Here is a 68086-nt window from a genome sequence, read left to right as displayed (position 1 = left end):
TTTCCCGCTCTTTTAGGTACTTGAAAACTGTTACACATCCCCTCTCAGTCTTTTGTTTTCCAGACTAAAAAATCCAACTTGTTCAGTCTTTTGTCTTTCATGTTTTATGGACCTTTAATCATCTCTTTTTTTTGCTCTTTTCTGGACCTTCTCTAACTTGTCTACATCCTTCCTGAAATATTGTGTCCAGAACTAGACACAATATACATGTTGATGTCTAATTAGTGCAGAGTAGAGCAAAGGAACTACTTTTCATGTCTTGCTTACAACATCCCAAAGTCAGGTTGGCTTTTTTCCCCCCCCACCGGTGTCACACTGTAGACTCATATTTAGCTCATGTTATATAATCACTTCCTATCTTGCATATGTGAAATTGATCGATCTTTTCTAAATGGAGTACATTGCTGTTGTCCTTATTGAATTTCATTTTATTTACCTCAGACCACTTCCTCCAGTTCATCCAGATCATTTTAAATTATAACCCTATCTTCCAAAGTACTAGCAATCTCTCCCAGGTTGGTATAATTCATTAACTGTATAAGTGCATTCTCTCTGCCATTATTTAAATCATTGATGAACATATTGAGCAGAACGGGTTCGAAAACTGACCCCTGTGGAATCCCATTATGCCCAGTTAACATTAGCTAACTTTTAAGTGCTGAGTAACAGAGAGGTAGCCATGTTAGTCTGTACTCCAACAAAACAAAGCAGTAGAAACACAGCACTTTAAAGACTAACGAAATGATTTATTCGGTGATGAGCTTTCGTGGGACAGACCAAATTCACCAGATCAATTTCATTTCCAATACAGACTGACATTAATAAGAGCAGAGGACCAAAAAAATAAAACAATTGGAATAAAAACTGACAAATCGCATACGATTGAAGGAAGGGAGTGGGGGTGGGGGATGTTAATTGTCCTGTCTGAGATAATTACAAGCATCAAAGGAAAGGCAGCAGCCCTTGTAATGCGGGAGGTAGCTGATGTCTCTGTTCATACAACATGTTACTGTGTCAAATTTGAATATGTACATTAACTCACAAATCTCGCCCTCTAATCTGTTGTTAAGAACAACAAAAAGCAGCAGAAACGTAGCACTTTAAAGACTAACAAAGTGATTTATTCGGTGATGAGCCTTTGTGGGACAGACCCACTTCATCCGATCAATTTCATTTCCAATACAGACTGACATTTATAAGAGCAGAGGACCAAAAAAAAAAAAAATTGCAATAGAAACTGACAAATCAAATAGGATTGAATGAAGGGGGTGAGAGGTTGGGGGATGTTAATTGTCCTGTCTGAGATAATACGAGCATCAAAGGAAAGGCAGCAGCCCTTGTAAAGTGTGACGTAGCTGATGTCTCTGTTCATACCACATGTTAATGTGTCGAATTTGAATATGTACTCTGACTCACAAATCTCTTGCTCTAATTTAACACAATAAATCATTTTGTTAGTCCTTAAAGTGCTACGTTTCTGCAGCTTTTTGCTGTTGTTGTTGTTGTTGTTGTTAACAACAGATTAGAGGGAGAGATTTGTGAGTCAGAGTACATATTCAATTTTGACACATTAATACATGGTATGACAGAGACATCAACTGCCTCATGCATTAAAAGGACTGCTTCTTTCCTTTGATGCTCGACCTTATCTCAGACAGGACAATTAACATCCCCCCACCTCTCAACCCTCCCTTCAATCCCATTTGATTTGTCATTTTTTATTGCAACGTTTTTTTCTTTTTTTTTGGGTCCTCTGTATTTATAAATGTCAGTCTGGATGGGAAATGGAATTATCTGGTGTAGTGGGTCTATCGCACGAAAGCTCATCACCGAATAAATCATTTTGTTAGTTTTTAAAGTGCTACATTTCTGCTGCTTTTTTTTTTAAGTGCTTGTTTTTCTAACCTCAAAATACTTAGAATCATAGAATCATAGAATTCTAGGGCTGGAAGGGACCTCAGGAGGTCATCTAGTCCAGCCCCAGCCCCCTGCCTAAAGCAGGATCAACCCCAACTAAATCATCCCAGCCATGACTATGTCAAGCCAGGATTTAAAAACCTCTGGGGATGGAGATTCCAGCACCTCTCTCAGTAAAGCCATTCCAGGGCTTCACCAGCCTCCTGGGGAAATATTTTTTTCTTAATATCCAACCTACACCTATCCTTCTGTAACTTCAAACCATTGCTCCTTGTTCTGCCATCTGTCACCACTGGGAACAGTATCTCTCCATCCTCTTCAGAGCCCCCTTTCAGGAAGTTGAAGGCTGCTATCAAATTGTCCCTCAGTTTTCTCTTCTGCAAACTAAATAAGCCCAATTTCCCATCCTCTCCTGTCATGTTCTCCAGCCCCTTAATCATTTTCATTCCCCTCCACTCCAATGCATCCACATCCTTTCTGTACTGGGGGCCCCAGAACTGGACGCAATACTCCAGATGTGGCCTCACCAGTGCCGAGCAGAGGGGAATAATAACTTCTCTAGATCTGCTATAAATGCTTCTCCTAATGTACCCTAATATGCCATTAGCCTTTTTGTTTACAAGGGCACACTGTTGACTCATATCCAGCCTCTCATTCATTATAATGTTGTGGTTTTAGAGAGAATATTCTTTACAGACTGATGGACTGCAGATGGGGCTACTGCATGTTAGACAGGCTGACATTGAAATGGAAAAAAATGATATGTACATACGCTGATTCTCTCAATATTACAGCCACCCAAGGTTTAAAGCTGACGTTGTTAATGATTCAAAACATTGGTTAATATTTCTGAATGCTTTTTCTGAGCAGTTGAATAATGACAATTACCTGAAACACCAACATTGTCACAGTGCTGATAGCTGCAGTGATATGTGTCTCTGTGACACCATAGCTGTGTCTACACGTGCACGCTACTTCGAAGTAGCGGCACTAACTTCAAAATAGCGCCCGTCGCGGCTACATGCGTCGGGCGCTATTTCGAAGTTAACTTCGACGTTAGGCGGTGAGACGTCGAAGTCGCTAACCTCATGAGGGGATCGGCATAGCGCCCTACTTCGACGTTCAACGTCGAAGTAGGGACCGTGTAGATGATCCGCGTCCCGCAACGTCGAAATTGCCGGGTCCTCCACGGCGGCCGTCAGCTGGGAGGTTGAGAGATGCTCTCTCTCCAGCCCCTGCGGGGCTCTGTGGTCACCGTGGGCAGCAGCCCTTAGCCCAGGGCTTCTGGCTGCTGCTGCGGCAGCTGGGGATCCATGCTGCAGGCACAGGGTCTGCAACCAGTTGTCGGCTCTGTGTATCTTGTGTTGTTTAGTGCAACTGTGTCTGGGAGGGGCCCTTTAAGGGAGCGGCTTGCTGTTGAGTCCGCCCTGTGATCCTGTCTGCAGCTGTGCCTGGCACCCTTATTTTGATGTGTGCTACTTTGGCGTGTAGACGTTCCCTCGCAGCGCCTATTTTGATGTGGTGCCGCGCAACGTCGAAGTTGAACATCGACGTTGCCAGCCCTGGAGGACGTGTAGACGTTATTCATCGAAATAGCCTATTTCGATGTTGCTACATCGAAATAAGCTATTTCGATGTTGGCTTCACGTGTAGACGTAGCCCATGAGACCAATTTCCATGCGAGCCCTAAATTCTGCAATGGGAACCTCCAAGTTCCAGTATGACATTACTTAATCATAGAATCATAGAACTGAAGGGCTGGAAGAGACCCCACGTACCAAGTCCAGCCCCTGGCCCAAAGCAGGATCAATCCTAACTAGGCAAAGTTGTTTTCAAAGCTGTTCCCCTCCCCTACTTTCCTCCCAAGTTGGCTTAGTCCCACCCCCTTGGCTTCCCACTCCAGTGAGGCTGCCCAACTCAGACCCTCCTTGTGCCAGAGAAGGTGGACACTTGAACCTCTTTTATTTCACTGGCTCCCCTTCCCGACTTTCAGGGCCTGACCTGCTGCAATATACTTCAGGCCATTCTGCTTGTCATCTGACACTTGTCATTCCCTGTGGCTCCCAGCCGCTTGTAGGTCCTGGGTCCAGGCTCCCTCCTACTGGGAACCATGCAGGAAGCGTGGTTGAATCATCTCCTCCTCGTGGGGGAAGCTGGAGAACAAGAGGCAGCTGCAGGGAAATCCTAGATGGGCAAGGTGGAAGGACACAAAATGGGAGGTGTCTGGCAGCTCTATGGCATCCTGGGGAGGGTGGATCCCCTGCTAATTTGGAGTCGCCATGGCTCTGATGAAGATGAACAGGGCTGTTAATACTTCTCACTGCTATGGCTGCAGTGGTTAAGCACCGAAGGTGAATTCCACAAAGGCCTTGTAAGGGAGTGAGAGGAAGGCCTGGCAGTGCAGGGGCTAAACAGAACCATTAGCCCCACCCCGTTTCACCTGCTGCCAGTGTCAGGCCTGGAGGACTGATAAAAGGAGGGACGGTAGCCCAGTTCAGGGCTGACCTGAAAAAAGGAGGCAGAAGCTGGCTCGGACACCCACAGGGCCTGAGCCAGAGCTGCTCCTCGGTCAGCTGCAGGAGGGGTCAGCTTCCAAACCCTGCCCCAGGCTCGCAGAGGGAGAAACCCCGGAAACCAGACTCATGGGGCCACACTCCAAACTCAAGCTACAGCCTCTAGTGAGTGGGCTGGAGGCCTACACCTTGGGCCCCTTGGTGCTGCGGGAGTCTAGCCACTAGGTCACCCTGCCACTGGTGGGACCCGCCTGCAGGCCTAGACACAAGGCCATCGACAAGAGCGGGGGCAAAGGGCAGTTTTCGTGGGACCCAGAGACTTAAAAGGGCCCCAGGCGTACAGCTGCCACTGCCAGTATGACAACAGCAACTGTGGCTGCCAGAACCCCAGGAAGTGCTGAGGGATGGGTGGGGCAGGTTAAACCCCAGACCTACCCCTTCTGGGGATCCCAGAGCCAAGCCTTCTGCTCATCTTACCCAGGGGCCAGCCAAGTATTTTGGCCCAATTCTCCTCCCTCCTGAGTTCTAATGAATACTACATTGTGTTGATCAAAGTGTCTCCATTCAAATGAGTTATGAGACACAAGTTTTCCACAGCAAAGGTGCTTCACCATTAGAATGAAATGATGGATTCTGCAGCTAGAGATGCTGTGAAAACAGAACCCGATGACCCTCTGGAAGTTCTGCTTGTAAAACACAAGTTAATGGGCTCAATACAGAGGGTAACTGAGTTACACAGGCAGAGTAAATGATCTCATTGTCCCGTATTTTTTCACACAAGGCACAGTTAACCTGTGAAACTCCTTCCCGGAGAATGTTGTGAAGGCCCAGACTATAGTAAAATTTAAAAAAGAACTAGATAAATTCATGTGGGATAGGTTCATCAATGGCTATTAGCCAGGATGGGCATGGATGGTGTCCCTAGCTTCTGTTTGCAAGAGGCTGGAAATGGGCATCAGGGAATTGATCACTTGATGATTCCCTGTTCTGTTCATTCCCTCTGGGGCACCTGGCATTGGTCACTGTCGGAGGACAGGACACTGGGCTTGATGGGCCTATGGTCTGACCCAGTATGGCTGTTCTTATGTTCTTATGTCTAGCCCTTAAAAAGTGTGATCAGTTTCTCACATTGCAGTACGTAAACCTATCGAATCTCCATGTGGCATCGGTAGGAGTAACATTACATGAACATTATTACTGATATCACTTAATCAATTCATTGGGGCCCATTGTTTTAAGATGCTGTGCAAACATATGACAACGAGACAATCTCTGGGCAAAGAGGCTCGTAATGTAAGCTTAAAATAAGAGACAATGGGTATAAATGACAAATCAATAGGGAGTAGCTAAAGGTGACAAAGAAAGGATGGAGAATAAAACTGTATAAGTACAAACAGCCTTGAAAGAATTTGATTTTTATCTTTATATAGTTTTAATTGATAATATCAATGTTTATTTTGAAACCGTTTTATTCTACAAGTTTATTGATTTAAAAGCTTACAGTTGTGGGAAATTATGGGGGATCAGTGATTCAGAGGTGAGACATAATTTTCTAATGGCAGACAACACTGAGATTCAAAAAAATTAAAGCTTTATAATGGTTACGACACAAATTGTCAATATGGCATGTCAAAATATACAAAGTGAATAGCCTTATATCAAACTTAGCAGCAATTTTTCTTGCTTTGCCTGGATGTAGATGTGTGTTATTATTGGTGGGAATATTTTTGTCATTGGTTTGTGTGCATATGGTGAAGTCAGCACTTATTGAGACAAATCCATTCCTTCCAAGCCTAAGTGTCTATGACAACACTGTTAACAATGGATGTATAGAGCACTGGTGTGAATATAGCTGTAATCAGTACAAAGGCAAGTGCAAAGTACTTTGCTCTGGAAGGAAGAATGAAATGTACAAATACAAAACAGAAGATCTGGCTGGGGAGAAGTGTTGTTGAGGTGGATCTGAGCGTTAGTGGCTCACAAGTTGAATATGAGTCAACAATGAAATGTAGCCATGTAAAAGGTTAATATAATTCTGAGATGTATTACCAGGAGTTTTGTATGTAAGACCTGAGCAGTACTTGTTTGGCTGAACTTAGCTCAGGTGAGATCTCAGCTGATTTAGTTAGGGATGATCCTGCTTTGGAGAGGGGGCTGGACTCAATGACCTCCTGAGGTCCCTTCCAGACATAGCACTCTTTGATTCTATGATTCTGTGACCTGATATCTGCCTTCAACTACATGAAAGGCTCTTATAAGAGGACCAGACACGAAGAGAGCGTACTCATACTGCAAGTTACATATCGAGCATTAATTATAGCAGCAATTAAGCTTAGGGGCACATTTGTTTTATTTAATTTTTAATTTCAGATAATGTTGCAAAGCACCATTTCATATAGGCTAATGATCAAGAAAGAAGGAAGAGAGTCGGTGATCAAAGGACCACTATCACCCTACTAAGAGCATAGTTAACCTCCTTCCTCCCTATAGATCAGGGGGTTCAGCATGCAGACCACAAGGATATAGAACCCAGCAGAGATTTTATCCTGCTCCAGGCAGTAGCTGGCGCTGGTCTGGGTGCACAGAGCTGTGGCTGGAGCAGGACTGGGGAAGCAGGACAAAATAACCTGAAACTGGGCAGAAACAGCCAGGAACCAAAGCCCTGAGTCCAACAAGGGGGCTGCTCCAGCACAGAGCTGAGGATGTACCACACTCATTTCCATGCTGCCTCTGGAGCTGGGTCTGATCTCCCCACTCAGGAGCAGTCCTGTCTCCATCCCCACTGCTAGAAGCTAGAAGACCCCTGAGGGGGGACTCCTGGTCAGGGTGGTCCAAGCTGCACAGGGAGATCAGACTTGGTATGACAGGGCTAGTTTACAGTCTGGGGAATGTGGTTCAGTACTGGACATCAGTAGGGCCCGAGCTATCAAAGAGTGAGAGGTGACTTGATCATAATACAGAAGCACCTTCATGGAGAGAAAATAGTGAGTTAAAGTGTTCTTCTATCCAGCCATGAAAGGCACAACTGTCAGCTGAAGCCAGAGAGACACAAATTCAAAATAAAGTACAAATTTTTGTCAGCCAGGGAAACTGAATGCTGAACAAAGTACGCAGGGAAGAGGTGAATTCTCAAATTACAGATGGTCTCACATCACCCCTGGTTGTCTTTCTGGGAGGTGCACGTTTGCGAATCATAAGCTATTGGATTGATGTGAGGTTCAGTGGGTGAAATATCATGGCCTGTGGAAGAGAGAAGATCTAAAGGCTTAATAATCTACATCTCTATGAAAAAGTCAGTGTGGGGTGAGAAACAGGCTCTGCTGTTTTTCTGGGTAGCCCATTTGCTCCCCATAATGAATAATAGACAAGTGGGATGATCCCGGCAGCAGCTCAAACATCCACCTGAGCTGGCCAGGGGCAGACATCAGCCCTGCAAGGGCAAGTGGGCAGTTGCAGGGACTTCACATGGGCCTTTGGCAGGAGCTCAGCCTATTGGTCAGAGGTGGTGAGTAGATTGTGACCTCACACTGTTCCCATAACAACAGCCAGGTACAACTTGGGGGGCTGGGCGGAAGGAACCTCGGAGACCCCTGTAGCCTGGCTGCAGTAAGTCTCCAGCTCGTGGTCTCTTGTCGAGGACCTAGCGAGTGTTGGTGTGGAGGAGTTTGTCTGGGAGTGTCTTTGTTCTCTGTGGATTTCATAGAAAGCAGACGACATCTGTGTAGAAGGTGAGACAAAATCTCAGACATAGTGCAAGGCGGGTGGCTCTAGCCTGAGAATTCATGACTCTGGAAAAGACGTGGGGTCATGGAGTGTAATCAGATGACCATGAACTCCTGGGCGGGCAGGGGAGCTGGCAGCCTCCACAGGCCCATGGGTAAGGTGTGGAGGGCTGGCTCCGTGCTTCTGAGAGGGTAGGGCCTCAGGAGGAAAGGGTGAGGCCAGGGACAACCAGCCCTCTGCACTGCCTATGCCCCCGCCACCCAATCTTCAGACATACACAGAGAACATGGTGCCAAGTGCCCAGGACTCCAGACGTGGCTGGAGTAGCAGCAGCAGTGGCCTTTGAATTTCCAGGCCCCTGGACAACTGCAGCCTTTATTGGCCTCCCTCATCGATGGGCCTGCCAGCAGGAACCTGTGACCAAAAGGGCAAATGTCACCCTTGGTCTTGTCTAGTTAAAGTTAATTACATTCTCCTGGATTCCCCTTGGCAATAATGTTAGAGTCTGAGGGGGTCTGTCATTTTTTGATCAGCAGGAGAGGGACGGTTCCTGCTGCAGTTCCTCAGAAGGACTTCAGTTTTCCCATTCTGGGTATCCCTTTCGTAATGTGATTCTGTCTACACCTACTTTCTGCGTCTGTGCAGAAAAGCGTCCGCCCTCTTTTCTCTTATTGGTTTGTACCCCCCCTGGAAATTTTAAGAATCCCAATTTCCTGTAGCCTGCTAATCACTGAAAAGGATTCCTGCTATGAACTGAAGCTTGAAAAGGTTGATGACCCATGCTAACGAAGGATGTATTCCGGAGACTTATAAAACAGTAGATTATTCCATCTCTCCTACAAGCTTGCATCAAGAACTTTATAATTTGTGTACGTACTTTAATTCCTTTAACAATTTTAACTCTCATCTGTTATTTTATAAACAATCCTTTAGAGTTTAGATTGTAAAAGATTGGGACAGTGTGTTCTTTTGGGAAACAATGGAGGTATAAATTGATGTGGGAATGTGACTGGTCCTTTGGGGTTGGAAGAACATGTCTGGATTTTGTGAAAATTGTCTTCATAACCTATCATCTGTTTAAGGAGTGGTACTGATGGCGGTGCAAGAAATTTGGCATATCTATGGGGATTGCTTGTATGACTTCTTGCTAGCCAGTATGGTGAACAGAAGTACTCTTTGTGACCGACTTGAGTGCCTTAAAGAGGAGGACCCACAGTTTTGGGCTGTACATAGTCCTGTCTCTAAGCAGTTTGCCCTGATTTGACCTTCTCAGCTGTGCACCCAGAACCTTCTATATTGCACCTGAGTCCAGAGTTTGTTGAATACTAAGAATGACTTTAACAGAAACAGCCTCTTCTGTAGGTGAAGAAGAATATTTTCTTCTTTTCGGTTCATGCAGCTAGGTCAGTATGATTTAAGAAACTGATTGCTAGTCGAAAAAGCACAAAAGCTTCTTTTCGCCTTGTAATACAAGAAAAGACACTGGATAGAAGAAGATCATGTTACGCTTGTGAGAAGCACACAGTCTCTTTTTTAGGGGAAAAGGCAATACACCGTGTTTATTGAAAATACAGTAGAAAAGTAGTTAGCATATGCTCACACACACATACACATTTTATCTTGCCAGTTGATGTTATAGTTACCAATCTGTTGCTCGCTTTCAATTAGTTGATCAAGCTAATAAAATACGAGGATGGATGGGGACCAAGGTAGTTTCAGAGGGAGCTGAGATTACAGTGGGGTCACCTTTTAATGAAGATACGCATCAGTAAGGGTCTGTCCCGGTCCCTTCCTCAAACATCTGGTGCAGGTCTTGCATACATACATTCTCACTCACACAACAAGGGGCTTTTATTAGCAGAGACAATACCAGCATTTAGACAGAATATCAAGTTAATTTTAACTAACGCTCATCACTCTTTTTTACAATCTAAGTTAACATCATATACAGGTAACATTACAGCGTTGTCCCAAATTAGATATAATTCAAGTAGAATTTTATATTACAATCTGAGCTACTAAATCTAAGACCTTCAGACATTAAAACCAGAAACAATCAGTTCAATTCACTAACTGCAAATATTTCTCACCTCAGTTTGTTTTAAATGAGAAAGAAAAGTTTTAATTGACTTTTCTCTGCATTTATCCAGCAAAAGTAGTAAGTCAAATTTTTAATGGTCAGCTAGTCATAGAGTGATTGTAGGTTAGGGTTGGAAGAGACCTTACGGGGTCATCAAGTCCAACCCATTGCTTAAAGTTGGACCAGCCCCAACTTAATCATCCCAGCCCGGGCTTTGTCAGGCTGGGCCTTAAAAACCTCTAAAGGATGGAGAATCCACCACTCCCTAGATAACCTGTTCCAGTGCAGAAATTTGGATCTTGCCTATGATGGCCCAGTGCTACTTAGCAGTCACAGACAGGCTGTTTTCTGGGTAAACATCATGATGCTTTATAAAAGTGGGTAAATATTAGATACCCAATTCACTGCTGGGGATGGAAGCATAAAGAAGCGGGAGGGATAGCTCAGTGGTTTGCGCGTTGGCCTGCTAAACCTAGTGTGAACCCAGTCCTTCAGGAGGCCATTTAGGGATTGGGGCAAATAGATGTCAGGGATGATGCGTGGCCCTGGAAAGAGGGCAGGGGACTGGACTAGATGACCTCCTGAGGTCCCTTCCAGTTCTAGGAGATGTGTATATGTGTATCTCCAATTATTTTTTACTTTTATTTTTTTTAGAGGGGGTTTGGCTTACCCCAACATCCCTTAAGTCAGTAAGTCAACTACCATTAAACACTGGGAGTCCTGAATCCAAATCTCCTGCTTCAGTCACTATCACAGGTCACACTCAGAGCCAGAGAGACTGGGCTTAGAGTCCTGGTTACAACTACCAGCTTGGGAAGAGAGTGTTCCTCTTCTGGACAGTGCAGGAGCAAGGACACAGACCTCCTGAAAGCATCCCTGGCTCTGTCTCATGACTCCCAGGGCCACCCTCAGGTTGTGGCTTCTCCTGCCCAGATACTGCTTCCATCACTGGGTTTGGGGTCACTCCCTTACAGCCCGTGGGTTGGCAGGGCATGAGAATGCATGTGAGGTGTTAGGAGACCTGAGATGGGAGGTGTGCTGCCAGCAGTAGGGCAGTGTTCTGGACCCCTGGCTGCTAGCTTGAGTTTACCCAGCCCTTGGCAATAAAACCTCACCTTGTCTTCCCAGCCACTGCTGATCTCCCGGCTTTTACACTGTACCCTGCTGGCAGGACAGGGTCTGGGCAGCACCTTCCAGCCCTGGTGCTGTAGGAGATCAACAGAAAGGGCCAGAACAGAATAACATCCAGCGTCTGCCAGCTGAGCTCTACCCATCTAGAGCAAGTGAGTGGCACATGAGCATTTCCTCAGCGGCTTCCCTGTGCTGCTGGGAATGGCACAGAAACGGGGGGAGGGAGTTTTATCCCAATGAGGCTACAGTAACATAGGCTACGTCTACACGTGAAGCCTACATCGAAGTAGCCTATTTCGATGTGGCGACATCGAAATAGGCTATTTCGATGAATAACGTCTACACGTCCTCCAGGGCTGGCAACGTCGATGTTCAACATCGACGTTGCGCAGCACCACATTGAAATAGGCGCTGCGAGGGAACGTCTACACGCCAAAGTAGCACACATTGAAATAAGGGTGCCAGGCACAGCTGCAGACAGGGTCACAGGGCGGACTCAACAGCAAGCCGCTCCCTTAAAGGGCCCCTCCCAGACACACTTGCACTAAACAGCACAAGATCCACAGAGCCGACAACGAGTTGCAGACCCTGTGCATGCAGCATGAATCCCCCGCTCCAGCAGCAGCAGCCAGAAGCCCTGGGCTAAGGTCTGCTGCACACGGTGACCATAGAGCCCCGCACGGGCTGGAGAGACAGCGTCTCTCAACCCCCCAGCTGATGGCTGCCATGGAGGACCCCACAATTTCGACGTTGCGGGACGCGGATCGTCTACATGGTCCCTACTTCGACGTTGAACGTCGAAGTAGGGCGCTATTCCGATCCCCTCATGAGGTTCACGACTTCGACGTCTCGCTGCCTAACGTCGAAGTTAACTTCGAAATAGCGCCCGACGCGTGTAGCCGCGACGGGCGCTATTTCGAAGTTAGTGCCGCTACTTCGAAGTAGCGTGCACATGTAGACACAGCTATAGTGACACAGCCTCCTGCAGCCCTTCACTCGGCCTGGACAGCTTGTTTCTTGCAGGCAGGTCTCCAGAGCCATCTTCACTGTGGTGGGAATGTCCCAGGAATCGGGCTTCCACCACTTCCCTTCTAGCAACCATAGCAACTACCCTGGCAAACAAGTCTCCCAGCCACCACCCCAATAACCAGGAGTGAGGGACCAGCACAATCTGCCAGCTTCTGAACTCCCACAAGCCCCATTTGTGGGATCTGAGGGGGGCACTGGCCTTCTCTGATTGGCACCTTGTGAGCTGTACCTGGGGACTAGCTCTCAGGCCAAGCTCAGACTCTGTCCCAGTTTCTGCTCCTTCTCAGCACCCAGCTTCCCAGGGAGGAGAGTGGCCCCTCTGTCCGCGCAGGCGGGGAAGAGGCGAGTGCCGAAAAGAGCTGCAGCTTTCTGGCCCTGTGGAGGAGGAGGAAGCCACCAGCTTCCTAAGGAGGCCCTGAGGCACCATCTGGGACAACATGGAGGAGGCCTCTCATGAACATCTGCAGGAGGGACCCAGGAGAGGGCAGGAGCTGGGCAAGGGAGCTCCTGTGCTTCCTTCCCAGGGAGCAGAGGAGCCAGGAGCCCATCCCCATGGCCCAGCAGGAGCCATCCATCTGCCTGTCTGCTGAAGAGCCCCCAGCCTGTCCCAAGCAGGAGACGGGTCAGCCTGTCTCCTATTGCACCAGCAGCTCTGCCTACTGCAGAGGGGACAACAGCAGCACCTCAGGTGGGTGTGAGAGCCCTGAGGATGGAGGCTGTCACACCCACCAAGGCATCAGGCTGAGCCATGTGAGCCCCGCGGACACCAGTGGGACTGGCACAGCTACGTCCTGCAGCAGGGATTCTGGATGGAGTCAGGGAGTCTGGGCCCCTTGTGGTGCTGGGGAGTGGCCTGACAGCCATGGGGCCCGATGCTGATGGGGCTGAGGGCATCTCTGTGAGAAGCGCTCTCTGCCTTGCGTCCTTTACAAAGGAGGGGACATTAAACCTACTCACTCCACATCAACAGCCGTCCTTCCCTCTTCTCTCCCTGGTGCAGGGACACCCAGTGGCCTCCTGGAGGAGGAGGACCAGGAGGTGGAGAACACGTCCTCATAGGATGCTGCTGTTCAGGCCATCCAGCAGCACCTCCAGGGCAGAGCTAAGGTACAGAATTTCCCAGCTGTGCTGGTGCTGGGTCTGTCCTGCCCTTGGTCCATCCCCACCCTCACGTGGGAGGTCTTGTCCCAAAGAAGGCACCACCCCCTGTGGGGTCACTTCTCCTGCATTCCCCCAAGGGGTGGTGATTTCCCCACACAGGCCAGTTCCCCTCTCCCCACAAGAACTGATCCAGGTACAAACCCTGCTGGTGCAGGAAAAGACTGTGGTTTCAGGAGGGGGCAGTTTCCTGCCCGACCCCAGGAGGGCCTGAACTCTGGCTGTCCCACAGGAGGGGTGGAAAGGTCCCCATCTAACAGGCTGGCTCTCTCCCCCACCCCCACGCTCAGTGGGAGCAGGACAGGGCCAAACAGCTCCGCTTCCTGCAGGCAATCCCCACCCTGTGCCTCACGGCTCTGGAGCAGGGGCAGGGCAGCCTGGAGCCGCACTGCTCCAAAGCAGCCCTTGTGGAGAGCATTGCAGTGAGTGGGACCCTGTGCCCAGCCCATGTGGGGAGAGAGCCAGACCTGGGTGGGATAGAGCCCTCCACTGGGCCGAGGGGGGAAGCAGAGGAAGGAGATTCCTTGGGCTGGAGACCAGGGAAGGGAGAAGCTCTGACACGGATCAGGAGTCGGCCGTGGGCCAGTGGGGCAGCTGGGGATAGGGGAGGGAGGTTTGGGTGCAGCGAGGGGATTAGGCTGAAAGGTGGGAGGAGTGGGGGACCGTGGGTTGGAGGGTGATCCCGGATGTGCCTGCAGTGCAGTTTGGCCCCTTCCGTGGGAAGTGCCTGTGGGTCAACAGAGCCTGAATCTCATACATGCTTTTGTCTCCTTGCACTCGCCCAGGAGCTGATCGAACATCTGCCCCTAGAGTCCGAGCCCAGCTCCATCGTTCCCAGCTCCGTGTCTGCAGTTTGTCACCTCAGGAACTAAGAGCCTCTCATCCAGCTGGCTGAACCATGGGGGCTGCTGGGCCCCGGAGCCAGCAGTTTCAGGTCCTCCCCCTCTTTAGCCCCACCCTCATTTGTGGCTGTTCACATCCCTCTGCAAAGCAGATGGGAAGAGTCACTTTTTCCTGGCTGCGGGGGTGGATTTTACTCTGTCAGCATTGTAATAGCCTTAGGGAGAGGCTCACAGGAGGGAGCAGGTCATCTAAGAGGCGCAGCAGAGTCCAGTGTTGAGATGAGGGGAAGGGGCCTTATTCCAGCTCTGACATTGGCTCTGTCACTTTAGCCAGGTCATGGCACTCACTCCTTGGCAACCCCTTGTCTGTGTTAGCTGGCCTGGGCCTAGTTTCCTGGACATTTCATGTCCCTGGCAGCACCAGAGCCACTGTGATGCTGCCACAGCGAAGACAGGTTCCTCTCTCCTGCCAGCAAACTGCAGCCACCGCTGGAGCTGGAGCTGGAATCCCACCTCCCCCGCACTGTCCTGCACAGTGTCTTCTCCATGGGCACTGGGCAGGGCACCAGGCATTTCCAGGTAGGTCACCTTCTGACTTCTCTGTGCCAGGCCCCTCGTCCCTCTGCTTGATGGTGCGTCCGAGAATAGGGGAGGTGTGCTGAGAGCTGGGAACACACCCAGGGGATTGGGAAGATACCAGAGAGGGCCCCTTCCTTCCTGAGGGGATTGTGTGACCCCTCTGGGGTTCACCCTGCCCTTCCCTCTTCATTCTGTGCTCCACCGCCGGGCTCTTCCTGGGTGCCTCGCTCCCATCCTGCGCAGTTTGGCTGTTCTGTACCTGCCTGGGAACCAGGCCCTGGGCAGAGAACTGCTGAGGACAATGTTTGAGGAGCCAGCTGGCATCTGGCCATGAATTCTTGCTAAGTGTCCTTGGAAGGATCTCACTGAGAGAGACCAGGATGGGTCTCTGGGGTCTTGCCAGGGCCACCAGTGAACCCCCCTAATCAATCCCGATTGGTGTAGCCCCAGACCCGGTGATTGAAAGGGGCTCCTTATTACAGGCTCTTCACAAGACCTACATGAAGAGCCTGGACAACATGCTCCAGAGCCTCCTGGCACTGACGCCCACCCCAACAAGCTGCAGCACCTCTTGGAGGTGAGCAGAATGGGAGAGTCTCAGGTGGAGTGTTTCAGCTTCACCGGGGGGGGTGTGTGCAAAGGAGAGACTGGGAGGAGCCATATGTCCATTTTGTCCTCCCAGCTTGAACCCAGCTGGCCACACTTTCCCAGAGCCGCCAGTGCTGTGCAGTGTTGGGGCCCTTCTGCCTTTGGGGAAGGGGTGGGCAGAGGGAGGAGCTGGGGCTGTGTGTCCGAGCTCTGCAGGGATCTGTTCGGCACTAGGAGTGGGCACCAGGCTGCCCTTCCCAGAGGGATTGTCCCCATAGCCACTCCAGCCATCCCACCAAGGACTTTGCAGCTGGGGAGGGGCCAGGTCACATGCTTGTCCCTGATGTGCTGTTCATGGATCTGAGTTTCACAGCCAATGCACCAGCCTCAAGACCAAGCATTGTCCCAGCCTGGGAAAACATAGCAGCTGGTGCCCAGCAGGTTGCAGGCAGTGTTTTGGGTGGTGTGAGAACTGCACTTTCAAGCGCTGCAGTTGGGTTGAGCTATTCCACCCTGGGCGCAATGTCTCAGCCCCACTGGGAGGGGAAGAGGTTCGTGTCTAGCACAAGCGCACCTGCCCGTTCACCCTCCTCTGCTTCCCACAGCACATCCATTGTCGGGTGACCTCCAAGGAGATGCAGCAGAGAGACACGGCCCTAGGGAGCTGCACAGCCCTGCTGCAATTTGCCAACCACCTCCCAGACTTTAAGGTAAGTGACTTCTGACCCCAGCAGGCCTGGCTCTGTCGGGCTGTGGGATGAGCTGCCGCAGGGGCTGTCAATGGTGAGGGCCCCTGTGGGAAGGCGGAGTCAGAGCCGAGACTCAGCTATGCTTGAGTCCACTTCCTCTTCTCCTAGCTGCATGGTTCCCCTGGGGTCTGTAAGGGCCTGTGTTCCATGGCCCACTGACCTGCAGGGTCATGCGTGGTGCCGGGGTCTGTGTTATTCTGGAGCTGCTCACGAAAAAGTCCTCGTCAAAGGTTCTTGGCCACTTTGCTCCAGGCTCCCTTGCGGACAGAGAGAAGGAGGGCTTGAGCTCTCAGTCCTGCCCCTCAGCATCTCCTGCTGCTGGAGTGGGAGCAGAGAGACCTCGGCCCAGGGGAGCTGGAAAGCTGAAGGCAGAATGTTGATGGATTCCCGTCTGCTCCTCCTTCCTTCAGATCTCATCCGGCTTCCCCAGCGCGGGCTCCCTTGTGGCGCAGCTGGGTCTCCATCTATCTGACCCAGCTGATGACATCAGCCACCACGCCAGGGCAGGGATTTACTGGCTCTACCACTGGCTGCTGCAGAAGAGGGGTAAGAAGCCCAACTGGGCAATGGGACCCTGCAGCCCCTCGGAGACTAACTCCAGCTGGCCGTTGGGACCCCTATAGCCCTAAGGCCCAACTGCAGTGGGGCAGAGGGACCCCAGTAGAAGCAAGGCCCCTACTTTGGGGCTCACTCTACCAGGCAACGGGACTCTACAGAAAGAAGCCCCATCCTCTGAGACCAAACCCACCTATGATCATTCTTTCTCTTCCCCACTCCCTGAATTAGGGGAATGTGGGGAGTCCTCAGTGTTCGATGCCATTATTAATAGACACCCACTCCCAGAGCACAAGGACCACAAAAGCCATACAGTTTCTGTGATGAGGAGGACGAATCCCCCTCCAGGTAGTAAACTGCCCAGCAGAGAACCTGCTTTTCTAGAAGGCCGCGGCCATCACAAGGGCCCCAGACATTGTGTCCCAGCCATGGGCACAGAAGGAAACAGGCCTGGAAATTGGAACACCAGCCCTCACAAATGTGTCTATCTCTGTGCCAGGGCTCAACATCTGGGACTCCAAGGAGCTTTGGTGGAGGGACGAGCTCTGGGATACCACACTCCTGGGCTACCGCAACATGGCCAGGGTGGGGGAGGTAAGGACTGTCCACCAGTGCACTGCAGCAGCTCAGGTGTAGATCTGTCTCCCCCTGCACTGAATGGTCATGAGTAGAGGGCAAAAGCCTGCTGGTTATTTCCAGCTGACTGTGTACAGCTGGGATCCCAGGTTGGAGTCTTGCCAAAGCCATGGTTTGTGTGTGATACGTGGGTCTATATCTACCTACAGGACTGCTGACAGCCATTCTGGGCCCCAGGGCAGAGTAGGCCATGGGTCCTTTACAATGCAGTCTGCATGGCATTTGGGTGGTGTTGTGCCTGCACTGATATAATCCCTCTTACTTCTTTATCTGGGTGAGCGATGTGCGCTGTCACGTGCACTGCGGCATGGACAGATGGGAACCACCAGTAGAACCCAAAAACCTCATTATTACTGTATATGTTAGAGAGTTTCTCTGTCGGGTTGATCAAGAACTTCTCTGAAACAGGAAGAGCTAGGACCACCAAATTCTGCACACCACTTACTCTTATTAGCCGTGTCTACACATGCACGCTACTTCGAAGTAGCGGCACTAACTTCAAAAAAGCGCCCGTCACGGCTACACTTGTTGGGCGCTATTTCGATGTTAACATCGACGTTAGGCGGCGAGACGTCGAAGCCGCTAACCCCATGAGGGGATGGGAATAGCGCCCTACTTCGAAGTTGAACATCGAAGTAGGGCACGTGTAGCCGATCCGCGTCCCGCAACATCGAAATAGCGGGGTCCGCCATGGCAGCCATCAGCTGAGGGGTTGAGAGACGCTCTCTCTCCAGCCCCTGCGGGGCTCTATGGTCACCGTGGGCAGCAGCCCTTAGCCCAGGGCTTCTGGCTGCTGCTGCTGCAGCTGGGGATCCATGCTGCATGCACAGGGTCTGCAACCAGTTGTTGGCTCTGTGGATCTTGTGTTGTTTCGTGCAAGTGTGTCTGGGAGGGGCCCTTTAAGGGAGCGGCTTGCTGTTAAGTCCGCCCTGTGACCCTGTCTGCAGCTGTGCCTGGCACCCTTATTTCAATGTGTGCTACTTTGGCGTGTAGACGTTCCCTCGCAGCGTCTATTTCGATATGGTGCTGTGCAACGTCGAAGTTGAACGTCGACATTGCCAGCCCTGGAGGACGTGTAGACGTTATTCATCGAAATAGCCTATTTCGATGTCGCTACATCGAAATAAGCTACTTCGATGTATGTTTCATGTGTAGACGTAGCCATTATCATGTAAAGCAACAAAAGGGATTGGCTGTGCCAGAAAAAGGGGCTGCGCCTGTAATGCGATTGAGTCTCACAGAAGCAAAGAGACAGAATCACCACAGCAAGTACAGTCCTCAACATTGACATAAGTGAAGAGAATGTTGAGAGAGGCTGAAACAAGATGAACCAGAAACATAGGATGGACCTGGAGTTGGATTTTGCTTCTCAAACTTCCAAGGAAGGAGATAAAACAGAGAAAATTGGAGTAGTGCTCTGTTTTGGCCCAGCTAAATCAATGGTTAAAGTTGGAAAACTGAAGACAGTGCTATTGGAAACCAAAGTAACTCTAGCAATGTTCCTGTCCCCTGTTTTATAAAGCACTTCTTTTTCAAAAATAGTATAAGTACCCCCAGACTTAGAAATATAAGTACCCGAGTAGTACATACACCACCAGATGGGAAACCTGGTCCTATGGTAAGCTGAGGTCTTGAAACAAGCACATTCAACCTTCCCAGATTACTGTACCATTTTCAGGAGACCGATTTGTTTTGCATACCACCAAGTTACACCACACTTAAAACCAACTTACAAAAATGTGCAAAAATATCACAGAAGACTACTACGGAAACCTTGCTGACTTTCTACCATGTTATCAAATAAAAATGAATTGGAATAGAAAAACTGAAGTTACATTTCAGCATCAGGCTTATGAAGCAGTAGGGATGAATCATTGCTGCACTGTGCTCCCCCCGTCCCCGGAATTTCTTCACGCCCCCTCAGTTTGGGAAACCATGCCTTAAACCATCTTCTGTACCAAACAACTGGACAATAGCTAATGTGATGCCACTATTTTAAAAGTGGTCTAGAGGTGATCATAAAAATTACAGACCAGTAAGACTAATGACAGTACCGGGCAAATAAGCTGAAACTATATTAAAGAACAGAATTCGGAGAAACATAGATGAGCATATTTTGTTGGGAAAAAGTCATCTTGGCAGAGGGAAATCATGCCTTATAAATCTACTAGAGTTCTTTGTGGGGTCAACAAGCCAGTGGACGGGTGGCTCCTGTGGATATAACGGACCTAGATTTTCAGTAAGCACTTGAGAAGTTCCCTCAACAAAGGCTCTTAAGTAAGGTAAGTTGTCATGGGATAAGAGGGAAGCCCATCTCATGCACTGACAACTGACTAAAAGAAGGCAACAAAGGGTAGGGATGGTCAGTTTTCAGACTGGAGAGAGGTATCTAGTGATGTCCCCCAAAGGTCTATACTGGGACCTTTCCTATACAATGTAATTATAAGTGATCTGAAGAAAGGGGTAAAGAGTGAGATGGCGAAATTTGCAACTGATACTAAAGTGCTCCGGAGGAATAGTTAAGATCAAAACAGACTGTGAAGAGCTTCAAAAGGATCTCATGAAACTAGGTGATTGGGCAACAAAATGGTAAAATTATGTTAATATTGATAAATGCAAACTAACGTATATTGGAAAACAGTAATCCCAACTATACAGACAACTTGATGTGGACAAATTTAGCCATAAACACTCAGAAAAGAGAGACCTTGGAGTGATTGTGGATAGTTCTCTAAAAACATCCACTCAATGTGCAGCAGCAGTCACAAAAGCAAACAGCATGTTAGGAATTATTAAAAAAAGGAATAAAGAATAAGACAGATAATATCATATTGCTTCTGTATAAATCCACGGCCTGCCCACATCTTGAATAGTGCATACAGGTGGTGTTGCCTCATATCCAAAAAGGTATCTTGGCATTGGGAAAGGTTCAGAAAAGGGCAACAAAATGATTATGGGTTTGGAATGGTGCCATACAAATACATTAAAAATGGAGACTTTTCAGTTTAAAAAAGAGGGGACTAAGGTGGGGTATGACAGAGGTCTACAAATCATAACAAGTCTGGAGAAAGGGGATAAAGAAAAGATTTTTTTTACTTGTCCCATGACATAAGAACTAGGGGCACGAAATGAAATTAATAGGATAGCAGGTTTAAAACAAAAGGGAGTATTTCTTCACGCAGAGCAGTCAACTATGGAACTCCTTCCCAGAGGATGTCGTGAAGGCCAGAACTTTAACAGGGTTCAAAAAACAAATAGCTAAATTCATGGAGAATAGATCCATCAATACATATTAGCCAGGATGGGTAGGACTGGTGTCCCTATCCTCTATTTGTCAGAGGCTTGAACTGAATGACAGGAGAGGGATCTCTTGATGAGTAGCTGTTCTGTTCACTCCTCTGGGGCACCGGTCATTGGCCACTGTCAGAAGACTGAGATACAAGGGCCTTGGGCTGACCCAGTATGGCCGTTGTTATGTGTTTAAGAAAGGTACTCAGGCCAAGTCTGCACTACGGCAGAAAATCGACCAAAGATACACAACTCCAGCTATGAAAATGCTGGAGCTGGAGCTGATGTACCTTAGGTCCAATTTGTGCCGTGTCCTCCCTCTGGGAGGTCGACAGGAGAGTTTCTCCCATCAACTTCTCTTACTCGTGACCCAGTGGAGTACCAGGTTCAACAGGGGTGATATCAGTGACCAAGTTTGTCCTTACCATTGGGTGTTCTGGACAGCAGGGCCCACACAGGTCTTTAAAATCACCCATGGGGAATCCTGCTTGAGAAAGAGCTACCAGAGGCTTCAGTGCCTGTCACCTGTTAATGACATGGCTTACCTGGGCCATGAGACCTCTCAGGTCTTCAAGGGAAATTAGCAGCAGCAGGAATCTTATCCTCCATGGAAGGCACTGGAGGGATGGAAGGCACTAGAGGGCATTGGAACCCGGTTCTGGACGATTGCCAAGGGCTCTGGTGCTGTTGGTTTCAGGTCTTTGGAGAGATCTTCTCCGCAGGTCAGAGAAGATCATTCCTCCCGGTGGCGCTGCTGGCCATCCATCACCCCAAGATACGAGTCAGCCAGGCAGGGCTGGTACTCTGCTATTCCATCCTGGGGGAAGCCGGCCAGCTGATCTGGGATGAGGTAACTAAGGAAGGATTAACTGGGGAGGAACCTCCATGACCTTTCACCTCCAAGACATTTAAAGTCACTTCCAGCCCATCCCCACAGGCTTTTATGCCTCTGGGGGCCTCATGCTGGATCCTAGGGCTCTAGTGTCCATGTCACTTGAGCCACTATCCAGACCTGCCCCATCACTGGCAACTGTGGAAGCCCACGAGTGAAAGGGCCTCATGGATTTAACAGGCTGGGCTGAGGCATGTGGGCCAAGGAGCTAGTCTTGCTGCTGCCTAGGCTGGACCTGCTCTAGAGGAATTGGAGGGTTCACTCAGCAGAATCTACCTGTGTGCCCCATTCACCAGAGCTATGTCCATGGTGTCACCATAAGGACAGTGGGTCCCATGGGCAAAGGTGTCCACTTCCTCTCACTCCATAGCACTACTGCCCAAAGCCCCCCCCACCCCTCAGGTGCAGGGAAAGTGGGTGGCTGAAGGGGTGCTGGGGTGCTGCTCCAGTTGGGTTTAGAGGTAGAACAGCTCTGAGTGGGGGACAGAGAAGAAAAGAGCTCATTCTGCAGTAGAGGGAATGGGTTTGGCGGACCCCAGAGAGGAGACAAGGTTTCATGTCCAGGGCTGGATGGGGAAACCCATCCCTCAGAAATGTGAAGGAGTTGGGTGGAATTTTTGCTGCATCCAGGTCCATGCATTCCTTTGTTGCCATAGGTGTCCACATCTCTTACTGATCCTGGTTCCTTTGCAACAGGATGTGACACCCAAGGTGATGGTGCACCTGTTTTACATTTGCTGCCTGCGGCAGGTGCCCAAGGCACTGCAGAGAATATGCGCCGTGGGACACATATGAAGGGCCCCGCCTGTCACGTGTCTGGCAGCGCCCACTCCCTGCTGCAGGTACTGCTCTGTCTCACTCTGCATGCAGGTGGGGGGAGAAATCATGAGGGGAATGGAGACAGAGCCCACAGCAATGAGAAAAGCCCTCTCCCTCCTGAGTGGGGTGGGGCCTTCCCTTTGCTCCTAATCCCCTTGGTCTTGACCATAAGGTTCTCCCCATAGTCATTTCTCTGGGTCTTGTCTGCTGTGCCATTGTCCTCGCTCGCAGGTTGGGCTCCCCTTGCCTGGCCTGGTGCAGGAGGGCCTGTATGTCAGGCCAAGGCCCAAGACCCCATCTGCTGCTCAGAAAGCTCTTAATGGAGTCAGAGGGAAAGACCAAGTGTGGCATCTGCAGTACTCCCTAATGTGGGGCTGCTGTAGTAGGGACCCTCTGTCACTTCCCCATGCCAAGGGAGGACAGGAAGAATCTACTCTCAGGGAGACACAGGTAGAAAGGCACTTTCCTCTCACCGCCATGCCCCGCGCCCACCCTCAGGAGGTAGGGCCAGGCCAGACGCTGTCTCTGCCCCCATGCCTAGAGATCAGATTTGGAAGCATCTGACTGTCAGGGCCATGGAGCTAGCTCAGCCTAGGGCAACAATACATAAGAACATCAGGAGAACCAGGGCTTACCATCAATAACAATTGCAGTCTGGCTGGGGTGGCCTGACATGAAGCCTCTCCCTCGCTGTCACTGCTCAGACATTCCCATGGCCTGTGTTACCCATGACATAGTGAATGTCTGACTCACCCACCCTGTGGGGCCCAATCCACTCACATGGCATTTGAACCCATCCCTGGCTGGTGCCTCCCTTTATTCTCCCCAGCTCAGGGACAGAGACCTCTTTGTTATCCCACTGTCCTTCTTTTATTTCTAGGAAGAGAGGTCCGCCATCGACCCATTCCAGCCACGCCTCCTCCTCCTCCTCCTGCCTCCCCAATCCCTTGGACTGTGACTTCTGGTTTTGGACTTGGCATCAGCATTTGGACTATGGCTTCTCATTCGACTGGGTTATTGTTTGTTTGCTGACTACCTGGCTTCGACATCTGGCTTGCTCTTGGATGCCGGCTCTGGCTCAGATTCTGGTTTGGCTATGGACTGTGATCTTGGTTTTGACCCTGGCACGTACCTGGATTCTAGCACCACACTTGCCCTCGGCACAATCCTACACCTCACTGTGACCTACTCTCTAACCATTAGACCGAATTATCAAACGCAGTGTTTGACATCAGCCGGTGACACATTTTCAGAAAAGCAAGCTCTCCACAAGTAATGGCCCATATGCAAAAGGGGACACTTCACACCATGGTCTCACTACCCGAACTTGGCCCTTCACTACTGGTACAGTGAAATGGAGATGACTGAAAACGTCTGGGTTTCCTGAACCAGCCTCCACCCCTGGACCGCTCCACTGTGCTTGAGATGGACACCTGGCATCCCTGATCAATAGCGGGGTCCTGTGAACACCTTTCCAGGAAATGCAGACTCTTTGCCTCTGCGCGGATATTATGATGCCCCACTTACCTGCAGCCTTGGTGGGGTTGTATGTACATGTTCTCTGAATGAGAAATAGGGACTCTACCTGCATGTAATTATGGACACTGATTCGGTATTAACATTTCCTAGAGGTGCCCAGGTTCTTTGTGGGAAGAAGAAATGGGCGACTCTACTATTTCTCTGTGTAGAGGGCCAGCCCCTGAATAAAGTGATAGTTGGGAGCTGTTACCTCCTGCTCTTCATCCCACCATGGCTACGTCTACACTAGCACACTACGTCAAAGTAGCCTATTTCGAAGTAAGAACATCAAAATAGGCTACTTCGACACATATCGTCTGCATGTCCTCCAGGGCTGGTGCCATCCACATTCATCGTCAAAGTAGCGACAGGGAACGTCGAAAGCAGCTGCCACGGAAGGAAATGCAGGGCGTCCACACACGCAAGCACTCTCCGTCGAAATAAAGGGCCAGCAAAGCCTGCAGACGGGGTCACAGGCTGGACTAGCCATTCTGGGGCAAGAGCAAGCCACTCCCTTAAAGGGCCCCTCCCAGACACACTCAGCCTGTACAGCAAGAGGTCCACAGAGCTGACAACCGGTTGCAGACCCTGTGCACACAGCATGGACCCCCAGCTGCAGCAGCAGCAGCAGCCAGAAGCCCTGGGCTAAGGGCTGCTGCATGCAGCGATCATAGAGCCCTGCAGGGGCTGGACAGAGCGTCTCTCAACCCCTCAGTTGATGGCCACCATGGAGGACCCCGCTATTTTGATGTAGCGGGACGCAGATCGTCTACACATGTCCTACTTCGATGTTGAACATTGTAGTAGGGTGCTATTCCCATTTTCGGATCAGAATAGCAATTTCTACATCTCGCCGACTAACGTCGATTTCAACGTCGAAATAGTGCATGGCGTGTGTAGACATGACGTGTGCTATTTTGATGTTGTGCCAGCTACTTCGAAGTAGCTGGCTAGTGTAGACGCACCCCAGTTGTAGCTGACGTGAAATCTGCGCAGACATCCATCAAACTACACCTGCTAGGATTTGCAATCTAACACTCATTTAGGTGGTTGACAAATGGAAGACAGATTTCAAAACACATGGACATTTTAACTGTCTGTTATGCCATCTGGGCTTAGTAACAGTCCCCTGACCTCACCCAGATTTCATCAGTGATGTATCTGGGGACACTCTACCTCCATACATTGTTATCTATTTAGATGACATACTTCTATTCTGGAGAACGCAGAGCAGCCCATGAACCACAGGAGAACCTGGAGAGGCTACAGCAACATGGGCTCTATTGAAGAGTGGATAAGCGTGCCTTCAGCCAACTCTCCACAGAGCTTTCAGGCTATCTCCTCTCTCCAGTAGGTGTTAAAATTGATCCAAACAAGCTGGAGCCATTCACAACTGGAAGAAAGTTTGAAGTGATCAAGAAGAGCAACGCTTCCTAGGCTTCACCAGTTTTATTGAGGTTTCATCTCAGGGTTCTCAGAGCAAAGAACTCCCATGATCGCTCTTCTCCACAAGAGATCCACATTTATTTGGCTGCCCAGGGACCAACAGGCTCTTATATAGCTCAGAACTGCCTTCACTACTGCATCTTTTCTGAAGTGCCACATTTCACTTGGAGCAGTACCCATGGAAGTAGACTCATCTGACCCTCAGGCCTATGCCCTCTCAGGCCTGGGCCACAACATGCAATTAACTCCTCTGCAATCCACTCCTGGAAGCACACCCAAAGCACACACCAAAGATAGGGGATGCTTGACAATTTGTGGGTTCTCATTGTATCATCATCTGAAGGCTGTATGTTCTGCTAAGATGTCCCTTGTAGAAGCTACTACATCAGAACCAGGACAGCTTCCTATAGGGCACTTTGTCTGCTTTGAAACCTCCTACCTAGCCTCCTGCTTCATTTGGTGGTGCCAGATGTGAGCACCCAACCAAGACAGCATGGTTCATCGCCCTGTGGGCCTTCAGCTGAGAGGACATATCAGCTCTAAATTAGCAAACTGAAATGCCAAAGACACCTTTGTTTTGCTAACTAGAGCTCTACACCTGGTTCTTCTTCTACTATCAATGGCCTCCCCGAACTTCACAGCTCACTGACACAGCTCAATTAATCCATTGCATTCAAGAAGAACTGGTGGAGGCACCTCAAGAACACTAGAAAGGACTTTGGCGAATATGTGGACTACTGATGACTGGAGGGACCAGTCTTTTCAGTAGGAAACCATTTCTGAAGGAAGGTACTGAGCCCCTGGCCCTTAAGCCTCCTCTGTAGCAGCAGTTCTTGATCTATCCCCCTTCATCGACCTTCTGATCCCATCCTCCTTCCCTGGCTCCAGGGAGAAAACTCTGGGTCCCTTCCCTCTCTCTGGCACAATTTGTGCCTGGAATGGCCAAGCCCTTCAGAGACAATGGGACTGTCCGCTCCGGGGGGTGAGAAGAAAACTTCTATACCCAATTGCAGACGGGGAATGAAGCAGATGATGTGACCTCTCCAAGATAACACCTAGACATGTGGGGGTAGATCTGGGAACTGGCCTGGGTTCTACTCTCCTGCTCTCCCCACAGAGGCAGCTTCACTTCCTGCCCTTCACTTTCCCCTCCCCTCCTGGCTATTCTCCACTGAGGTCTCTGGATGAGAAATGAGCAGGGGCTTCCTCCCCTGTCTGGCTCCAAGCCTCTGGGATGCCTTCATGTCACTTACAGCAATGCAGCTGACCTGGCCTGGGGAGCAAAGACATCCTCCTGTGACATCAAGAAGTGCCGGCTCTCAGTAAGAGGTGGATGAACAACCACACCCCATGTGAAGGTAGGAACAGCCCTCTCCCACCTTGCCCTGAAGAGCCGTGATTCTGGCAGGAGCTGAGAAAGGCACAATGATCAGCTCGTGAAAGACTGGTGAGGCCCGTATAAGGAGAGGGTCTGAGAGGAGAGTAGTGAGCAAGGCTCTGCATTTGGGGTTGGCAGGGATCGAGAGAAGGGACAGGGAGCTGTTGATGGGCAATGGGGAGGTACAAGAGGTATCAGAGATGGGAGCAAGGCCTGAGAAAATTCATCTCCTTTAGATCAGCTGTCCCAGAGAACCACTAGTTGAGGTGTCTGACAACTTTGAGCTGTGGCTGGGCCAAAATCATCTTCCATCTCCTGGGAACATTCCAAAAACCTGCAGCAGCTCTGCCTGTGAGGGACACATTGTGGCCTAGACCTCTCTGTGCTCTGAATCTCCCAGGATCCCAGCTAACTATTTCAGTATAGGATGTAAACAGTGCCACTGATGTCTCACAATAGCTGGGCCAGTGCAGTTCCCCTCACGCTCCCTGTGATGCACAGACCTTGCCCTGAATGTCTGCACAGGGCTGAATTTCACCCATTCAGAGTGCAAGGAACTCATTGGCTGAAGGGCTTTTGCTTTGGGGATTTCTCTCCAGTGGGAAAGCATTATGGGGACTTTTAACCCTTATTGCGCCTTGAGTGGTGCTTCAGAGATGAAAAGAAGTGCTGATATATTTGTTAATCTTTACCCCTTTTAATCTATTGTGTTCTTCTCTTTTAATATGTGGACTACAGGCCTCCTGTCCTTCATATGGGCATCCTTGGGTATGGGAATTCCATCACACCAGCCCCTGAATTAATAATAGAATTTGAAATACACAGTCAGTGAGGTTCTGCAGCCAGGCCTGAGAAACTGGCCTCCTCAGTACAGGATCAGGATTTTGTTTTTAACTTTTTTTTTTTTTTAAGTGCCAAGTGGATGCTGCGCTGTAATGAGAGGAAACAAACAAAAAAACAAAAAACGTTACTTAAGGAAATGAAGTGATGCAGAGACTGACAACACAGCAAAGCAAAGAAGTGAATATTTTGAGTAAAAATTGTGTCTCTTTGGAAAAAGATCAGGTCTCTGCTACAGAGGCTATGTGGATGAATGACCTACACCACAGAGACAGCCAACAGCAGAGGTACCGCTTGTGGCCAGAAATAGGCTAAACGACCTACATTGGTAGGTAAGTAAAATCATGACCACGTATAGACATCACAGACTAGACTGATTTGAATGAGGGTCCCGCAGCACAAACCCCTCTCATTCAAACTGAAGGGGTCCATTTATAAACTCTTGAGAAATAATAGCTTTCATTTAAAAATAATCGTTTCCTACCCTTTATAGTTGTAAAGGGCAACTTCTGAACGTGACCTGTCTTAGAATGCTCCTTCTGTAATTAATTTTTCTGGTTACTGTTGTTTGTTTCCAGCTCTTTTGATTTGGACGCGATGGATGCCACGGGGAAGCCCTCATAGATTACATGAAAGCCAGAAGAAAACTAACAGATGTTCTTCCAACTGATCCAGAGGTGGTCTTGAGTGCCCTAGATGTCCATCTCCTCCTTATGCAGAGAGCGTAATTCACTATCAGTCAGGTAAGTGATCCACAGGAGCTAATAGTGACTCTGATTGAAACAGTATTTGAAAAGGGAGAATTGATCCATGACAAATTTCTAGATTGTACAGAAAACCGGCAACACACGTTTCCAGGCTTAGAACCAATACCTGAGAATTTAGAAGATGGTGAGTAAAATTTTCTTTTTTGTAGATTTTTTAAAGCTCAAATCATATTTCAGATTTGCTCTCGAGGATCGTTCTCTTAAAATATTGTAGCATTTCATCCAGAACAAACGTCTTTTTGAACCATCGTGCATAATGTAAGAGATCGTTGTTGTCCAAACAGCCTTTCATAAGCAGCATTCCATCTACTATCCCTTTGTCTAACCATTTACACTGGAGCAGGATGGGATCAAAGTACCAAACTCATTTTCACATGTAGCTGAGGCAGAATTTCATCCCAGGGGTCCAGATGCTTAAATATTTAAAAAAAAAAACAACATGTGGATAAGACCAGTTAGATTTAATTCCAGCATCTATACATTAATTGCTCTTTTCATTTAAAAGAAAATCCCAGTGGATAATTGTGGAATATATCTATATCAAAGCAATGTGTTCACCTGGTATAAAAACATATCCTATCTCAGTAGCTTCTGGCTCTCAGAATTTTCTTGAAATTGTACTGAACTATCTCTTCTTTGCTCCTATGTAGTATTACTATTGATGTGTGCAATCTCTAAGCATTCTGGCATAATTTTGGAAGGAAGGAAAATTGGATCTAGTGTCAAGAACACTGGAATATCTAGAATTTTAATAGGATTTTATCTGGCTTTTTTTTGTTGAATCTTTAGATCCCAATAATGGAATGAGAATTCAGAAGCTGCAGAGCTCTTAGTGAAAGGGAATGGACCAGAAGACCCAGAAATGGTTTTATCTTCAGTAAAAAAATCACCGTCCTGAGATCTCAGAACCCTACACATCCTCAGAGAAAGGTAACCGAGCTGAGAGTTCAGAACCAAACACATCCTCCAAGAGAGGAAATGGAGCTTAAAACCCATAGTGCAACACATCTACCAAGAAAGGGAACAGAGCCAACAGCCCAAAGACCAACGCATCCTCAAAGAAAAGGAATGGAGCTGACAGCCCAGAGCCTGACATATCCAAGTGAAAGGGAACTTAGCCAAGAGCTCAGAACTCAAAGCATCCACTTAGTTCTGCCAATTTTCCATGAGTGAAGAATTCCCACATTCATGAGAAATTCTCTGCAAGTTCTGTTGGACCATTTTCCACCACCTAGGCAGCACAAGTAGCCTTGGCAGATAAGACAATCCAGCTTTATATTTTCAGCTCTGAAATTTATGCTCATATTTTAACAACTTTTTACGGAGAGAAAAAGGGATTCAGAGACGTTCTCTCCAAGTTAACCTTATGGAAGTATGGAAGCAGTAAGCTCAGGCTGAATGATGTCCTAGAACTCAACTCTGAGTTTAACAGACTGGACTCCTCAGAAATAAAGAAATTAATAGTGAAATTTCCTGAGGAAGACCACGGCTTTGACTATAATACGGCCAGAAGCACAAGACTTACATGTGGGAAACCTGATGATCAAGGAGCTAAAGTGAATGAGGAGGAACAAGGTGTTGATGAGCAACTTTTCCTTTTTAGTGACACTGATACCACAGTCTCAATGTTCTTTGTGCCATTCAGCTTTGCTCAGACAGGTTCCTACAGCAGGAGATCCTATCCAGAACCTTCATGTGCCAGTTTGCTTTACTTCTGCTGGTACCCTGCCTTGATGACCCCAGGTGCACCCTAATGCTGCGAGTCACAAGGGACATTGTCAGGAAGTGGAGGCCACACTCCCTGGAGAGCAGAGGGTTTAGAGAAGAGAGCCTGGTGCTTATATCAGTGCCAACAATTTCCTTTGTGTGGATGAGCAACTGCAGCTTCTCCAAGTCCAAACTCCTCAAGGAGGTTCTCAGCACCTCCCAAAATCACCACAATTTGCTCATCCATCAGGATGTGCCATCTGGAAACATCCCTTGAACAAAATCACAAGTGGGCTTGTAGAAATTCCATGGTTTTTCTCTGGTGGAAGAAGACATCAGATCTTTTCCCAGCGCTTATGGCAGTTACAAATCTAGGTGGAGAACTGAGTCTCACTGGCTTCATTCAGTTCAGCTTTTTAAGAGACATCTCCTCATCTGTGTTCATATCTGCTGAAGACACACTGAAAGAAAATGCACTGTATTGTCATCTTCGAGTGAATGCACAACTAAATACGACCTCATTTTCAACTGCCTGGCTGGGAAATCCAGTGAAACTCTGACACTCCTAAACAAATTAGCCCCTGGCAGGACTAGATAAATTAATATTTTCCACTTCTTTAAGTGTTGAATATGTCATGCATGAGTTGGGGCAGTTCTATGAGGCTGAAGCTCACTGGTTAAGGAAGGCAACATTTTAAAACCTGGAAGGCAATTCACTCACCTCCCAGGCATTGCAGATGACCATGCTGAGCTGATAGATAGCTAGCTGATACAGCCAACATCCCGCTGCAGTGGGTGACAGATATTCTGAGTCAGCTCCACGCCAAGCTGAGGGGGAGAAGCACAACCAGTATATTTCAGGACTGTGACACCGAGTCCCTCCCACAGCTCCAATGAATATGGGATACAGTGAAAAAGTGTACGAGCTGAAGCAGTACTGGTTTGAATTCATAAGGAACTGTTAGCTTAAAAGAACCTCCAAGGGCATTCCCCAGTTTACTGAATTGGCAAAGAGTTTGTGGAATGCTGTCCAACAGAATTGTCACCCATTTGTTTACAGAAGTGTGACATTCATGAAGAAATTGAGTTCTATCAGGAAAAGGTGCATATAACAGATACAGTTCAGTCAGTCGGAAGATTAAAGAAGCATTGATAGCCAAATATAATGGTTACATTGAAGAGAAGGGCTATTCCGAGGCAGACTATGATGAAACATTTTGCGGAGAATTATTGCATATGGTCAACGAGGAACTTCAACAGCAGAAAGTGCAAAAAACTTCAGACTTCAGTTTGCTTCGAAGTTGATTTGAAACATCACATTTCGGGAGGAGCTGCGCACGCATTTCAGAAGATGCATGAAAATGACCCTTAGCAATGGCTGGAAATGCTGAAACCTCAATATTTCTCTCAATATTTAATGACCATTACTGGGAAAAAATGCCCAACAAAATACAGCCAAGAATTTCTGTGATCATTGTCTCAAATTGCCTTAAGGGATTATGTTGGCAAAAGACTTGGGCTGGAAATAGTGAATTCCATTCTCAGCAGAAGGAAAGATATGAAATATGCCAGCAAGATCTTATTCCTGTTCACTGTGAAGAATCTGTTAGAAGATGGGAACTTCAACAGCTATGTGAAATACATTATCAAGTCTGAAAATTTTGTCAAAGCTAGAGTATGGAGACATATAATCGATTACAACCTAGATGCTAAGGGTTTGGAAGATCTGGAGAAAGACATTCTATCCATGACAATAACGAAAGTCAAGGAAGCTCTGGAGAAAGCCAAAGATGAAAGGCTTACGAGAGTCTCAACCTTTCCAAACAACTTTCAGAAAGTGCTATAGTGGGACCTTGCTATTTTCAAGACAACTTACTAGGGATACAGTTTAAAAATCCAGCAGATCCAGCTCAGTTTTCTACTTTTATTGAAATCTTCCTTCCTGAGCTTCAGCAACAAATACCGGTTGAACTGAAAGTCTGGAAAAATAAATAAAGCTCTCCCAACTGCTACTGAAGCCCCAGGATGAAGTCTTCAAGCAAGTGTTTGGGTGAGGGAAGCTGTATCCATTCTGTAAAGTCCTCTGCCAAGCAGCAAGAGGGTCTTACAAAGAGCACTTTGCATCAGCACATGGTTCTCAAGGGCTAGGTTGATACAGAAGAATGGTCACAGAAAAGCTTACCTGTGCTCTATGTTCCTCTGATGTGGTTTCCAATATAATTTTCAGAATTCAGACACAGATTTTCAAGATCATCCATTTAAAGATTATTGTCAGTAATATCCAGACCAGTGCATTCAGGCAGAGCTCAGCATCACTGCTTCTGATTACTGGAACTTTGTTTTTCAATGGACAGTTTGCTGACCAATATGGTGCTTTACTAGCCAATCGCCCAGCAAACAGGCAAAATATTAACCAAAGAACAGGCTCGGGAGAGCCTATAGGAAGCATTTATTATAAAATACACACAGATTCAAACAAGTATGTAATTTCATCTGTGAAGTTGTCAGGCACCATTTGTGACTTCAGAATAAAAAATCCATTTTTGATACATGCTGGAATTGACTCTTAGATTTTTGAGCGCAAAAGCTCTTCGCACTTTATCAGATTCATAGTGACAGCCAGTAACCAATTAATTCACTTTAAAGCCAGGTCAACTCTGCGACTAATTCAAATATCAATGTGATGTCCCAAACAGTTAATCTCCAAGTGTATCATGCACGGTATCATGGTAGCGTGTTCTACCCAACAAAATCTGCATAATTAGAAAAGCTGTGCAGTGTCGTTCCAGATAAAGAATTATCTGCATTTCTGGCCCAGTTATAACTGGGACACTCCACCATGATCAGAAGTTAGCAAATCCCATACCCCTGATGGTGCACTTGTAGTGCTCCCTCTCCCTTTGGTCTGTACTGATACCACCTGTGGTCTGTCACCTCACCTCTGCACTATTCAGCTTATGCCAACTACTCATTTCCCCTGTTACTATGTTCTGGAAGATTAGGCTCTTCAGAATAGCTGGTGGAATACCCCATCTAAGCAGTGAGTTGTGGAGCGGCTCAGGGTTCCATAGGCTGAAAATAATCTGGTGAAAAGAACTAAGATTCTGAAGGAAATCTAACAGGAAGGGGCTCCTGACACAGAGCAGCCCCTCATTTCTTCACCTCTGTCCTTCACAGGATGGCTGGTCTTGATGGCTAAAGACCAGGACATGCGGTTCTGTTCCTCCTTCTCAGATGCGAATGTGGGCTAGTGTGCTGGAAATACTGGAAATTGAAATTCCTGGGTTCCGTTTCTAGCTGTGCCACTGACCTGCTGTGTTACTGTGGGTCAGTTTTCTTTTCTTCCCAAAGCCTCGGTTTGTCATTTATAAAATAGGGGATAATTAATCTGACCCTCCTCCCTGTGGATTGCACTACCTAATTCAATAATGTTCATATATGTTCAGAAGTTCTCTAATGGAAAACATTAAAGAGGGCAAGGTATTGTGATTATTGTTAGTTTGGTAAGAAGTGTGTTGGAGCAGAGCAGAAATGTTGAAATCCAGTTGCTACAAACGTAAGGATTTTATTCTTGCAATATATGCATGTTGATTAAGCCAGGGACCCATGTGCCATGCCTACATTAAGAAGCAGTTACTATTTTCTATTTTACTATTTTAGCAAACCAGCTTGGCATACTTTAATGCTGTCAAAATTCATCACTGTATAAGGGCAAACAATACAAACATCAACACCAAATTAATACATTTCTTTGCTTTATTGTCACTGTATATTAATTCTGTAAAATATTCATTTGGGAATTTTTGCAGCACCGTGCTCCTTCCTGTCCCCCTTAGAGCAACTATCTGCATAGGAAGAGTCTTCTCAGTGGGCAGGGGATGGTCCAGTGCATACTGCCCAGCGTAGCCCCTGTAAACATGCCCCTTCACAGATCTTGCAGCTCCCTCATCAACTCAGGGCCCCTGGCAAAGACACAGTCCTAAGCACAGCCATGAGAGCTCTACTTTGCAAGCACCACAGATATTCTCAAAGTGGAGACTAAAGACCAAGCCAAACCTACTGCTCACTATGTAAGCCACCAAAGTCAGCTGAGCTGCTCCGCTAGGGTTACCATATCCGACCTTTCAAAAAAAGAGGACACCCCTGAGAGGGAGTGTATCTCTACCCGTATGTACCAACTCACATTGTATTAATGTACTGTATATAACACACTAATGCAACCTGAGTTGGTAGAGCTACACTCCCTCAAAGGGGTGTCCTCTTTTTTATATGGCAACCTGAACCCTAACTGTGCTGTGCCGTCTTCCTGCTTGCCTGCTAGGGACTCAAATGGTTCATTTGGCCTTGTACAGAACACATCTCTGTTGTTCAGAAAACTGCTTCAAATAATTGTTCATCAGTTAACCTTTGTTTTACAATGTATCTTCCCAAAAGACTACCCTTATTTGTTCTCCCCAAAACACCTACTGCAGATGCTGTGCACCCCGCTCCCCCACTCCTCCTCCAGTGACTATCTCAGATCAGAAGGTGAAAGGAACAAACCCGGGATGAAATGTTCAATGAGCAGATGCAATTTGCATGCACTGAGCCTGCTCATTGGAATGAATGGGGGAGAGTGATGCTACAGGTAATAGGCACTGAACAAGGGGAGAGAAAAGCATGTAGAAAACAGGAACGTAAAACTCAGGATGGTATGTTGAGGCTTGTGTGGGAGCAAACAGAGCTGCTGCGATGCCTGGTAGAGGTCCAGGAAACACCGCTGGAGCACAGACCACCCCCTGCACCCTATGATGTACCACCTGCCCTCCTCACCAGGCTCCAAAGCCTTCTCTCACAGGTTCCCGAGAATGCAGGGGTAGAAGGAGAGTCACAGCCTTTCACTCATTTCCCAGGAATGTCTTCTGGAACAGAAGGCTGACATTCCCGCTACTCTGACTGCTGCACAGTGGGGTGGGGGGGTTAGTAAGTCACCTTCCCTTGCACCCGCCACCCCCAATCATTGCTCATACCATGAACTTCTTTACTGTCTCTGTTGCCCGAGTTCCTAAATAAAAATGCATGGCATTAGAACCACAGAACCTTCACGATTTATGCCAACTGCGTATGGGGAGCGGGACAAAATACAGGCCAGTGCATCTTGCAGTGGCCATCTGGTTCAGAGCAGCATACATAAACGTCACATTATCGTCCGCTCATTCATGAACCTGGCTTTCAAAGCCTTTTTGATTTGCAGTGCCTCTTGATGTGCTCTTCTCATTGGATGAGTCTCTGGCCGTCCACAGTCAGTAGCGAGACGCTAAGGGGGAAAGATTTATCACAGGGTGGAGGGCTGAGGCCGAGCACCTCACTGCTAATTATGAGCTTATTTCGAAATAACGATGCTACGCACAAAAATGCATTTTGAAATAGCCCTCTGCTATTTTGAAATACATCATCTACACACATAGGCTGCGTGTACACGTGCTCCTTCTTCTGGAAGGGTCGTGGTAATGAGCAGCCTAGAAGATGCTAATGAGGCCTGGATGTAAATTTCCCATGCCTCATTAGCATATGACCACATGATTTGGAGTCCAGAAGAAGCTCTTCTCTTTCAGGGAAGAGGGGGCTTCCAGAAGACGGGTTTCCTTCCAGAAGATCCCCACGGGCCGTGCATCTACAGGCGCATGTACACATGGCCATATGCTAAGGAGGTGCAGGAAATTTACATGCATGCCTCATTAGCATCTTCTGGGTTGCTCATTCCCATGCCCCTTCCGGAAAAAGGGGCCCATGTAGATGTAGCCATAGGCTAGGTGTACACTATAGTGATCTGTCAACAGAAGTCATTGTCAGAAGATGTCTTCCAACAAATCCCCAGTTGACAGATCACAGTTAGACTACCAATGGATTGCTCTGTCAATCCACGCTATTGACAGAGAGCAGCCAGACTGCCCGGCTGCTCCCTTGACAGAATGGCCAGCTGGAAGCCAAGTGAACAGGACTGCCTGGTGACCCAGAAGCCCTGTCTCTCAACAGAGGCCCCCCTACAGCATCCACACGGCTTTTTTTTGGCAACAAACGCTGTTGAGAAACGAGTTCTGCCTCATTGGGGGAGAGGCAGAAATCTGTCAGCCAAAGCACCACATTTTGTTGAGTAACTGTCAATGGAGGATGCATTTTATATGTGGATGCTCCAGGGGTTTTGTTGACAAAACCCTATAGTGTAGACATAGCCCCAGAGCCCGTTTCAGAATACAGCCATTGCACACATTATGGCTTATTTCAAAGTAGGCTTTATTCCCCGTCTTAACCATACCTATTTTGACATAGGTGCTATTTCTCCTGAGATGAAATTTACCAATTTAAAAATAAGACAATCACTATTTCAAACTTATTTCAAAATAGCAGGTGTGTCATTTAGTTATTTTGAAATAACGGCTGTTATTTTGAAATAACTTTGCTCTGTAGACCTATGCTCAGATATTATGGCGCACACAGGAATACTGCTTTGACTGTGGTCAGACCTAGTCAGTAGGCTCCGAAAGCGGGCTTTGAGATGGCCAAAAGCATGTTCTAGCACCATGCTGCCCTTACTCAGCCGAGAGTTGAACAGTTCCTTACTGCTGTCCAGGCTGCCTGTGTATGGCTTCATGAGCCATGGTAGCCAAGGGTATGTTGGCTTCAAGGATAACTATTGGCATTTCAACATTCCCAACTGTAATTTTTGTGGTCTGGGAAGAAAGTTCCTTCTTGGAGCTTTCTAAGATATCTGAGTTCTTAAAGATGCCCCTTTGCCACCCATCCCCTGCTGATGTTGGTAAAATGGCCGTTGTGATCTACCAGTGCCTGCAATACCATGGAGAAGTAACCTTTTCATTTTATGTACTTTTTGGCAAGGTGGTCTGGTGCCAAGATAAGAATGTGCATTCTGGCTATCATCCCACCCCACAGCTAGGGTGGCTTCGCTGTTACAGAATTCTCTATCTCCTGCATGTTTCCCAGAGTTAATATTCTTCCTAGCAGAAGGGCATTGATTATCCTGGCTACATGGATCACAGCAGCCCCCACTGTAGATTTACCCAACTGATTCCCGACTGAAGGGCAGCAGTCTGCAGCTCCAAGCTTCCACAGGTCTATTCCCATTACTTCTCAATTGCCAGAGGAGGTGTCATTCTAGTGTTGCTGTGTTTCAGTGAGGGAGAAAATAATTCACAAAATTCCATCACAGTGGCCTTACACATGTGAAAGTTTTGCAGCCACTGCCTGTCATCTCATACCTGCATAATCATGCAATCCCATCACTCTCTGCTTGTCTCATGGGACCAGAATCGGCATTCCACTGCCTCCACAGGATCCACTACTGCCAGCATACAATACAGTCAATTGCTCCACTCAATGGACCTCTGCATGGCTGGGCCGTTAAGGAAAAACTATAGGTCTTTTAAGAGTCTAATGTCCCACCTTCCTAGAACGCCTTCCTGTGGCCACAGCTAGCAGACTGTTAATTGCCCTCAGAGGGGTAGCCAGTTGTAGTGGTCGGTGGGGCGGTGGTACGTGAGACGTGCAGGGCTGGGCACCATGAGCAGGGGTGGGCGAGGCGGGACAGCCAGCCTGGATGGCAGCTCCTTCAGCGCCAGCACTGAGCCCAGATTAGGGCAGCTGCATGGGGCAGGTGGCACAGGTTTTGTGAGCTCCTGCAGCGCGGGCACAGAGCTGAGGGCGAGTGCCTGTAACCCTCAGACCTCCACAGCCCTCCTCCAACACCCACCCTACACACCGGCTGGGGCTGCCTTCCCCTACAACACACAACACCACCACACAGCCGCACCCGCCTCTCCCTGAGCCACTCACACACGGCACAGCCTGGCCTGGGCCCTCTGGCACCCGCTAGCGCCCACTCCCCTCCCAGGAGGCCCGGGTCACAGCCGAGGGGCGGGGAGCTGCTGCCCCCGTATGGACTCCCGCCGCCCGGGCTTCTGGTGCAGCGAGCGCCCCCGGCGGCCGGACTCGGGACCCAGGCGTCCGGGAGAGGGGGGCTGGACTCGCCCCCCCGAGCCACCCGGCAGGTGGCGGCGCAGGCGCGGGGCCCTTGGAGCCGGGCGGGCGGGGAGCGGAGCGGCGCATCCCGCAGCGCCCAGCGAGCGGCCTTCCCGGCCCGGCTTTGTCTGCGGCCCCTGGCGGGGGCGGGGAGGCGCTGCCCGGCGATGGCTGCAGTGGGGCCGGGGCTCCCCGGGCACTGGCTGGTCCCGGCGGGAGCCGAGCGGGGACCGGGCGGAGGCAGCCGCAGCTCCCGGGTATGGCGCGTCCCCGGGCAGGGAGCGGCGCGGCGGACGCGGCCAGGCGGCGGAGGGGAGGCCCCGGCCATGCGAGGGGCGGAGCTGCGGGGGGTGGAGCGGGGCGCCCCGACCTGGAGGGGGAGCAGGAGCCTGGTCCCCGCCCTGGGCTTCGGGTCCCCGCGGGGAGCCCAGGGAGACTCCTGTCCCCGGGCAGTGGGGCCCCGAGGCCCCCGGGGGAGCTGGACGGGGCGGGGCAGAGGCTCCGTGGGCCCCGCTGCTGGGTTGGGGGGTCCCTGGGAGTCGCCCCCGCGGAGCCGCCGGCGAGCGGCAGCGGCCGGGCTGAGTGCGGAACGCTTGTGCCCACAGCTGGAGGCGGCGTTCGAGGCTCTGGCTGTGTATTTCACCCGGGAGGAGTGGGAGCTCCTGTCCCCGCCGGAGCAGCAGCTGTACCGGGACCAGATGCTGAGCAATTACCGGGCCCTCCTGTCCCTGGGTAAGGACCCATTTGCCTTTTACTGCCCGCAGTGAAACGTCCGGGCTCCCTCCAGCCTCAGCTGCCCCCAGCCACTCAGTGATGGCAAATGTCAGCCCCTTTCAGGCCTCCTGTTAAAGGAGAGCTCAGGGCGACAGAGCCAGGGGCTAATTTAGTGTCACTTGTTTACTTGCACTGTGTGCCTCAGTCCTGGCACAGAGGTGGATGCAAACGTCCCATGAGCAACAACCTCCTGCAGGAATCCCCAACCAACCGCTCAGGACAGAGACTCGGCCTCAGGAGGTGACTCTGGTTAGGTGAATAAGGCAGGGAGAAAACTCTCCTGTGCTGCTAACAGTTCCCACCTCCCTGCAAAAAAGGGAGAAGCCATGTTACTCTAACCACCGTGCAGCTAAACAATATTTGCACCAAAGGACAGCCATGTCGTGATGGCCCTACCTCCCATACTCAGCCCCGAGAGAATATCGAGAAGAATCACAGACGTTGCCACTTCACAGGGCGAATGGAACATCCCTGGTGGGAGATGGGAAGAAATGTCCCCTAAGGAAGGTTGATCTCTTTATTCTCTTGTTTGGGATCTCTTGGGGTGTTGTCTGAAGCAGCCACAGAGGCACCCTGACCAAGATCGGGGCCCTGTTATGATGGGGTGTACAAAACTCTGGCTTAGTCTACACTAGGCTGATTTCAGATACTCAATCCTGACTACAGCAGTTGTGTAGCTAGAAGCGTCGTACCTGAAATCAACTTACCTGACTGTCCTCACAGCAGGAGATGAGAGGAGCGTTTCTCCCGAGGACCTCCCTTACACCACAATATCGAGGAGTATGGGGTCAGTGGCCGACTCCAGAGAGATCAGTTTTGTGCATCTGACCTGGTTGATCTTCCTGGAAGTGAAGATGAGGCCTTAGTAATAAAACTGATCCTTCCCCAACCCCCAGGCTATTCAGGTTCCATACCGGACTTAATCCAACGGATCCAGATAGGGGAGGCAGAGCTCTGGATCCAGGATGCGGAGGGCTCCAGGGAAAGCTCCAGTTGTGAGAGCCCTTCTTCAGGTAAGTCGTAATAATCCAGTGCCTTCTGATTCACCCAGTGGCGAGAGGAGGGCTCATTAATGTAGAAGCAAAGGCAGAGTGAGATTCTCTGACTGTGAGAAGGAGGCAAATCCAGATTAGGAATTAAGAGTTTGGGAGGGGAATTCCCCACTGCAACATCTTCCCTAGGGATGAGAGGGATTCTCCCTTAGTGGGATTCTGTCACTGGAGGTGGGGCATCTCTCTCTCTGTCTGTCTCTCTCTTTCTCTCAAAGCTTTGCTCTTGCTTAGCCGGGAGTTACCGGGCCAGAGGCAGGAATAGCAGAATGAGCTTCTTTGGCCTTGATATGTTTGAATGCTGGAAATATAAGCCTAGCAGGGGCATTGCTAAATCATCTCGTCCAGTCCCCTGCAGCGAGGCAGAGCTAAGTGTTATACAGATCATCCCTAACAGGTGTCTGTCTAACACAGGGTGGATAAACAAACCCATTTTTTTTTTCAGTCTTTCCTCCTAGATCATGTCTGCTTGATCTTTACCAATTCTTGTTCTCCTGTGAACATCCCCAGTTTTTGCATCTCCTTTCTCAAGTGTGATGCCCGACTGGACTCAGTGCCCCAGTTAAAGCCTCACTGGTGCTGAGTAGAGGGGAAGAATTATTTTTTGTGCATTGGTTGCAAAACTCCTGCTAATACATCTGAGAACAGTAACTGCCTTTTCTTCTCTCCTTTAAATATTCTGTTGCTGAATCATATTTAGTTTGTGACCCACTAACCCCAGAGGGTTTTCTGCAGTACTCCTCCTTCAGCAGCCACTTCCCAGTCTGTATTTGTGCAATACTTTAGTCCTCCCTTAGCATTGTACTTTGCATATGATCTCAATGAATTTCATCCTGTTTCATTCTGACCCTGTATCCGGTTTGATGGGATCATTTTGAATTCTAATCCTGTCCCCTGAAGGGGTTGCAGTGCTTCCCAGCTTGGTACCCTCCATAAGCTTCCAGTGTTAATCTGTGTCATGTCCAAATCATTTCTGAAGAGATGGAGTGGAACAGGAGCCAGGACAGATTCTTGCAGGATCCCACTCAAGCCCTTTCAGCTCACGTGCGAACTGTAATAACTAGTCTCTGAGAGCAGCTTTCCAACCGGCTGGGCAATCACCTCATAGTAGGTTTTCCTCCAGTCTGGCAATCATTTTTGATTGGGGGTGGGTGGGAGAGTGGCACTCCAAGACCTTGGTAAGTGGTAAAGGGCCGTACTCTTCCATGATGTTAATGGAGGAGGTGCTGGGTCTGGGAGGTGGGTTGGATTAGGGGATGTGGGGTCTGGGAGGGATTTTGGAGTGGTGGAAAGAACTCTGACCTGGAGAACAGTGCAGCGGTTTGGGTTGTGACCTAGAGCAGGAGGGGGTTGTTACCTTGGGCAGGGAATTGGGGTGCATGGTCTGGGAGGGATGGGTGAAGGTGCGTGGATTTGGGTTGTGACCCGGGGGAGGGGTAAAGGTGCTGGGGCAGTGGTGGGGGTGGGGACAAGAGGGGCTGGGGTGCCAGGTGCAGGCTCTGGCCAGTTGTTGGTTACCTTTAAGCAGCTCCCAGCCAGCAGCCTAGCAGGACCCCCTTCACGCTGCTGCAGGTGGCCATCTGGGGAGTCCATGTGCTCTCTGCATGGCCAGAGACCCTTCTGGTGGCTCTCCGCACACTGCTTGTGCTGCAAGCACGGCCCAGGCAACTCCCATTGGCCCGTTTCAAGCCAGTCACAGCTAAGAGATTTTGCTGTGCTGGGGGGAGCAGAAAGCAGAGAGCATGTGGGCCCCAGAACCAGCTGCTCTCAGTTGCATGCAGGGGCGTTGCAGGCAGGGGGGGCCTGTCTGCAGCTTGCTCTGGGCTGCAGAGTGATGGCAGGCTGTATTTTGCCACCCCTGCTAGAGTAGCTATGAGGTCGCACATAGGCTGTGTCTACACTAGCCCAAAACTTCGAAATGGCCATGCAAATGGCCATTTCGAAGTTTACTAATGAAGCACTGAAATACATATTCAGCGCTTCATTAGCATGCGGGCAGCCGCAGCACTTCGAAATTGCCGCAGCTCACCACCACGCAGCTCATCCGGACAGGGCTCCTTTTCGAAAGAACCCTGCCAACTTCAAAATCCTCTAAGTCCTATCTGATAGGAATAAGGGGATATCGAAGTTGCCGGGGTCCTTTCGAAAAGGAGTCCTGTCTGGACGAGCCGCAGCAATTTCAAAGTGTATTTTAATTTGTAAAATAGAATATGTTTTCATTAGTAAACTTCGAAATGGCCATTTGCATGGCTATTTTGAAGTTTGGGGCTCGTGTAGGTGTGCTGCGTAGTAGGTATGAGCATGTCAGTATAATGTTCTAAACCTGGAGGAGCGGACTTGTTTGGGGGCAGAAGAAATCACCCTGCGGGCCCCCACTTGGAGTAATGTGATATATGGGCTGGATGAGAGGGAGAGAGGGTGGAATGGCTTTGTCACATCCCTTTTCCTCATCCTGTCTCAGGGGCATGAGACCTTTGTAACTTACATTTCTGCAGTGTCACTGTTTAGACCCCCCACCCTCCTCCACCTCAACAGAGTCAGTGACGGTAAATCACAGGCCTAATGGGTGGCAGCCATTCCTCCCGTCCGGCTCAGCCGTATCACTGGTCTTGTCTACATTGGCATTGTATGCAAATGAGGCAAATCCTAAATGCAAATGAGTTATAGATTTTCATATGCATCTGCACCTCATTTGCATACTCTAATTTCAAAAGAATGTCTTTCGAAAGAAGAATGCCAGTGTAGACACTGCTTTTTCGAAAGTAAACTCCATCTTCGAAAGAATCCTTCTTCCCATTAAATAAAGGGAAGAAGGGTTCTTTCAAAGATGGGTTTACTTTCAAAAGAGCAGTGTCTACACTGGTTTTCTTCTTTCGAAATTAGCATATGCAAAATGAGGGGTCAAATATGCAAATTTATACCTCATTTGCATTTTCCATTTGCCTCATTTACGTTCCTCTTTCGAAAGAGGAATGCAAGTGTAGATGCACCCTAGGTGTGAAACAGCAACCCCATGAGCCATGCAAGATTCAGCACTCTAAAGTGCTGGTGTAGTTGGGGCACCAAGGAGCATGACTGGTGGGGCTGATAATTTTTAGAGCAAAGAGAGAGCTCTCTGCAAGCTCTGGTGCTTCAACTAAACTGTGTATCTTATTCCTATCCAGCAGGAATAAGTTACATTATCCTAAGCAGCTTTATCCTGGCCTCACTGTGTTTACATGAGGAAATTGTAGCCCCTCAGCTAAAGTAGTTTCAAAGTAATATAGTGTAAACAACTGTGGCAGGGTCAACCCAGAGAGCTACAGAAGAGCTGTAGAAGGACAGATGTATTAGTTCTAGATCAGGTGTGTCCAACCCGTGGCCCGCGGGCTGCATGCGGCCTTGGACAGCTAGTAATGCGGCCCCACAAGATTGTAAACTTTTAACATTATTATGTGATTTATATACATTAACTATATTATATATTTTATATGCAGCCCAAGACAATTCCTCTTCACTCAATGCGGCCCAGGCAAGCCAAAAGTTTGGACACCCATGTTCTAGATTAAATAGGTCTTTGCTCCCAAAGTGAACTAGCAAAGGCTAATCCGGAACCAGCAGGAACTTGCTACAATAATTCTTGGCAATCAGGCTAATAAGAACACCTGGCACCAATTAGGAAGCTTGCAGACTCCAGGAAACCAGGCTAATGAGGACACCTGGAGCCAGTTTAGAACCAGCTGAGACTGGTTTTAAAAAAAGTTCCTCTTCTGTTGGCTCAGTGTTGTGTGAGGATTGGAGGAGGTAGGGAGCTGTGGCGATTCTGAGAGGCATAAACACAACCAGGTACCACAGATCAGAGCCTGTGATAAGGAGGATGCTAGGGACAGCCAGGGAGGAAGTGGCCCAGGGAACTGTAGCTGTCAAGCAGCTAACACCTGAGACACTTTAGGCATCTGCTATCATAGGGTCCCTGAGCTGGAGCCAGGAATAGAGGGTGGGCCCAGACTCCCCCCATTCTCCCATCTCCTGCCCAGCACAGCAGAAGGACTGATATTGGTAGAGGGGGTTGTCCTGCCAGAATCACTTGGATAGGCAGCAGAGACTATGGAATTTAGGCTCCTCTCTTTTCCCTGTGCTGGCCAGTGGTGAGAGTAGCTCACCAAACAGCAAGCTGGTGTCTAAACTGAAGACTGGTATGAGCGTCTGAGGCAAATCCTCTGCCAAAAACAGGCACGAGATCCACCAAGTGAGAGCAGGAGTTTTGTCACAGCACAGAAACTAGTGAACAGGCCTCATGCTATAACAGAAGGGAAAATGAAGAAGCAGCAACATGTAAAATTCTGTTGGGGTTGGTCTGCTTTGAGGGAGTTAGACTAGATGGACTCCTGAAGTTTCCTCCAACCCTGATCTTTTCTGACTCTCTGAAAATAAAAACCTCTGATGGAAATAAAACCACAAGCAGATGGCAAAAAGCCATGGACCCATTCAGAACTGGGTTAGAGCCCAGGAACTGTTGCAGGGTCCATTTGTTGCAGGTGCTGCCTGTGGCCAAGGCAGGATACTGTTTAAGCTTCAGAGGAGACCCAAGAGGCCCATGGCACACATTGGTGCTGGCACTAGGTGCTGCACAAACAAAACAGGGTTAAACCCCCTAAGTCAGGCTGTAGGTCTGTCACTATGTGCTGTGTCAACCTTGATGGCGCAGTTCCAATAAATGTAGTAAAAATCACAGCTCAGTAAACCTGTTGGGGTGGGAGGGGTGATGAATCTGAGTGGCCTGGTAACCCGCACCCGTGGTGTCGATGCCCAGAGCGAGGCGGTGGGTGCAGCCCTGAGACAGGAGCCGCCTTTGCAGGGGGAGGCATCCATCCAGAAAATCCCTCATGGGCAAATGAGGAAATTGCACTTGTGACATTTTTCCTCCTTGACATATCTGTAACTTAACCGTGAGCTAACGCAGGGATTCCCTCTGCTCTCCCCAGCAGGGCCTCAAATCCTAGGAGAAACAAGGACACCGCCTGCATGTGTGGAGATCACGGCGGGAAAGCAGGATCCCACATCCCACGTGGGGATCCATGAACAGGACACGGTCCATCCCCCGGGTAGACTCAGCCAGAGACCAGACCTGGCTGCACGCCAGAGGCTCCCCATGGACTGGCGTCCTCACTGCTGTATTGAGTGTGGCAAAAGGTTCAACAACCCGTCCGCACTAAGCCAGCACCAGCACACGCACACCAGGGAGCAGCCCCATTGCTGTGCTGAGTGCGGCCTGGGCTTTGCAGAGAGCTCAAAGCTGAGAGCCCATCAATGCGCACACACTGGGCAGCAGCCCCACCGCTCGGCCAACGCCAATAGGAGTTCCAACAGTGCCAACACAGTGACCCGGAATCGGCGCATGCGAACGCGGAGGAAGCTACATGACTGCACCGAGTGCGGCAAGAGCTTTACAGACAGCGCAAAGCTGAGAATCCACCAGCGGACGCACACCGGGGAGCGGCCGTTCCACTGTGCCGACTGCGGCAAGGACTTTGTCCAGATCGCACACCTGCGAGCACACCAGCGCATGCACACCGGGGAGCGGCCGTACCACTGTGCCGACTGCGGTAAGAGCTTTTCACAGACTGCACACTTGAGGTTACACCAGCGGACGCACACAGGGGAGCAGCCGTACCACTGTGCTGAGTGCAACAAAGACTTTGCAGACAGCTCCAGCCTGAGAGTACATCACCTCAAGCACACGGGGGAGTGGCCGCACCGCTGTGCTGTCTGCGGCAAGGGATTTGCACAGAAAGCCAGCCTACGAATTCACCAGCGTGTGCACACTGGGGAGCGGCCACACCGCTGTGCTGAGTGCAACAGAGAGTTTGCAGAGAGCTCCAGCCTGAGAAAACACCAGCTCAAGCACACTGGGGAGTGGCCGCACCGCTGTGCTGCCTGTGGCAAGGGATTTGCACAGCCTGCCAGCCTGAGAACTCACCAGCGACAGCACACCGGGGAACGTCCGCACTGCTGCTCCGAATGCGGCAAGAGTTTTCCGTGTAGATCGAGCCTGAGACAGCACCAGCGCATGCACATTGGGAAGCGAACACATCACTGCCCTGACTGTGGCAAGAGCTTTGCACATAGAACCAGCTTGAATGTGCATCAGCTCAAGCACACGGGGGAGTGGCCGCACCGCTGTGCTCACTGCAACAAGGGCTTTGCACTCGTGTCTCATCTGAGACAGCACCAGCGCATTCACACCAGGGAGCGGCCGCACCATTGCTCCGACTGCGGCAAGAGCTTTGCATACAGAACTGGCTTGAAAGCGCATCAGCGCATGCACACGGGGGACCGGCGGCATCACTGCGCTGTCTGTGGCAAGGGATTTGCACTGAAAACGGGCCTGAGAACACACCAGCGCCTCCACACCAGCGAACGTCTGCACACCTGCTCGGAATGCGGCAAGAGCTTTACGGGCAGCTCGAAGCTGAGAATCCACCAGCGCACACACACCGGGGAGCGGCCGTTCCACTGTGCTGACTGTGGCAAGGACTTTGCACGGATCTCGCATCTGAGAGTGCACCTGCGTACCCACACCGGGGAGCGGCCGCACCACTGCCCCGACTGCGGCAAGAGCTTTCCATGTAGATCTAACCTGAGACTGCACCAGCGCACGCACACTGGGGAGCGGCCGTACCACTGCCCCGACTGTGGCAAGAGCTTCCCATACAGAACCAGCCTGACAGTGCATCAGCTCAAGCACACAGGGGAGCGGCCACACCGCTGCGCTGTCTGTGGCAAGGGATTTGCATTGAAAACGGGCCTGAGAATGCACCAGCGCACGCACACGGGGGAGCGGCCACACCGCTGCGCTGTCTGTGGCAAGGGATTTGCACAGAAAATAAGCCTGAGAACGCACCAGCGCGTGCACACGGGGGAACGCCCGTACCACTGCTCTGAATGCAGCAAGAGCTTTGCGTATCGATCAAGCCTGAGACTGCACCAGCGGACGCACACTGGGGAGCAGCCATACAGCTGTTCTGACTGTGGCAGGTGCTTCTCTCGGTTGGGCAGCTTAATCCAGCACCAGGTCACGCACACCAACGCCATTGCCAGGGCCCAGCAGAGACTGTGGGGCAGGGAAGGGGACTTGGCTGAGCAGTGTGGGGCAGAGCAGATGGGTGGAGGGAGGTCAGAGGGAATGGTCACAGCCTATTCCATTATGGGCCCCGTGGTTGTAGCTGGGATCCAGCTAGGTCATCCCCTCCCCTCATCCAGCCAGGTCCTCTCTCTGTTCTACCCATACATGCACACCTCTAACTAGGATGCAGCCAAGACACACACCTCAGCTCCCCATCCAAATGGGATCCAGCCAGGAACTCTCTTCATACCTACCTCGGTTCCCGTGGGGGGCATGACCCTTGGATGACATCTAGAAGTGGGCTTTGCAGCCCTCTCTCAGCCTGGATTGGGCTGACCTGTGGGGTGGAAAGCTCTGTGTGGCTGAAAGAGACTCAGGAACTGAGTCTACTTTAAATAGAAATGTGATGAAGAACTACGTACTTGAAGTGCAACAAAGGTCAGGATAGCCAAGTTTTGCGCTGCTATTACAGAATCAGATCTATTCAGACATCATAGGGAAAAGCCTGTGTGAAGCGTACATCATCAAGGTGAACCAAACAAAATGTCCTGAGACCTAGCTGACCTTCTGGCCTGATGAGCTGTGTGACAGGAGATGCACAAAAAAAGTTTCTCATCACTTTGTCCTGGGAACTGTGCACCAAAAAAGTAGAGATTTGACATTTCTGCAGATTTTGTCAAAACTAGAGGCCCCGTTGGAGCTTTGCTTGCAATCGGCAGTTGGGCTCGAAGAAAGTTTTAGACAGAAGCTTATTGTAATATGCATCTAAAGTGTAGGGGCTGGGGCCTATGGTGGGTGGGGGAGAAGCTCTGTTGGGGGCTGGGCTGGGGCTGGGGCTGGCACAGTGTGTATGAGGGCTCTAGCAGAGGGGCAGGGCTGGGTCCTGTAATGGCCAGGAAGGGCACGAAATGGCGGGAGTGTGGGGGGTTGTTGTTGGGGGGCTGGGCCAGGCCCCGTGCTGGCTGGGGGAGGGTTGGGGCTGGCAGTTTGGGGGTGTGGGGGCAATAGGGTAAAACCTTGCCCAGACGGACGGACACAGCAAAAATAATATATATGATAACACAATATCGTGATGGTATTTTCAATTCTGTGGGTAATTGATTTCAGACTACTGTCAGCAGCTTTGTTTGTAACACTACAGCAGACCAAGAAGATTGAGGAAGGGATTTTTTCACACATAGGCTACGTCTACACGTGCACCCAACTTCGAAATAGCTTATTTCGATGTTGCGACATCGAAATAGGCTATTTCGATGAATAACGTCTACACGTCCTCCAGGGCTGGCAACGTCGATGTTCAACTTCGACGTTGCTCAGCCCAACATCGAAATAGGCACAGCGAGGGAACGTCTACACGGCAAAGTAGCACACATCGAAATAAGGGAGCCAGGCACAGCTGCAGACAGGGTCACGGGGCGGACTCAACAGCAAGTCGCTCCCTTAAAGGGCCCCTCCCAGACACACTTTCATTAAACAGTGCAAGATACACAGAGCCAACAACTAGTTTCAGACCCTGTATATGCAGCACGGACCCCCAGCTGCAGCAGCAGCAGCCAGAAGCCCTGGGCTAAGGGCTGCTGCCCACGGTGACCACAGAGCCCCGCAAGGGCTGGAGAGAGAGTATCTCTCAACCCCCCAGCTGATGGCCGCCATGGAGGACCCCGCTATTTCGATGTTGCGGGACGCGGATCGTCTACACGTCCCTACTTCGATGTTGAACGTCGAAGTAGGGCGCTATTCCCATCCGCTCATGGGGTTAGCGAGTTCGACGTCTCGCCGCCTGACGTCGATTTCAACTTCGAAATAGCGCCCAACACGTGTAGACGTGACGGGCGCTATTTCGAAGTTACTGCCGCTACTTCGAAGTAGCGTGCACGTGTAGACGCAGCCATAGATACCTAGGAATACAGAACTTTGAGTCCAAATTCATTTAAAATACAGTGTAGAACTATATTTTCTCTTCCAATCTTATGATATGATGAAGGATCACAGAATCAGGCCTTCAGCGACCTCCTTTGAGTTGCCATCTATTGAACATTGCATATAATGGACCAAATCCAGCCCCAGTGTAAGGAGAGGACACGAGAAACTAATTTGTCCCCAAACTTGAAGATACTGAAAAAAAAAAAAAAAAGAGGGAAAAACAGTCATTGATACCAGCCAATATTGGTTACAATGAGAACGACAAAGTGCTCATGAACAAAATGATACTTGTGCAGCAGTGGATGAGATAGTGCACTGATTTGTACAAAGCACATTTGGACCAAAGTATCTCAGAGAGACTGACTGAAAAACCGAAAGATAGCTCCGCCGAGCATCGATGGCAAGACTGATATTTCAAAGGAGGAAGTAGAAAGAGCAGTGAAACAACTAAAGAATAAAAAGAGCCCTGGAAATAAGATCACAGGAGAGAGGATCGAATATGTCAGAGAAAATATGATTCAGTATGATTACACTGACTATGTAATATAGCGTGGAAAGAAGGGAAGGCACCTAAGGAATGGGCAAGAGCCGTGCTAGTGACAATACACAAGAAAGGAAGCGTGTTGGAGTTTAAGAACTGCAGAATGATTGCCATAACAAGGCATCTGGGCAAGGCGCTGATTTGATACTGACAGAGAGACCAAGACTGCAGATCGAAGAACATCTAGTGGATGAGCAAGTGGGCTTCAGGAAAGACAGAGGTACCATACAGCAGATACTGGCACAAAGATTGGTAGTGGAGGAAGCTCAACGAAAGAGCAAGAGCCTCTACAGTTGCTTCATTGATTTCTCAGAAGGCATTTGACAGTATAGAACAGAAAATGATTTGGGTGGCGTTGGAGTTGTACGGAGTGGCTAGGAGACTGATACAGTTGTTGAAGGATATGAACGACAATGTGGAGGCAGCGGTGAGACTGTGCGGAGAGTTGGGAAGTTGGTTTGGAATGATTAGATGTATGAGACAAAGAGATCTGATATCGCCGAATATTTTCACCATGCACCTAAAGAGAGTGATAGACAAGATCAAGGAAGAGGAAGAAGGTATATCTGTGCATGGGATGAGAATCGACAGCTTGAGGTTCGTGGATGATATAGTTATCATTGAAGAAGATGAAGAGAAACTTGCAAGAACAGTGCAGGCGCTAAACAAGGAAGGGAGGCAGCACGGACCGATTATGAACATCGATAAATGAAAACAATGGTATTTGGAGATAAGGAATAGGAAGGAAGATCAATGTAGATGGGATCAAACTAGAGAATGTAGAGAAGTTCACATATCTGGGGAGCAACATGACGTATGATCTAGCCTGTAAGAAGGAAATAGCCAGTAGAATAGCAAAAACAAGATGCAGTTGGATGGCGATGGGTAAGAGCTGGAAAAGCAAAGCTATTAGCATAGGAAGAAAGCTGAGTATCTTGAAAACGTGTATTCAGCAGCATGTTATACGGATGTGAGACATGGGTGATAACGAAAGATTGAAAGAGAATGGTATTGGCGTTCGAGAGAAGTTGTTATAGAAGGATCCTGAGAATAGGATGGATGCAGAAGGTCACCAACAAGGAATTATATAGGAAGATACAGTCGAAAGAGAACCTAGTGCAGAAGGTTATACAACACAAGTTACAGCTGTTCGGGCATATGTCCAGAATGAACATTGAATGAAAAATCAAGACCCTGGTATTCAGCATAATGGACGGTTTGGACAGGAGAGGGAGAACCCACAGAGAATGGGTAGATGTTATAGTAGATTGATGCGGCACTAGTCTAAAGAATGCTAGACAGGGTAAGATGGAGGGAAAGAGCGAAGGAAGCATCGGACACCAGGGGGTGCTGAGTCCATGGTTGTTGATGATGAAGATGATTGGTTACAATAATATTTTGCCATGAAACTTCATTATTTCATTTCTCAAAACTATGAGTATTTTTTAAAACACTTCAGTTATCAGGGACCATAATAAGATAATATATAAGATATAATAAGATGCTATGGGCATCGTTACAATGTTGGTTTTGGAGCAATTTTTTCCTGAGGTTGTCTCCCTAGACAAGAGAGAGCATAGGGAATAATTTAAAAAAAATGTATGACTCATTATACAGAAATAATGTCAATATTACCTCTTGTTGTGACAGCAAAAGGGATGTCTGTGTGTTGGTAAATTTATTGTAGTTCAGGCAATTTCCAGACACCGTATGGAGCAACCTGCTCACTGAAACAAGTGCACATAAAAAATCTTCCCTTTCAAAATAAATCCGAGAAGTATGCAGGCCACTTGTCATTTATCAGCCATTCAAACCGTTAACCACTGGAATTTATGGAGTTCTGTGATCTGCAATAGGTATGAATCAGCATCATAGATCCCAATCCTGGGATTGCTTAAAGTTACTCGTGTAAATAATCTTTTTGGTGTCAATGCGACTATTCATGTGAGTAACACTACGTATGTGGATAGGTGTTTGTTTGTAGGACTAGAGCCTTTGAATGAATAATGTGCTGTTGACCCTTATTCAGACCTAGTCAGGACAAAATACAGATTTCCCACCACTGCCTAGTGCTACTAGGATAGTTTGTTTCACTCATGGGTTCTCAATATGGAGGTGCTTCTCCAAAGTGGGGAGAGTCATAAAAGTCATAGGACTCGAAAAGACCTCGAGAGGTCATCAAGTCTACTCTCCTGCATTCGTGGCAGGAGCATGCACCCTCTCGACCATGTCTGATAGGTGTTTACGTAACCTGCTCTGGAAAAATTTCCAGTGATGGCCAGAGCTGGGTTCTTTGGGTTGCCTTCCCAAAGGAGGATTCCCCAACAGTTTCCAAGAATTGTAACTACCTTCCCTTTATTGCTAGGTGCAAAGCAACAGTTGTTCAAGTACAAAACCTGAACATAGCCCAGGCTTTGGCCTGGAAGTACTAGGGGTTAGGCTGAGCTATCAGACGGGAAGGACTGCTAGGCCTAAAGATAGGGTGACCACGTCTCCTCCGCCCAAATATGGGACAAGGGCAAGGATGCTGTCCCAGCCAAAATGGGATAGATGATCACCTTATCTGGAAATCAGAGGTGGCTGCCCTGTGGGGGCTGTCATCCTCCCAGTGACAGTCCCAATTCCACCAGCTGGGGGGCCACCGTGCTGCCGCTCTGGCTCCTGGCTTCCCCGGCCGAGGGAAGTTTGGAGTGGGGCAGCCACGGCCCAGCTCTGGCTCCCGGCTCCCCCAGTGAGGGGAAGTTTGGGGGCAGCTGGTGAACCGGGGGAAGTTGGAGACCTGCTAGCTACCCCCGTCAGGGGAAGCTGGTGGGTGGGGCAGCTGCGGCTGGGTCTGGCTTTCAGCTTCCACAGCGCAGGAAGTTGGGGGGCAGCTGCGCGGTGACGGAGGAGCTGGGGGAAGTGGGTGGCAGTCACATGAAAATACCGGGCAATTAGCCCCTTTGATAAAATAAATCGTGACGCCATCCTGGTGTCCCAAATATTGGACTGTCCTGCCAAAACTGGGATGGATGGTCACCCTATCTAAAGAAGACTATCAGAATGGCAATACCAGGTCAGACCAACAATCTGCCACGCCCAGCATCCTGTCTGCTGCCAGTGGCCTATGCTAGGTACTTCAGAGAGAATGAACAGAGCAGGAAGGTGATCCATCCCATCACACAGTCCTACCATTCGGCAGCCAGAGGCTCAGGGACAGTCAGACTAGGACCATCTCCCTGCCCACCCTGGCTAATCGCTATTGACAGACCAATCCCCCATGAACATTATGTAATTCGTTTTGGAACCCCATTATACTTTGGCCATCGCTTCCCTGGGCAATGAGTCACACAGGCTGATCCATCATATGCAGCACTTCCTTGTGTTTGTTTTGAACCCGCTGCCCACTTCTGAGCACGTGAGCCCCACCCGACAGACTGTGGCCAATCCACCTGCCTCTCAGTGGAATGTTAATGCAACTCATCACCCGTGGAGGCCATTGTCAGAGCAGTCCCTGGGACCCCAAACAATGTGAGGGACTCGCTCTCACACCTTTCATGTGCTGGTTTTGATGACAGACACGTTAGGGTTTCAATTCCTTGATCTTCAAAAGCCCCATAATTACCCAGGTAACCCCTCCGGGCTGCTGGATAATGGCAGCGTTCCAGATGTGTGGGTGGTGTCAGGCTGTCATACATATCACAATGATGCAAGACAACTCTTTCTGGGCTGGCTAGAATGGCTGAGTGGCAACGGCATTAGATTTAAGAGCCTCAGGCTGTGTGTGCAAACCCCACTTCTGGTAGCAGTGTTCTTTTCTCCCTTTCAAAGCCCCATGTCACCTCTCGTTAACAAAACATGGTATGTCTGCCCAGCAATTAAAGACCCACAGCTATCCTGAGTCAGGGGCCAAGTAGCAGTAAGCCTTTTCCACTCCACTTAGTCCATAGGGCCGTTATGACCATTCACCAGGGTCCCCTGTCCTGGACCATCTTTTCCAGTTCTGACCAGGTGTGTCATGCCTTTTTAATGTATCCCTTCAGGTCTCTACACCAGGTGTTTCTTGGGCGCCCTCTTGTCCTTTTTCCCTGTGGGTTCCAGCTTAAAGTTTGCCTTGTGATGTTGGCGGTTGGTTTTCTGAGGGTACGTCCAACCCATCACCAATGGAGCAGAAACTTGGAGAATAACAAAGATGACTTTAAAAAAAACATCCAGGAGTTTATCAGTAACTGCCTCCATAAAACACTCTGGCACCACTGGCCCTACAGCAGCAACAACCGAAATTTGTGGGAACTGACTCAGCAACCTCCTGTCAAAGAGTCAAGGGTCAAGCTGATGTGTAAATATACTGTGGTCTTTCAGTCCTGGGCTAAAGCCGAGTGTTTGGGATACAGCAAAGTGTGGGGGGACCATATCTGCATGGCATGTAAACAGCCTGTTCAGACAGCTGCGAGGTTTTACTTGCAGCGTAGACACCCCACCAATGCAGGACCATCTGTGCCTGCCAGTCCCCTGGATAAATTTCTAGAATGATGGATAGAAACCATTTTCCTATTCCCAATTAACAAGCAGTCCTGCAGCACCTTAATGACTATCAGGTAATGAGCTTTCACAGGTAAAACCCACTTCTTCAGATTATTGGAGCAGACAATTAGAATCCAGGGCTTATATAGCTGTGGGGAAGGATTAAAAAAGGGATGTTCTGTTTGAACTTGTTCTGTTAGAATACAGACTAACATGACTACCTCTCTGTCACTACTAGGACCAGTAGATGAAGCAAATTAGTTGGTAGGATGGGTGCTGTTTCTGTGAATCTCGAAGGTGGGAAAATTGCCCTTGTAATGCATAAGATAATTGTGCTCTCTGTTAAGGCCTAATTTAAATGTGTCGAATTAGAACACAAAGTCCTGCTGTAAATTTGCCTATTTAGGCCTTCCAACTGTCTAACTAGGCATTTGCATTTGGACAGGAATTAGGCCACCCTATGGAGTGCTGGTCAGAAAAACGTATACGACCTAAGAGTGGGTGCCCGCAGCTAGGCTCCTAAATCAATATTTAGACAACAAGAGGGAGGGTTTCAAAGGTACCAACGGCAGTTGGGCACCCCAACTTCCATTAGCTCTAGGTGCATAAACGCTGAGCACCCAGCAGCTTCTCCTGACACCAGACGCAGACTGCAGGTGCTCAGCCATCCAGGAGCTCCATAGTTAGGCCCAAATAGGAATTTAGCAACCAAGCTTCTGAGGCCCGTTTTTGAAGATCTCATCCATATGCAAATTTCCCCTTCTGATGCCACAGTTTGGGAGAGAGACAGGAATGCGTACATGGAGTGAAACAATTTTCAGCGTCGCTGACAGAGCTGAGGGAGGCACATTAGAGAGGGCAGTGCGGTCTCTGAGCTCTGAGGCAAAGAAGGGTAGTTTGGGGTTGGGACAGTTTAAATATAGGAGAAGGTGTTTTAGGGAATTTCTCCATCTTCCCCCAGAATAATGCCTAGCAAAATAGAACAACAAGAAGTCCTGTGGCACCTTATAGACTAACAGCTAATTTGGAGCATAAGCTCTCGTGGGCAAAGACCAGCTGCATCTGATGAAGTGGGTCTTATACCCATGAAAGCTTATGCTCCAAAATAGCTGTTAGTCTATAAGGTGCCACAGGACTTCTTGTTCTGGAAGATGCAGACTAACATGGCTATCTCTCTGATGCCTGGCAAAATAGGTAGGAAACAGCTCTGGCCTCTGGGGAATACAAAAACTTCCAATTCCATTCCGTAGAGGGAGTTACAGCTGGTTAAATAAAATGGAGGGCATCCCTCAAACCCACAGGCCTGACAAATGGCAAATGAAATTTAATGTGGGTAAGTGTAAGGTAATGCATGTTGGAAAAAATAACCCAAATTACACGTACTACATGATGGGGTCAAATTTAGCTACGACAGATCAGGAAAGGGATCTTGGTGTTATAGTGGATAGTTCTCTGAAGACATCCACGCAGTGTGCAGCGGCAGTTAGTAAGGCAAATAGGATGTTAGGAATTATTAAAAAAGGGATCGATAATAAGACAAAAGATATCATACTTCCCCTATATAAAACTATGGTACGCCCACATCTTGAGTACTGCGTGCAGATGTGGTCTCCTCACCTCAAAAAAGATATATTGGCATTAGAAAAGGTTCAGAAAAGGGCGACTAAGATGATTAGGGGCTTGGAACGGGTCCCATATGGGGAGAGGCTAGAGAGACTGGGACTTTTCAGTTTGGAAAAGAGGCGATTGAGGGGCGATATGATAGAGGTATATAAAATCATGAATGGTGTGGAGAAAGTGAATATAGAAAAATTATTTACCTTTTCCCATAATACAAGAACTAGGGGACACCAAATGAAATTGATGGGTAGTAGGTTCAAAACTAATAAAAGGAAATTTTTCTTCACACAGCGCACAGTCAACCTGTGGAACTCCTTGCCCGAGGAGGCTGTGAAGGCCAGGACTCTATTAGGGTTTAAAAAAGAGCTTGATAAATTTTTGCAGGTTAGGTCCATAAATGGCTATTAGCCAGGGATAAAGTATGGTGCCCTAGCCTTCAGAACAAGGGCAGGAGATGGATGGCAGGAGATAAATCACTTGATCATTGTCTTCTGTTCTCCTTCTCTGGGGCACCTGGCATTGGCCACCGTCGGCAGATGGGATGCTGGGCTGGATGGACCTTTGGTCTGACCCAGTATGGCCATTCTTATGTTCTTATGACAGTGAACGTCTCATATGCTACCAGCTGCCCCACTCTGGCGCTAATCCACGTCACGATAACCTGTTGGTGTTTGATGCCTCCCTCGCTATTTCTTCCCATCTTTCCCTGTTCAGTGCAGAGTGGCTTAGTTTCTGTAGACCAGCTCTGCACCAATCTACTATAACATCTATCCATTCTCTGTGGGGTCTACCTCTCCTGTTGGAACCGTCCATTATGACGAATCCCAGGGTCTTGATGTTTCATTTGTCGTCCATTCTGCAGATATGCCCGAATAGGTGTTACTTCTGTTGTGTAACTTTCTGCACGAGGTTCTCTTTCGGCTGTATCTTCCTATAGAATTCCTCGTTGGTGACCTTCTGCGTCCATCCTATTCTCAGGATCTTTCTATAACAACTCCTCTCAATTGCCAATATCCTTCTCTTTGAATCTTTTGTTATCACCTATGTCTCACAGCCGTACAACATGCTGCCGCATATACATTTTCAAGATGCGCGGTTTCATTCCCAAGCCAATCACTTTGTTTTTCCAGCTCTTACCCATCGCCTTCAAACTCGCCCTTGCTTTCGCTATTCTAGTCGCTATTTCCATCTTACAGTCTAGATCAGGCGTGTCCAACCTGCGGCCCGCGGGCCGCATGTGGCCCTGGACAGCTAGTAATGCGGCCCCACAAGATCGTAAACTTCTAACATTATTATGTGATTTATATACATTAACTGTATTATATATTTTATATGCGGCCCAAGACAATTCCTCTTCACTCAATGCGGCCCAGGCAAGCCAAAATGTTGGACACCCATGGTCTAGATCATACGTTATGTTGCTCCCCAGTTACGTGAACTTCTCTGCGTTCTCTAGTTTGATCCCTTCTACACTGATCTTTCTTCCTATTTCCTTATCTCCAAATACCATTGTTTTTGTTTTATCGATGTTCATAATCAGTCCGTACTACTTCCCTTCCTCGTTTAGCACTGCACTGTTCTCGCTAGCTTCTCTTCGTCTTCTTCAATCGTAACTATATCATCCACAAACCTCAAGCTGTCGATTCTCATCCTGTGCACAGATATCCCTTCTTCCTCTTCCTTGATCTTGTCCATCACTCTATATAGGTGCATGATGAAGATACTCGGCGATATTGGATCTCTTATCTTGTACCTCTACTTGCTCTAAGCCAGTTTCCAAACTCTCCGCATCTTCTCACTGCTGCTTCTGCTTTGTTGTTGGTATCCTTCAACAACTGTATGAGTCAGCTACCCACTCCGTGCGACTCCGACACCACCCAAGTCACTTTCTGATCGATACTGTCAAATGCCTTCTGAAAAATCAACAAAGCAATTGTAGATGGTTCTGGTTCTTTCATCGAGCTTTCTCCGCTACCAATCTTAGTGCCAATATCTTCTGTATGGTACTTCTATCTTTCCTGAATCCTGCTTGCTCATCCACTAGATGTTCTTCTATCTGTGATCTCAGTCTCTCTGTCAGTAGCACTGTCAGCATCATATCCTTATGGACCTTGTGGTAAGGCTAACCTTGTTCCTGGACTTCGGGCCTCTATTCAGTCCACTGGCCCCATGGCAAGGACGCCGTTGCCCTTCTTGGGACGGTGGCGTGGATCATGGTCTGGGGGGAACCTGGGTCTCGCCCACTTGTTCTGGGTCCAGCCCAGGGACGCTATGTCGCTGATACTGGTGTGGAAGGGCTCCCCTTGCCCTGGGCACCGCAGCTCTTCTCCGTGGGCCACTTCCACAGAGATTCCTCCCCCGTACTTCCTCCAGGTAGTGGCAGCAGCAGCACACCCCCTTCCTGGATCAGCTGCCCCCGTGTGATCAGTTCTTTCCAGCCTCACGTCGAATCTCAGGGCTGCCTGGACAGGGGCCCCAATCCCTCGCTGCTGAGAACTCCTCCCCTCCTCTGCTGTTCCTAGAAAAACTCCTCTTGCTTCTCCCCACTCACCTCCTATGCTCTCCTCAATCATCTTTCCCTCCCACTGGTCAAAGGGTTTTTTAAAGGAAGTCTTAAGTGGGACCAGCTGGCCCCAATTAACCCAGGGCAGCCTCCTCCCCAGCTGCTCCCACTCCATTTGTTTGCCAGTTCTATACAGCCCTGCTTTTCCCTCTTGTACTCACTCCCCTGGCCCTACCTTGTCACAACCTCTAGCATATCCAACTCTTTAGTAAATCTGGTTCACCCTTCAGGTCATTCCAGGATGCTTTATTGGACCACAGTCATTCATTTTCCTGACCACTGGCTCTGCTGTTTGCTTCCTGTCTACCTGGGGAGAATCACTGTTACCAACAGTTCAGTCCAGGAGAATGGAGTGAAATCAGTTCTCAGCCCCCTGGGTGCTGTTCCAAGGTCTGAGGTTACGGTGCCACCAAGGGGTTATTTCACATCCCTCTGGGTTTTACAGAGAAACACAATTTTCTGGGCACCAATCTATGGACAGCCTCTTTTAGATGGCTGCCCTGGGGGCTGGCTCAGGGATGTTGGTGGGAGGTGGCTGGCGTTTGTATCCAGTGCCATCATCCCTCAGGAACCAGCCACGTCTTGGCTGTTTTCCCCCTGCAGAGGATGGAAAGGTCTTGGAAAGTCATACACCTTATACGAGCTATGAAGGTGAGAGGGGTTTAAACAGCCATCCAAAATCAGGTCCCTTTATAAAGGGCCCACAAACAATGGTTTCTAAACAACCCTTGGCTCAGTTAACTGCAAATGGGAAAGAATGGTCTGAAATTGGTAAATTTGTGTTATTTTTACAGCATATTCCCTGTCTTGTGTGGGGCATTCACACAGCCAGATTGCCTTCTCCATTCTGCTCGATGGAGGTGGGGTGGTCTGACAAAATATTGGCTCTGCTGAGATTTCATTTGAACATTTCATTCTTGCTCTATTTTTGGAGGGGCGAGAGGGTAGATTAAATGTTTTGGAGTCTCTCTCCCAAAGAAGTAACATTTCTGTGGAATAACTAAAATTTTAAAGGAGGGAAGTGAAACAAAATGGCCACATCCTGTGTCAGAACCTAAGAAATTGTGTTAAACACCCATCAAACATCTTTACTACATCACATTTGTGGACATGCAGCTCATCTCAGTGGTTTGAACATGAGCCTGCTAAACCCTGGGCTGTGAGCTCCATCCTTGAGGGGACAGTGTACAAATCTGTGCAAATACTTTTTTTTCTTTTTTAAAAAAGTCAAGGCAGGGATGGTGACAGGTCCTGCTGTGCATGGGACTGGACTCAATTTCTAGAGGTGCCTTCCAGTTCTATGACACAGGTATAGCTCATCAAAGGAAACCTCCCACCAACTCTTCCTCCATGGCTGCCACATCACTCAACCTTACCTCAGGAGGTGGTTTGTGGCTATGATTTCTCCTTAAGACTCTTGGCAAACCAACCCTGGCTGAGCTCCCCGCCACATGAAATGGGGGTTGGGTTATTTTGTGTGTGCTAGTTATGAGAGAGAGACAGAGAGAGAAATTAGAAAGTTGCTCCAGTCAGTAGACTCTGACAATGGCTCACATCCCCCAGTCTGATCTGACTTGTTTTTTCCTCTTTTGATACCTACTATTGATAATGGGCCATTTCCACCTTGCTGAATAGACCTTGTCAGCTCTGGCCCTCCCTTTTTCTGGGACCCCACTCTTTAAATACCCCTCTGAAACCACCCCCCACCCATGCATCTGGTGAAGCGGGTCTTTGCCCACGAAAGCTGATGCTCCAAACTATCTGTTAGTCTATAATGTGCCACAAGACTTGTTGTTCTCGAAGCTACAGACTAACACATCTCCCTCTCCGATAGAAGTTGCTCCAGTCACAGCTGAGGGGAGTTGAATGATTTCCCCTCTAGGGTCCATTGCTCAGTTCCTATCTGGCCCCAGGCATGGGAGACTGGCTGCCTTAGGGTAGCAGGCAGTGGTATGGAGTCCTTAGGTGCTGGAACTAGGGGAGTGGTGGGGTGGTTGAAGTGGTTGCTTGAAGTGGTTTCAATATACACAGGATTTGCAGTTTGGTACCACAGCTGTCAGCCCCACCTGCCCTGAGCCTTAAAATTGTTCCTGAACCGGTGATGGGTGTCAGCTCCCATCTAGCCGTAGGGCAAGGGAGCGGCTGGCTGCGTGGGGAGGTGAGTAGGACACAGAGACCTGAAGGCTGGTGAGAGTTTCAGGACTCAGGACGGGGGCGGGGGCTGAGAGGCTGTGGGGGTGTGTGCGGGGGGGCCTTGCAGTCACTTCTCCTGGGAGGGGGTCTCCTGAGCTGCCCACTTGTCTTGGAGGCGTGTGGCTCTGGCCTCCAGCTGCACCCCCAGGCCTGCAGCCTGTCTGGGGACAGCAGTGCTCTGGGGTCAGCCACTGACCTGCAGCTGCTCCAAGGGACATTGCTTAGGACAGCGGACCCTGCAGGTCTCCATGGGCTGGCCCCCTCCCTGCAGTTGGTCTCGGGGACTGGCACTTCGTGGGCTGCCCCCAGCTTCCCACAACCCACTGCGTCCTACAAACAGCTGGGGGGTGATGCTCTGGGGGCTGCCGTCCACTCCAGTGGTCCCCCCACAGCCTGCAGCCTGTCTGGAGGGGCAGGTTCCCCGGACTGTCCCCTCCAGCAAGCAGTGAGGTGGGGCAAGGTTCTGGGGGCAGTCTCCCACCTCCAGGGGCATGACAGCAGGCTGTGTGGGAGGTGAGGGATCTGGGGTCTGCCCCCCGTCCACCTCCAATTACCCCTCTGCAGCCTGCCAGCTGTTGACAGAGAGGCCAGCCTGCAGAGGTTGACCCAGCCCCTGGTGCCACCACTCCCGCCCCACATGGCCTGCAGGCTGTCTGGGGAGTGGCCAGGCTCCAGGAGCTGCCAACCCCTCCACCTGTCCCTCAGTCACACTCCCTCCTCCTGCAGCCTGCAAGCTGTCCGGGGGTGGGACCAGGCTCCAGAGACTGACACTTCCTCCTACAGCAGTCACCCCTGGCCTCCTCTCGCACCCTGTAGACTGTCTGGGGGGGCAGACTCTGGGTGCTGTCCTCTCCCCTAGCTGCCGCATCTCCAACGCCCTCCTGCAGCCTCTCCACAGGGGCAGTGCGAGCCACTGGGTGTAAGTCAGGGGAGCTACTTACCTGGTCTTTGTGGCAGACGAGATGGCAGAGCCCCAGCCCTGCTGGCTTCTCTCTTGGGTTCTGCAGCTGCCCCTAGTGGCCACTCTCAGTATTGCACGTCTTCTCTCTCTCTACTGTTACGGAAAAGAGTCGCATTCCCAGCACTTCCCATTTTCTGGGCACAACCAAACCCTAATCTTGTTTTAAGGTGGGGAGAAGGAAGCTGCATACCAAATCTCGTGGTCCTAACTCTCACAGCTTCAGAGGGGTTCTTGAACAAATGGACTCAACGACACAAAGACAGATGAACTCTAATCTGTATTAGCCAATGCAACTGCCCGCCACAGGATTCAAAGCAGGATTGCCAGTTGTGTGGATTATAAGAACAGCTAGAGATGGAACTGGACCCCAGGTGTCCTGGGGAGCAACACCCCCTGTCCTTGTCCAAAGGCCTCTCCTCCCCAGACCCTGCATTAGAACCCAGGTGTCCTGTCCACCCTTCGAGGTTGTGTATGTCAGGGACTAGCCAGGACTCTTGAAGGTGCTGAGATGCATTGCCCACCCCCCCTTGCTCAGCAGTGGTACTGTGCCAGGTGTACATACCCGTTGCCCCATCTAGCCCATGAGCTCAGCAGCAAGGAGGCCAGGTAGAGAGCCAGGTACAGCAGGCATCAATAGGCCAGCACCACTGTGGGGCCTGCCGCTGCCCAGCCAGACAATGACAGGGGTGAGGTGGGGCACGTGCAGAGGGCGGGGAGCCGCCATGGGCCAGGGTGGCTAGCGGCAGCGGGGTGATATGCAGAGGGATGGTATCGAAGAGGGATGAGGGCATAAGGGAGGTGGTGGGAGTCATAGGGGGTGCTTGAGGGACCGGAGTAGCTGAAGGTGCAGGTTGTGGGACAGTGGGGGCAGGGTGGTGGAGAGGGCATCACTGGGGGATGCGGGGATGGCTGGGGGGCAGGGGAGTTGGCGCAGTATTGGGGGGCACTGGGGTTGTGGGCAGGATGGTGGAGGGGGCTATAGTGGGGGCATAGGGATGACTGGGGCAGGGTGGCTGATGCAGTATTGGGGAGCTCAGAGGAAGTTTGGGGCAGGGTGGTGGTGGGGGCTCAGCTGGTTGGGGCAGTAGTGGGGGACTTGAGGGGCAAGGGGGGTGGATGGGGCAGTACTGGGCGGCACAGGGATGGTTGGGGGGCAGGATAGTGGCTGGGGCAATAATGGGGGGCTCAGGGGTGGCTGGAGGTGGGGCAGTGGAGGGAGCAGTAGTGAGGACACAGGGTTTGCTGTGGGCAGGGTTTTGGTGGGGGGCAGTCGTGGGGGCACAGGGGTGGCTGTGGGCAGGGTGTTGGAGGGGGGAACTGGAGGGGGCAGTCGTGGGGGCACAGGGGTGGCTGTGGGCAGGGTGGTGGTGGGGGCACTAGTGGGGGGCTCAGGGGTGGTCGGGGACAATGGGGGGCCTCAGGGGTTCCCTCCTCTGTCATAGTCCCATCCATATTCAAGTCAGCATCCCCTTCCCCATTTCCACGGGGGGCTGCATCCCCGGGGGTGTGGCAGATCTGCTGGAAGTCAAGGACGGGGATCCCTCGGTGTGCGGCGGGCGTCTCGCACACGGGGCTGTGGGGATCGTTCGCAGTCAGCAGCCCGCCTGGCCGCTGCTCCTGCTTGTAGACACTGACATCGTTGTCACTGATCCAAAGGCCTGCAGATAGGCCAGGCCACAGTCACAGTGCCAGGGGTTCCCTGCCAGGAAGACATAAGGGAACGTGTGCTCCTCTGGGAAGAAGTCTCTGGGCAGAGTGCGGAGCTGGTTTCCTGACAGCCGCAGCGTATCCAGCTGCAGCCCAGCCAACAGCCCTTGTGGCAGCTCCTGCAGGGCATTATCGGATAGATCCAGGTCCCGCAGCTGAGCCAGGCCCTCAAAGATCTCTTCTGGCGGCGTCCGCAGCCGGTTCCCCCGTAGGTTCAGGTCCTTCAGCAGCTTCACATCCCGGAAGGCCCCTGGCACCAGCTCTGAAATGTTGTTGTGAGCCAGGGCCAGGCGGGTGAGGGCAGGCAGGCCCTGCAGTGGAGGCAGCACCTCCAGGCCATTGTGGGATAGGACTAGCTCCTGCAGCCAGGGCAAGGGGGCTTCAGTGTTCAGCACACTCAATCCATTGCCTGACAGGTCCAGCTCCACCAGCTCAGGGAGATGCTGGAAGGAGGCAGTGGAGACATTCGCCAGGCGGTTGGTGCTGAGCAGCAGGATGCTGGTGTTCTTGGGCAGGGCAGGTGGCACCATGCTGAGGTCCTGCCTGGAGCAGTTGACCTGCAGTCGGTCCTTGATTTTGTTTATCTCAGACGGGCACGTCTCCCGCAGGCTCACAGCGCCGGCCACAGAGAGCAGGGCCAGGAGGGCGAGGTGGGGTGGGGTGCGGTACAGCATGTTCTGCAGGGGAGGGCAAGAGTATTCACAGACCACAGACATCACAAGATATAGCTACACTAACCAGACAAAACCAGACACAGCAGTCCTGTAGCACCTTAAAGACTAACAATATTATTTATTAGGTGAGGTGCTTTCACAGGGAAGACCCACTTCTTCGGAGCTGGTGAATATGAATAACTGAGACATGAAAGGCTGAGCATTGAGAAAAAGAAAGCAAAAATGAAGAAAAAAAAGATGAATCAGCTAGCTAGTACAGAAGGGACGGGTGGGGGGAGGGAAGAGGGGAAAAAAAGCCTCTACAAATGTCTGTTAAGTGAAGTGGGATGGTTGCTGTCACTGCGAATATCCTTTCACTTTTTAATATGTTTTTGTAAACGTCCCTTCTCTCCGTTATCAGGGTTCTCCAGCTCTGAAGAAGTGGGTCTGTCCCACAAAAGCTCACCACCTAATAGATAAACACAAAAAAGCAGTCCAGTAGCACTTTAAAGATTAACAAAAATAATTATTAGGGTGATGAGCTTTCATGGGACAGACCCACTTCTTCAGACCATAGCCAGACCAGAACAGACTCCTTACCACCTAATACATACTTGTCTTTAAAGTGCTACCAGACTGCTGCTTTTGCTTTGTGAGGATACAGACTAACAAGGCTCCCTCTCTGAGACTACTAAGCAGACAGCAACAGTACAGCCACCCTGTGAATGCTAACTGGCTCGCGATTCCCCAGGCTGGAGTGCTGAGAGACAACTCCCAGTGGGATATATCTGCCAGAGCTTCCCAAAGGTCCTTTCTACACTAACCTGGCTGGTGCTGCAACAGTGTCAGGGAGCTGCCATTAGCACCACTTACAAGGAGCTCACTCTCCCACGCCTCTAGGCTGGACTATGTTCAAAAAGTTTAGATCAATCCTTGAAATTTCCTTTTCACATTGTCTGCTCTCTGTATACCTGTAACCCCAGAGGGGCCAAGACCACTGACAAGGGAGAGGGAAGTCTCCGTCTACAGCCTTAGCTGAGAGTCAGCACACATGCAAAGCCAAGGGACCCAGGCTGTCAGTAGCAGGCAATGAACCCGCCACCTTAGGGTCTAAAGCCATGTGCTCTATCACAGGAACTGAAACCCACTTGGCACTCAGCTAAAGCTGTGGAGCAGACCCTTCTCTCTCCCTTGTCAATGGTCTCAGTGCCTCTGGGGTTACATACCCATAGACACCTCCCGCTCCAGGTAGATAACATGTCCGGCCCCACCTACCTGTGTCCCCTGCCCTTGCTCCCAACAACTGCCATCTGCGAGAAGGGAGCATCATTAAAGATTCTTGGATTTAATGCCTTCAGCACTGGGTGAGGGATCACTGTATAAAAAGCACCTGTGCCCCACTCCAGAGGCAGTACCTCCCTGTATTAACAGCCTTCCCCCATCCAGAGTTCCCTGTACAAATTACTGCCACCCCCTAGAAGTGGCAGCATCTCACTGATGCTCCCCTGGATTCACTTGGGGTCTCTGCTGGACTTCCTTTCTCACCAGAGTCACCCAGATTTCCAGCTGTGGACTGAGAAGTTGCTCAGGGGCAGCTTTTTCACACTGTGCTGACTCAGAACCCTGAGCCCAACTTTGTATCGGCCTCCACAGCTGCTGCAGGATTATCAGACAGATCCAGGCCCAGAAACCTGGCTAAACCCTCAAAGACCAGTTGGTTTTCTGTGATATCAAACAGATATGCTGCCCTCCCTCCTCCGTTCTGACACTCAACGCCTGAAAAGCCTTAGCAGTCACAGCAGAGTCCAACCATGCTTTGTGATCCACTCTACAAGCTAGTCGCCCACACCAGAAGCTTCATCTCAGAACTGGGTGAGGGATCCCCGTACAAATAGCTGGTCTACTACAGACGCTAGGTAACTGATGGTTGCACAAACGTGTCTTGTATCATCTCCTAGCCTGGCCATTAGATCTCATTCTGCTTTTGTCCGCGGGATCACAGAGCTGTCTGCTGTAGAATCATAGAATCCTAGGGCTGGAAGGGATCTCAAGGAGGTTGGGTCCAGCCCCATGCCCAAAGTAGAACCAACCCCAACTAAATCATCCCAGCTAGGACTTTGTCAAGCCAGGACTTAAAAACTTCTAGGGATGGAGATTCCACCACCTCTCCAGGTAACACAGTCCAGTGCTTCACCACCCTCCGGGTGAAATAGTTTTTCCTAATATCCAACCTATACCTCACCCTCTGTAACTTCAGACCATTGCTCCTTGTTCTGCCATCCGTTACTACTGAGAACAGCCTCTCTCTTTTCTCTTTAGAACCCCCACAGTTCAGGAAGTTGTAGGCATCTATCAGAGGGCCCCTCACTCTTCTGCAAACTAAATAAGCCCAAATCCCTCAGCCTCTCTTCGTAAGTCATCTGCTCCAGCCCTCCCCTAACTATATTTTGTTGCCCTCCACTGGACCCGCTCCAATGCACCCACTTCTTTCTATATGGGGGGCCCAGAACTGGACACAGTACTCCAGATGTGGCATCACCAGTGCTGAATAGAGGGGAATAACAACTTCTCTCGATCTGCTGGAAATGCTCTTCCTAATGCACCCCAATATGCCATTAGCCTTCCCGGCTACGAGGGCACAATGTTGCCCCATATCCAGCCTCCTCATGTACTATAATCCTCTTGTTCTTTTCTGCTGCACTGCTACTTAGTCAGTTGCTTCCCAGCCTGCCACAATGCTCTGGATTCTTCCATCCTTGTCCTTGTTGAATCTCATCAGGTGTTGAAAAATACTGACCCCAGAACTGCTCCTTGGGGCCCTCCACTTGAAACCAATTGCCAGCCAGAGACTGAGCCATTGATCACTACCCATTGGGCTAGAAAGCTAGCCAGCTTTCTACCCATCTTACAATCCATGTATCCAATCCATGCTTCCTTAACTTATGGGCAAAATTTTGTGGGAGACTGTAATAAAAGCTATGCTTAAGTCAAGGTAGTCAAGTTAAGACATCCATTGACTTCCCCATGTCCACAGAGCCAGTTACCTCACCATAGAAGCTAATCAGATTGGTCAGGCATAACTTGCCCTTGGTGACTCTCTATTGACTATTCCAGATCACTTTCCCCTCTTCCAAGTGATTTAAAATGGATTCCTTGAGGATTCCCTCCATGATTCTTCCAGGGACTGAGGTAAGGCTGACCGGTCCATAGTTTCTCGGATTGTCCCTCATTCCTTTCTAAAAGATGGGCACAACATTTGTGTTTTCCCAATCAACTGGGACCTCTCCCCATCTCCACAAATTTCTGTGATCCAGGAACCTCTTCATCTTCTCATGGATAAACTAAATTGTGACTAGAACAGGACATGTGGGCTGGAAGGAGTGAGCTTCAACTTCATAGTGGCTCACCTACCCCCACCCTTACTTGCACTTCACCTTGGGATCCTCCATGATACTTTTTGATTATCACTGCCCTGTCTCTGAAAGGTGCCCTGACCAGGCCAGTCTAAAAAGAAGGATCCAATGGCATCAACACCTCTATCAGCGCCAGTTAAATCCTGACCAGCACCTGGGATATGAGACTTGGATGCATTCCATCTGGAGCATTCCTGTTCCCACTCCCTCCCTCATAGGTCACTTTGTTTTCCTTCTTCATGTGTCCTTTTCCCCACCGACTTCTTCCTGCCTTCTGTGTCGTAAGCATCTGGATGAGTCTGCATAAAACCTCCATTCCACTCCCAAACTGTGAGCCTGCGATCAGAGATGCTAAAAGCAATGTCTTAAACAGCCTCAGCCTGATAACCGTGTGTCAGGACTCAGTTCCACGATGAGGAGATCAAGGCTGATGCAACCACTGCAGGAGGGGTCTGTCTAGCAGGTGTTGTGAACACCTGTTGAATTGAGGGCAGAGTGCTCTCTGGGGGTACGTCTACACTACCAAGTTATTCCAGAGTAGTTTAGTCTGAAGTTATTATTCCAGAATAAGCTATGCTGAAATAACACGTCCGCACAACAGGGCAGCCCCAAAATAAGCAAAACTTATTCCGAAATAGTGTGTCCACACACAATAGAGCCCATTTCAGATTAGAGACACTGGAAGCACTCTCATCCGAAATTCTATGTCCACACAGCAGCTTTATTTTGGAATAAGCTATTCCAGAATATTTTATTTCAAAATAGCCCCTATTCTCTTTCCACATAGCTCCTATTCCGAAGTATCTACAGGCGCTATTCCTCATAGAATGAGGTTGATCAAATTCAAAATAAGCCATCTGATACTTTGAAATTATGTAAAAATAGTGATCGCATTGTGTAGATGCTCACA

The 68086-nt window shown here is 49.5% G+C and overlaps 1 protein-coding gene and 4 pseudogenes across 1 annotated transcript; 4 read left to right on the top strand and 1 right to left on the bottom strand.

The window, feature by feature from the left end:
* The first annotated feature begins 28251 nt into the window (after positions 1 to 28251).
* On the top strand, positions 28252 to 29688 carry LOC142014047 (uncharacterized; annotated as a pseudogene).
* On the top strand, positions 29614 to 31205 carry LOC142015160 (up-regulator of cell proliferation-like; annotated as a pseudogene).
* On the top strand, positions 30813 to 33406 carry LOC142015159 (interferon-induced very large GTPase 1-like; annotated as a pseudogene).
* A 4847-nt stretch (positions 33407 to 38253) lies between these two features.
* LOC142014046 (uncharacterized) lies at positions 38254 to 47876 on the top strand. Its single transcript, XM_074996056.1, has 4 exons — positions 38254 to 38428; positions 38777 to 38903; positions 39842 to 39958; positions 44959 to 47876. The coding sequence occupies exons 1-4, from the start codon at positions 38339 to 38341 to the stop codon at positions 47280 to 47282; spliced, it is 2658 nt and encodes an 885-aa protein (XP_074852157.1). The 5' UTR covers positions 38254 to 38338; the 3' UTR covers positions 47283 to 47876.
* Positions 47877 to 61934: 14058 nt separating this feature from the next.
* On the bottom strand, positions 61935 to 63784 carry LOC142015158 (platelet glycoprotein Ib alpha chain-like; annotated as a pseudogene).
* Positions 63785 to 68086: the final 4302 nt, after the last annotated feature.

This window comes from Carettochelys insculpta, chromosome 6 (assembly GCF_033958435.1).
Source record: "Carettochelys insculpta isolate YL-2023 chromosome 6, ASM3395843v1, whole genome shotgun sequence".
Lineage (NCBI taxonomy): Eukaryota > Metazoa > Chordata > Testudines > Carettochelyidae > Carettochelys > Carettochelys insculpta.
Note: the sequence above shows the minus strand (reverse complement) of the source record. Positions and strands in the feature narration are given on the sequence as shown.

Bases quoted from the DNA above. Each gene is read 5' to 3' on its own strand.
- LOC142014046 (XM_074996056.1), top strand. From the start codon at position 38,339: ATGGCTGCAGTGGGGCCGGGGCTCCCCGGGCACTGGCTGGTCCCGGCG. The intron at 38,429-38,776 runs GTATGGCGCGTC...TTGTGCCCACAG, and splicing joins GAGGCAGCCGCAGCTCCCGG to CTGGAGGCGGCGTTCGAGGC. The intron at 39,959-44,958 runs GTAAGTCGTAAT...TGCTCTCCCCAG, and splicing joins TTGTGAGAGCCCTTCTTCAG to CAGGGCCTCAAATCCTAGGA.